At 38.7% G+C, this 72,089-nt stretch overlaps 6 protein-coding genes across 12 annotated transcripts; 2 read left to right on the top strand and 4 right to left on the bottom strand.

The window, feature by feature from the left end:
* The first annotated feature begins 10,466 nt into the window (after positions 1-10,466).
* Positions 10,467-15,466, top strand: LOC110925667 (uricase-2). The gene is made up of 8 exons (XM_022169556.2): positions 10,467-10,846; positions 12,053-12,145; positions 12,534-12,609; positions 13,397-13,506; positions 13,598-13,689; positions 13,779-13,952; positions 15,026-15,119; positions 15,218-15,466. Exons 1-8 carry the CDS (start codon positions 10,628-10,630, stop codon positions 15,299-15,301), a joined length of 942 nt encoding a protein of 313 aa, XP_022025248.1. The 5' UTR covers positions 10,467-10,627; the 3' UTR covers positions 15,302-15,466.
* A 26,928-nt stretch (positions 15,467-42,394) lies between these two features.
* LOC110899056 (zinc finger MYM-type protein 1-like) lies at positions 42,395-42,892 on the bottom strand. Its single transcript, XM_022145926.1, has 2 exons — positions 42,703-42,892; positions 42,395-42,654 (listed from the first exon to the last, which is right to left on the bottom strand). Exons 1-2 carry the CDS (start codon positions 42,890-42,892, stop codon positions 42,395-42,397), a joined length of 450 nt encoding a protein of 149 aa, XP_022001618.1.
* A 57-nt stretch (positions 42,893-42,949) lies between these two features.
* On the bottom strand, positions 42,950-43,513 carry LOC110899044 (zinc finger MYM-type protein 5-like). The gene has a single exon (XM_022145915.1). It carries the CDS (start codon positions 43,511-43,513, stop codon positions 42,950-42,952), a length of 564 nt encoding a protein of 187 aa, XP_022001607.1.
* An 871-nt stretch (positions 43,514-44,384) lies between these two features.
* Positions 44,385-51,331, top strand: LOC110925612. 7 transcript variants are annotated; one of them, XR_002584639.2, is made up of 5 exons: positions 47,953-48,090; positions 48,491-49,124; positions 50,509-50,577; positions 50,698-50,788; positions 50,877-51,331. XR_002584639.2 is itself a non-coding variant. In XM_022169526.2 (3 exons), exon 1 carries the CDS (start codon positions 44,450-44,452, stop codon positions 45,890-45,892), a length of 1,443 nt encoding a protein of 480 aa, XP_022025218.1. In that variant the 5' UTR covers positions 44,385-44,449; the 3' UTR covers positions 45,893-45,923; positions 50,501-50,577; positions 50,698-50,789. The 7 variants fall into 7 exon arrangements, 1 of the variants encoding a protein (XP_022025218.1); XR_002584627.2 differs by having other exon boundaries at positions 47,957-48,090; positions 50,501-50,577; XR_002584633.2 differs by lacking the exon at positions 47,953-48,090 and having other exon boundaries at positions 48,536-48,677; positions 48,764-49,124; positions 50,501-50,577.
* LOC110925655 lies at positions 45,992-48,315 on the bottom strand. Its single transcript, XM_022169549.2, has 3 exons — positions 47,628-48,315; positions 47,472-47,518; positions 45,992-46,210 (listed from the first exon to the last, which is right to left on the bottom strand). The coding sequence occupies exons 1-3, from the start codon at positions 47,824-47,826 to the stop codon at positions 46,082-46,084; spliced, it is 375 nt and encodes a 124-aa protein (XP_022025241.1). The 5' UTR covers positions 47,827-48,315; the 3' UTR covers positions 45,992-46,081.
* An 8,233-nt stretch (positions 51,332-59,564) lies between the features above and the next one.
* On the bottom strand, positions 59,565-60,581 carry LOC110925601 (transcription repressor OFP13). Its single transcript, XM_022169518.2, has one exon. It carries the CDS (start codon positions 60,398-60,400, stop codon positions 59,660-59,662), a length of 741 nt encoding a protein of 246 aa, XP_022025210.1. The 5' UTR covers positions 60,401-60,581; the 3' UTR covers positions 59,565-59,659.
* Between the last annotated feature and the right edge of the window lie 11,508 nt (positions 60,582-72,089).

Here is a 72,089-nt window from a genome sequence, read left to right as displayed (position 1 = left end):
CAATCAACAACATCCATAACAACCTATACAATTACCTTTTTTGCGACGAAAACTCATCGATACCTTCATCATCAACAACCACAGAGCAATCCAAACCCCCCTTCCTCTCAACCGAATCCAAAGGCACTTCAGCGTCGGAACTGAATCCTGACCTTGAGAGTCTGAGTCAAGGACAGTTAAGGTTTCAAAATCTTCATCGGTGACCTCGATATGATTCGTGGCGGACCGAGGTTTGTTTTCTTCAGTTTGGTTGAAATCAAAGCCTAGTGAGAATGAAGGTGGTTTGAAATCAGCCATTTGTGTGAAGGATTATTGGTTAGGGTTTGGATTGAAATGGGGAAAGTAAGTTTTTTTATTGATGTTTTTGAGGTTAGGGTTTGGATTGAAACGGTGAGAGTAAGTTGAGAGGGAAATTACCATTTTACCCTTATGTGCATTGCACATAACAGTTTTTAACTGAGATTTCTAACCTGGTTTGGCCTAAAGGACAAAACGTGTAAGATTTTGAAAGGTTAAGGACAGCGCCTGTAAACTTTTGGCTAAAAGGACAACGCCTGCAATTTGATGTAAACATAAAGGACAAAACTTGTAATTTACTCTATTATTAAATATAATAATTATTATTTAGATTTCTTTAAAAAAATAATTGGCTACATCAGATTTAAATGAAACATCATACATGCCACATCAGATAAAATTGCCACATAGGTTAAATTTACTAACCTGGTTAGTGAATATTTAACGAGGGAGTGTCATGACAATCAATGTGTTAAGTTGGCAGTGGTGTGAGCCAAAGTCAAAGTTGAGAGTGCCAGCGGCCAAATGGCCATAGTTGGGGGTGTTTAAATCCATTAACAATATTATAATCAGATTTCTTGAAATAATCAGAAATCTTTAACAATTCATAACATTAAAAAAATCAATTCTTGAAATAAACAATTCATAACCTGTTTCAGCGAAGCAGTAGAGGAGGAAGGGCAGGACTTGTTTCGGCGGGCAGGGGAGGAAAGGCAGTAGCAACGTGGAGAAGAGGAGGAGGACCTACGGCGGCAGGCTGAAGGAATGGTGGGATCGACGGCTGGCTGAAGGAATGGTGGGATCGACGGCGCAACGTGGAGGAGGGGGACCTACGACGTCCGCGTGGAGAAGAGGCGGAGGTGCTATGGCGGCGTCTGTGTATAGGGGAGAAGGGAGGAGATGAAGAAGGAGCTAGAGTTTTCTTTGGGGGTGTTTTGTTTGTGGTATCTAGGCAAAATGAAAGAGTGGAGAAGATGTTAGAAGACATAGACCCACATCTGCACCAAGAAAAGGTCTCGCAGACCCTTTTTAATGGAAGGTATTCGAGAAAACAAACACACTGCAGACTCAAACGTTTGCGCCTGGTCTGCGTGGGACAGACATAAGAGGTCATGAAGAGCTTTTCACAAAAAACAAACACCCTCTAAGTAATGGTCCGTTTTGTTTTGTTTTGTCATTTCTAAGAACATTTACATTTAGGGTTGTAAAATAATTGAACGTTCAGTGAACAGTTCGTAAACTATTCGACGGGAGGTTCATTTACGTCTGTTTGTTTAATTAATGAACGAACATGAACAGTAAATTTTGTTCGGTTAGTTAAATGAACGATCACGAACACATGTCTCATTCGTTCAATTGTGTTCGTGAACGTTTGGTAATGTGTTAATGAAAATTCGTTCATGTTTGTTTGTTTATGTCGTTCATGAAAGATTTTTTAACATTTATTTATTTTATTTAAACTTTTTATATTCTTTAATTCTTATTTATCTCGTTACCCAGACAAATAAAATAGTAAACCCCATCTCCAACTTGTTTATGCAGCGTTCCACTTTCCTTCTCGTTATTCATTCGAAAAATACTATCGACCTTTGTTCAACGATTAGGGCTTCAAGGTCTAGCACTGCTCCCTCTTACCATCCACCTCTAGCCACCACCGTCTTCGTCGATTTTATCTGTGTTCATTTGTGTTTGTGAACACGTTCCTTTCCTTAATGAACGAACACGAAATTTCGTTCTGTAAGAGTTCATAAACCGTCCGTGAACACATTATATCCTTAACGAACGAACACGAACAAGGCCTTATTCGTGTTCGTTCTATTCGTTTACAACCCTATTTCCATTGGATTCTTATTTTCATTTCTATAATGTAAGTATTTAACCAAACAACAAATTTATCTATAAAGTGTCTTCATCTTTTAAAACCTTCCACGTTCGATTCTTTATGTCTATCTTTAAATAATATTAATTATATTTTCTTTTTCTTTCATTTACAACCGATATACCATTATACCATTTGAAAAAAAATACTACCTCCGTCCCATTAAAAGTGTCATATTTTGAATTTTCAAAGTCTTTATTTATAAACTTTGACTTTAATTATATATTTTTTGTGTTATATAAAACTTGATGAAAATTAACCCGATAAAAACACTTGTAAAACACACTCAAATCATATAACTTTCATCAAATATTATCTAACACAAACAAAATTATTTAAGGTCAAAGTTTATAAATAAAATTTTTGAAAATTCAAAATATGACACTTTTAATGGGACGAGGGAGTATATCAAATATAAATAGTAATCTCATATATAGAGAACTACTATTCAATCTATATTTATTCACTATTGTAGGAAAACAGGATGCAGTGTAACAATAGTTAATATTTTTTTTTAAATTATAAGGTTGAAAAGGATGCATGGATTTCAATGTAAACTCTTGTAGCTTTCTTATTATATCATGTGGCTTGTGGGAGTTGTGAACAACAATATGGAAAAAGAAGATACAAAAAGACAACTTTTTGTGTTGTATTTTAAGAAGTAAACATATTATACAAAAGTTCTCACTTTTTAATCTTATTTTTGGTATCCACTAAGCTTGTTTATACTATTGGTTTACTTATATTTTACGCATCTTTATAAACTTTAATTTAATGCCTCAAAATTGGGTTGATCGACTTTATTTAACCTATAAATGAAAAGTATGTATGATACAGATCAAACAAGTTAGCTTTAGTCTAATTTTAGAAACTTTATACACTTAATAGAGTATATTTTCCCTTTTCAGATCAACTTGTGAATACATCTTTAGTAGGAAAATATTGGAAACCATACATCTTGAGTGGCGATACAACCATATGTACGTGTTTCTTTTATTTGACAAAACGTAAAGTTTTATTAATATACAAGTTCAAATGGCAACGTTACCATACATTAACAAATAAGTTGCAGTCCACATAGATATTTCATATCTAGATAGACTATCCAGATGGATATCTATAGTACTGTTGGATTCAAGATTTTTTTTAATCAATGTCACAAAGTTCTGTTTTTTCAACCCTCTATCAACCGGAAATTCACCATTTGTGGCCTGGTGTAGAGAGAGTTGGGTTCTCCAATTGAGACTCACGTTTAATCCTCACTTATGTCACTTTGGTGGATTAGATAATGATGGATAGAGCCTAGCCTCTTTGAAGAGGTGTCGGGCTACATCCTGAGCCCACCCGGGTTTTCATCCCACCGTGTGTTACACCAGAGAGTTCTGCTCTTGTGATGATACAACAACTGTCAAATGACAGCCGACGGTCCAGGGGGAACGCCTAAGTCAAACTTTGAAGCCAGCGTGGACCCGGTTAAGACAATATAGTTTGACTGGAGTAAGGTAACGGGGCTCTCCAATTTAAAGAGTACAGTAGCTTAATACAAGAAAGTCATCGTTTTCAAAAAAAAAATAATAATAATAACTCAGATTTTCATCTCAACATCTCTTACGATTTTCTAACTACAAAACTAACAAAATGTATGATATAAACCTAATTATTAAAACACTATAAACAAGCAACATATTTATGCATATATGTGTTGTAATCTTGGCTTTGGAGGGTTTTTAAAAAAAATGGTTATGCATATGGTTGTTGTAACCTTGGTTTTGGGGGTTTTTCAAAAAAAAAATATTTTTTTTTTACTTTTCACCCAAAAGTATTTCATAAATTACTTTTAACCCAAAAATATTTGTTTCTTTTTATTTTTAACCCAAAACTTTTTATCTTTTGTAATCTATCCTCGCAACTTTTTTTACTTTCAATTTTCGTCCTTTATAGCTTTCATTTTCCACAAATTTTTCGCTTTATGCTTCGTTCTAGATTTCGTGACTTAACACCATCGCAACGTGCGTCTTTGGTTTAACGTTTTAAGTTTCGTTCTAAATTTTGCGAGTTAACACGACACAACGTGCGTGTGTGGGTGAACGTTTTTACATCGTCTATTTTTTTCCTGTTTGACATGTTCAACATAACGTGCGGGTCTTAAATCAACTTAGTTATAACTAAAGAATCCCCGCCGCATCGCGGCGGGTTGTAATTCTAGTTAAGAATAAAAACTAGGTTTAAAGAAGTTCGCCGTGTTGCGGCGAATTTCTTTTGTTATTTAGTCTGTGTTTACATGTGTTTTGAAATCACTATGAGCATGTTGCAAACGGAACTGCTGACAAGAATAAAAAGAAAATGTAGAAAAAAACACTAAAAGATAACCGAAGAAAATCAACCAAAAAAGTTGTATAGTAACGATGTTGTTCGTATGAAATCCGTGGTCAGAGGTGAGCAAATTGTTCTGGGTACCGGTACAAAAATTGCCGAACCAAAAGATCTTAAGTACCAATTCGGTACCGATTCTGTATCTACCACCAATTGTTGAAAATTTTGTAGTTGAGCGCCCACCTTAATCCCCAATTGCACGGTGTCCTCGGCTTCTTTGATTACATCTGCCCTTAGGTTGTTAGTATCAGTTTGATCTCCCATTGGTTCAGTGACATGCTCCTCCTCTGCCACATGATAATATTTATACCCTTCGACACCCTCTGTGTCTACTCTAGAGCCATTATCAGGTGCCATCTCTTCGTAACCTTCCTGGGGCTTTGTGCTACTATCTTCCTGCTCCTTTGTAGATGAAGAGTTGACAGCCACAAGCTGTTTATTAAGGCCCAAAATGTAATCCAAGCCAAAAGGGTCTAGACCACTAGGATCCACATCCAACCTGGGCCTTTTTTTATTATTGGGCCTGCAATCCACAGACACTAACTTAGGATGAACTAGGCCTGCCTTACACCTTTTCAAAATCTTTCTATCTCTCCTTTTATTCTTGGTAACTTTGTTAACCTTCAATGAGTCAATCTTATCATCCTTTTTTGTTGCCCTATCACCCAAAGAAACCGTCGTATCTTCACAACAAATCCCGACAAAATCTCTCCCATTTAAAGTTTCCAAACCCGTAGCATGATTAGCGGATCTTTCCTTATGCGTTACGAAATTCGAATTCGGCGGTGGGGCAGAATCCGGTGAAAGAATTTCTACCTCCGGCTGTCGAGCACCAGTACTCCGGCTATTGGACACACTTTCTTCACATCTTGGCTTTGGGACACAATCAGGCTCCCAGTCTCCAGTCTCTTCCGCCACCCATACACGGTATTTCCTTCCTTTACATTGAATGGTGACTTCCTTTTGAATTCTTTTTCCTTCCGAGACTAACACTCGGACATAATCATACGATAAGTCTGCATCCGCTTCTCCATGTTGGGCTTCCTGGATAACCATGCCAAAGTTTCTACCAATCCGATTAATAACGTCATTTGAAAGAAGGTGTAGAGGAACGCCTTGAACACGAAGCCATGCAACTCTTTCAAAAGGCAGTGATTGTCCGACCCACATATCTACGGATTGAAACATCTCCTTCCTCCTTAGTGCCTCCGAACAGAACATCTCCGCCTCCTCCATATTCATGAATGACACAACCACGTACATTCCTCCTAAATATTGAATCCTCCCTTTGCCCAAAGTCATATTTTTCACCGTTTCTCCTACTCCTCTCAAGGAGACGAAGTTAACCATTCTGGCTATCAATGCCTTCCCCATAAACTGCTCATATGCTTTCGTATCGTCCGGTAAATGAATTATTGTATCGTCTGTAACATGAGCCGGCTTACCCAGAACCACATCTTTGAAGGAGGGGCCAACATTAAATCCTTTAATCACCGGTTCGATACCCTTATGCTTTTGAACAACATCCTTTTTAGGAGGATCAAGACTGCCACCAGCTGCCTGCCGATTAATAATCTCACCGTCTCCGAGTGCGAACCGAGCAACTGAGTTTGAATGAACCCATTCGAATATCGGATAGCCTCTTCTCCATCTCTTCTACGTTCTTCACGTCTAATAATGATACAAAACCAAACCTTCTTCCCTGTTTATCCCTCTTTCTTGTAATAAAAATGTCGAAAATCTTCGCATACGCCCTTACAAATCCTGCTAAGTCGCTCCGCTGCACTGATCTGGAAGATTAGAAACGTAAAACATAGTAAGCCTTATTTAAATGTTCACCGGAATTGGTTTCCGGTTGTCGCCTGCCATCCCTAAGGTTTGCTCCAAAAAAGTAGCGGTTTAAACAATACCAATAGAATCCATAAATTCAATTAGGTTTTCTAATTACTTATATAAATATAACTAATTAGTAATGGAGTTTTCTAGTAATAAAAAAAATGAAATTTGAAATTTTTTCTTAGATTGTAACTGATCACTTACTTAATATTTATATAAATAACTACTTAATTTTAGTATATGTAAATCCTAATTTAGATGTGTTTTTTGAAGAACTGTAATATATTAGACTTATTTGTTTGTGTTCACTAATGTTAAATTGTATTTTTTTATATTTGTTCAATTACGTTCATTTGTTTTCGTTCATGTTTGTTCAATCATGTTAATTTATGTTTATTCGAATATGTTTTTGTTTGTTTGTGTTCATTTATGTTCGTGAATTGTTCATTTAGGCTTTAAACGAACGAATATACATGAACACGAACATGCCCGATTTCTTAATGAACGAACACGAACAAAACAATGTGTTCCATTATATGTTTGTGTTCGTGTTCGGTTAAAGTTAAATGAGCGAACACGAACATGCCTGTGTTCGTGTTCGTTCGGTTCATTTACAGGCCTATTGATCTCTATCTATAGCCAGAAGGCTTGCTTTGCTTTGTTCCGAAGAAAACCAATTTGACGGCTAAGTTTGTCTTTTTGAAGAAAATAAATCTTTATGATGAAGATTCATGTATACCACACACGCATCCTTACATGCATACATACATACACGTTGCATGTATAGAGACTTACACGTTACATATATAGACTTAATACACATACACGTAACATTCCTATCACATTTGTTGTTTTTAAATTTTATTATTATATTATTATATTATAATTAATTCAGCTGCTTCACTCGTTTTTCTTTTATAACTTTTAAACTATAACGTTTTATAAAATGACGAATATGTCATTAGAACGAGCATATTTTCATCTACATTTTGACCAAAGTTTCATTAAAAACAGAGTAAAATCCATTATAATATATTTTATTATCAATATTAAACGGTTCCCTATAATAGCCAAAGCTCGTCTAGATATCTCATATTTCAACTAACAACTTTACTCGTTACTTACTCGTTCACCAATATATAAATTATAAACTTTAAAATAACCTTAATGGTTCACAAAACTAGATGTTACATGGTAAGATAACGGTATCGTAACCAAACTGAACCAATACTTGCCAAACCACTAATATTCGTTTTTATGATTTTCCAATTGTAAAACACGTGTCGACATCTCTGAACACATGAATGTCAGTATTCTACGATACTATGATAAACTAAACCAATACCGTAAGACCACCCTTAGTGGCTGCCCAATGGGCGTTTTTTGTGACCAATCTCGCCCAATCACGCCGACCAACCACCCCCTGGGCGTGTTTGGCCTTTTTTTGTTTTGACGTGTTTTAAATCATGCTGTTGGGGCAATTTTTTGGCCAATCACATTTAAGCTTCATTTTTTTGGCCAATAGATTTTTTGGTTGTTTTTTATTTATATTTAATTCTCTACACCTTTTTAACATAATGCCTACATCCCTACTACACCCATTTTAGAAAAACACCCAATAATGACCCTTACTGACTGTACTGTCATATGACGAAAAACACTCAAGAATAAGGACATTATTCACCCTTACCCGGTACGCATAGTTTAACAAATTAGGGTGTACGGGGCGCCACTCGGGGAGGTGTTCGGTGACCCTAGTCACCGATCGGGAACACCGCCGCCATCAAAGCGGGGACCCGAATCGGTGATGGGGATCGGTGTGGAGTCACCGCTTGGTTTGGCACAATGTTCGACAATGGACCGTTGAACAACGGTCAATTTTATAAAAAAAAATTAACTTTTTTAAACAATATAAATCTAAACCAACCTAAATCAAATTTTTTACCACACCCACCACTCTCAAACTCACACCACCACTCTCAAACTCTCAAATCTTTCAAATACAACACAAAAATGGATTCCAAGCTTCCGTTTCTTTCTACCCTACCCGACTTTCCCGACGATGGAGATGCATCGTCAAGCGATGGTAGCTTAATTTTCTTCCAAAATCTCATCCAACAAGCGGAGCTACTAGACACAGCATCGTCTAGTAAAAAAAAAGTTGTCCGTCGAGATCGTGAGGGAGGCCATGAGACACTCATGGCCGATTATTTTGTTGAAAATCCAAAATTTAATGACGATACTTTTCGTCACAGATTTCGTATGTCCAAGTCTTTGTTCCTAAAAATTGTTAGTGACGTGGAAGCGTATGACGAGTGGTTTAAAGAAGGCTTAGACGGGAGAATGAAGAAAAGTTTCACGCCGTTGCAAAAGGTTACTTCGGCGATTAAACAACTTGCAACCGGTAACCCACCAAACGAGGGGGACGAGTATTTAAATATGTCTGAAAGGACCTCTCGTGAGTGCCTTGAATATTTCTAGGAGACGGTATGTAAAAGGTATGCCGGTGAATTCCTACGTAGACCAACGAGCCACGACGTTGCGCTATTGTATTAGGCTCATGAGGAGAGGCATCACCTACCTGGTATGTTGGGTAGTCTGGATTGTACACACTTCGTCTGGAGAATGTGCCCCACAGAATTGCGTGGACAATACATGAGAGGCGATCATCAATACCCGACGGTTATGTTAGAAGCGGTGGCTTCTCAAGATTTGTGGATTTGGCATGCTTTTTGTGGCCCGGCGGGTTCACAAAACGACATCAACGTGCTGCAACAATCTCCATTATTTCTTGCTCAACGAAACCGAACGGCGCCAAATTGTCCATTTCAAGTGAACAACCACTTATACAAACGCGGGTATTATCTTACTGATGGGATCTACCCTACCTGGTCCGTGTTTGTGAAGTCTTTTCCATATCCTCACGACCCGAATGAAAAAAAGTTCAAGAGGCAACACGAGGCCGCAAGAAAAGATGTGGAACGGGCGTTTGGTGTGTTAAAGGCGAAGTGGGGAATACTAAATCGTCCAATGCGTTCGAAAACGGTGAAAAAGATAAGGTCCATCGTGTATACGTGCCTTATTTTACACAACATGATTATAAAAGACGACGGAAGGGCGATAGCACCGGTACATATTCAAGATCCTCCAGTCGAACCCGTCTTCGATGATACAGCTTATACGGAGCTCATTGACGAAGACACGCATTGGAGACTAAAACACGATCTCGTTGAGCATCTCGGAAGTTTAGATCTGCCTCACCTTGAAGTTGATTCGGACGACGAGTAGTTTGTTTTTATATTTTTCTAGTTTGAATGTATTTTTTATTTTTCTAGTTTGAATGAAATTTTTATTTTTCTAGTTTGAATGTATTTTTTTTTAATTTAATGAAATGTCTTTTATTTAATTTTTATTTTTATTAATATTTTTTTAATTTATAAATATGCATAATTTAAAAAAAAAAAACCCAACTCCCCTAAGAGGGGAGTGCCACCATCAAAATGGGGTGTTAGAGGAGTTTAAGAGAGAACTTGACGTGACACTAGTTGATTGGTTGGGCGTAAGAAAGGAGACTCACCTCTTAGGGTGTAAGGGGTGCTCACCTCTTAGGTGAGTCCCCCCTCTTACACGTAACCAACCAGAATAAGCCACGTCAACTCCCCTCTAACACTCCCCTAATACCCCTTTTTGATGGCGGCACTCCCCTATTAGGGGAGTTGGTTTCGAAAGTTGTGCCATCTTCGAAAGATGGTTTCGAAAGTTGGTTTCGAAAGTTTGTCAACGGTCTCCCTCGAAAGTTGTGCCATCTTCACGCGGTGAACCCACACCCAATTCACACCCCGAATCGGGACCCCGCTTTGATGGCGGCGGTGTTCCCGATCGGGGAAACCTATCACCGAACCACCTCACCGAAGACGCCCCGTACACCCTTAGGTGAGTGCCCCTTTTACACCCTTAAATCGATACATACTAGATTCCTTTCTCTAACCACGACATGGACATTTTAAAGTTGGTAGATGGGCCACAACAATAGCCGACAAATCTAGTCACAGCCCATTAAAACGTCACTAGTCATTTTCCGTGGGCATTCACACACCACACCCACTGTTTCCCCCTTTGTTTAAGCTATTTAAGCAACAGTAATGGCGTCAATGGCGTAATCATCCAAAACTGTACAACATACACTTGAGTGTGACTGTGGGACCTGGAGAACAATTTTCCAACTCGATTAACACAACGCACATGGCGACCACCAAAGATCAAATCCAAATCGGCGGAAACATCTTCGAGCAGAGGCATGGAAAGGAGCGTGTTAGAGTCGGTAGGGTTTGGAGATCCGGTGATAACCGCCATAACTTCGTTGAATGGAACGTTAGTATCAGTTTACTTTCTGATTGTGTTAATGCGTATGTGAGTGCTGATAATTCCGATATCGTCGCAACGGATACGATGAAAAACACTGTACGTGATCTGTTTTACTGCTTACTGTTTTGTTTATGTGATTGATTTGATTTGTATGTATGTATGTATGTATTCGATGTTGTTGTTTACGATCTGCTTGTTTTAGAATTGAACTCTATGTAGGTGATTATGCTAGATCTAGTTTCCGATCACATCACATGCAAAACAATAAGAAGTGATTTAGGGCTTGTGACAATAGCTAGGCGCTTATCGGCTAGTGAAGTACCGATTAGCGAATAATTGGGATTGATATTGATTAATAGGATTGGATTTTTTTTTGGAATTTTTATATGTAGTTTTCAAATTATGTATATACACACACATAGATCTGGATATAATACTTCAAAGTTCACAAAGGTACTTTAACATAACAAATCAAGTACGTAAAAGCTCAAACGTTAGCATATTAGTTCAATTCAAATACTTCAAAAAACCATGGACGGAAGTGGTCCGAGTTTGACCGCCTATCGATTAGTAGGTCCGACAAGGTGAAATTCAGATTCATCGGTGATTAGTCTAGATTTTTACAACACTAGGGCTTAGAGATGTCGAATAACTTGCTTACATTTACGAATGTCAAATTAGGGCAAAAATCCCCAAATTACCCATTACCCAATACTATAATTTTCGACATGTTTAGGCATAAAGGCGTTGTAACTTATGCTTTGGGGGTTTTCCAAAAAAAAATTGACTTTTTTACTTTTAACCCAAAAGTATTTGATTTTTTTAATTTTAACCCAAGAACTTTTCTTCTTTTGCAATTTAACCTCACAACATTTTTACCATCAACTTTGGTCCTCTATACTTTTCATTTTTTCGCAAAATTTTTGTTTTACGTTTCGTTATAAATTTTGCGAGTTAACACAGCGCAACGTGCGTGTGTGGTTAAACGTTTTTACGTCGTCTATTTTTTCCCGTTTGATAGGTTCATCGTAACGCGCGGGTCCTAGATCGACTTAGTTATTCTTTTATATGTTTTACGTTTCGGTTTAGTTTCTTCGCATTAACACGCCACAACTTCAGTGTTGGTGGTCGCTGACAGTAGTGTGGCACTGGTGTTCGCCCCCGCCGCAACGCGGGGGGTGCTTAATACTAGTTTAAGCTAAATTGGATTGGAAATGGGTAAAGTCAGGACAAGAAGGCGTCTTTGATCTGTTCACAAAATAAGAATAAAGTATGATCACTTACTGGTTGATGATATTGCAGGTATATGTGAAGGCAAAGGAGTGTAAAGAACAAGTTTCTGTCGAGGAATTTGCAATTATACTTGCTAAGCATTTTACTTCATTCTATCCACAGGTAAATTTATTTGGTACTAAGGTCCCTCAAGTTCGGATAATAAATTGTTTGTAATTATTACAATTCCATTGATGGCATAATTAGTATTGCTTTTGGTCTACAAGATGTATTGAGGGGTATTTTAGATCTAAATGGTCAAAACATTTTTTCATTGAATAATCACGGATGGATAATCGTGTTTGCTGGATGTAATTTCTGTAGAAGTAATTTGATTTGGATACCTCAGGAAATGGTATCTGTTGATAAAAGAAAAGGAACAAGACTTAAAGGAGTTTTATGTTCTTTTTTACTGACACAAAATCAAATTTATTATACTTGGTTGATTAATTACAGATTAGCTACACTTAATTACTATGGTTCTTGTGAAAATTCATCTGTTTTTTTGTAGGTTACCACCGCAATAGTCAAGATTGTTGAAAAGCCTTGGGAGCGTATCAGCATGAACGGTCAACCTCACGATCATGGTAAGAAACTAAGAAAGTTTCATGTTTCACTTAATGCAAGTCATTCCACCAATTTCACAATATGGAAGATTCAGCTTCATAATTTTTAATATGCTCAAATTAAGTCACATGTTTAATCTGGAAAAGATGCAAAATTTATATAGCAGCATGCTTGTAAAGCTAAAGTTTTAATGTTTATTGGGAAGAAAATTGTATTATTGAAACAGAAGCACCATGCTGTAGTCTAAAATGTGTATTTGTATTAAACATTTCTGCTTTGGAAAATTGGTTTTTAATAAACCAACCTTTGTCCCGTTGGTAAATAATAATCTTACCTACGTAATTGGTATACAATAATCCTACATATCAACATGTTGGTACTCAATGAACTTCTGTTAATTTTTTTTTAACTGAAGTTAGTTTTTAAGTTTTATTTATTACACAAACAGTCCCTGTAGTTGTAATTTACTAGTTTTAACTATTTTAAAACTAGTAAATTACAGTCCCTTGAGGTTTTTTTGTTTTATAAAATAGTTAAAACTAGTAAATTACAACTACAGGGACTTTTTGTGTAATAAATAAAACTTAAAAATTAACTTCAGTTAAAAAAAATTAACGGAAGTTCATTGAGTACCAACATGTTGGTAGGTAGGATTACTGTATACCAATTACGTAGGTAAGATTATTATTTACCAACGGGACAAAGGTTGGTTTATTAAAAACCAATTTTCCTTCTGCTTTGATATGATTATTTGTAAAAAAATGTATAACAAATTGAAAAAAAGTAATAATAATTCATATTGAATAGGCTTTAAACTTGGATCTGAGAAACATACAACCGAAGTTATCGTACAGAAGAATGGTTCTTTGGGGGTGACTTCTGGTGTTGTTGGTTTATCATTGCTGAAGACAACACAAGTATGCTACTTTCACCCTGAAATACTTTCTAATATGACTTTCTTTGGATGAAAAAATGTCAAGTAACTATGTCAAACGGTCTTAATAACAGTCGGGTTTCGAGGGCTTCATACGTGACCAAAACACAATACTGCCTGAAACACGAGAGAGGATGCTTGCAACAGAGGTCTCTGCATCATGGAGGTACGTACCTTATTACTCTTCTTTGTCCTTTTTAAATATTCTGAAATATTTTTCAATCATATTGTAAATGTGATGATTCTGATATGCAGATACCAATTTAAATCATTGTCAAGTATTAGCAATAAGCCACTTCAATTCACTGAAAAATACCTCCGTGTGAAGAAGGTTTTAATGGACACTTTCTTCGGTCCTCCTAAAGAGGGCGTGTACAGCCCCTCTGTTCAGGCTACTCTTTATGATATGGCAAAAGCTGTTCTTGGCAGGTATCTCCTTTCCCTACGCTTTATTCACACACACACACACACATATACACAAACCAACGAGTACTGCTAGAACTGTATAAGCACTTGTGCATGGTGCTAGGGGTGTGCACGGTTCGGTTTGGTTTTCGGTTTTTGAAAACCGTTCGGTTTCGGTTTTAGTAACGGTTCGGCTCGGTTTTTTTGGTATTTGGTACCAATTAAATATGAATTATTAAGGAGGTGTGAAAAAGCTTAGCCAAACACCCCCTTAATATTCTCCAAAGTTTTTATTAAGACATTTTGTTTTATATTACTTTGATAAGCATCTAATTTTTATGTTTAATTTTGTATTTCTTATAGTCAATGGATAAATCATTTCAAAGATAAATAAAATTCTAATGTTTTTATTATAAATATTTAACATTCAAGAATAACATTAATAATTTCTAAATCAATATATAATAAACATTAAAAAATTATTTTTTAGGTTATTCGGTTCGGTTCGTTTTTTTTTCGGTTTTCATAAAATGCAAAACCGTAACCGAACCGCAAATTTCAGTTCGTTTTTTTGGTTTTTTGTGCGGTTCGTTTTTTTCTTTCGGTTCGGTTAAATCGGTTTTTTCAGTTTCGGTTTGGGTTTTTCGGTTTTTTGCTCACCCTTTATTGGTGCATGTCAAATACAGTGGAGAGAGAAAGTGAGGCGGTTATGCGATTACATAATCGTTATATGTATCACACTTAAAGCAATGTACAAATGTTTATGCAGGCAATATGTACAAACGTTTATGTGGTTTCTGTGGTTATGTACATAAAAGTTAAAATTGGTTCTGTACTGAACTATCCTATATTAAAGGTTCACTCGTTACAAAAGTTATTTCAAGTTGACACTAGACATCCGTATATACCTATTACTTCAACTGTAATAGAAGTTAGTTATGTAGCTGTAGAACCACTCTCTCTCATTACATTTAGCCAGTGCTACAAGCATGTGTTTGTGTTTATGCGGATTTCACGGTTCTTGGTTATGTCATGAACGCCTTTGTGTGTGCATCTGTATAATAAACATGCTAATATATGAATGCACATAATTCCAGGTTTCCGGATATATCATCAGTCCATTTGAAAATGCCCAACATCCATTTTCTGCCGGTAAATTTATCAAGTAAAGTCAATCCAGTCATTGTGAAGGTAGACTTTGTGTTTTTCAGTTTGTTGATCATTTAGTTGAAGTGAAATGTTGTTTTGTGTGCTTATGTATAGTGTTTTTTGTTGATGTATGTTGACAGTTTGAAGACGATGTGTACCTGCCAACAGATGAACCACATGGATCAATCGAAGCTAGCTTGAGTCGCCCCTTGTCTAAAATGTGAAAGGTTGACTTGACTGTTCATGTTTTATTCTCAAATCTCATATCTCGAGTCTTGAGACTGGACGTTGTTTAAAAACATGATGTGTAAATTATATAACCCTTTAAACTGTGAATTATCAATAAATTTCTGGTTTGCTAAAAATGGTTTGGCGAAAAAGGAAATAAATTCTTTTAGTCTCTTGATAGTTATTTCATTACGACATTACGTCGAGTCTTTGAGTTATGCTAGTAGTGGGTTAGTGATATTGGTAGTTATTTCCATCAATTAGTAGTGTTTTTGTAAGTTGGGTCGTATTTTGATTATAGGTGATTTTCTTGGTCTTAATCTCCAGCTGTCTTCTCTTTATGTTGTTTTCTATGTACTGCCCGAAACGGTTCTTATCACTTGGTATCAGATTTGATTCGATCACGGACACTCATAACCTAACTGACGACAAGTTCCAAGAGTCTGTATGCCAGGTGTTGGCTCAGCACGGGACAAGCTACCTTACAAGTCGTTATCGCGCCAAAATCAACACAAGTTCCAAAATGAGCCCCGTCAACCGCGCCATCTACACCGACAACCGCTGAATCACCAAAACGAACCCCCTCAACCACACTATCTACACCAACATTAGCCTCAAAACTGACCCCCGTAGCAGGAGCCACCACCGCCACCGCCAAAGCAACAACCTGACAAGAAAAGAAGGCCGAGGTGGTACCATGGAAAGGAGGTGAAAACGACGCCGGTCGAAGATACAACCTTGAAGAATGAGTGGCTGCCACCATGGTGTTTCACCAAATCTTCTCCGAATGCCATCAAATTGAATGAGTGGTGTCCACTGTAGCCCTTCGCTAAGCCCTACCCAAATTTCCTCCTCGATCACAATGAGCATTTGATGGCGAAGATAACTAGATAAGTTTGATTTTGGCATGTTTATGTTGGTAATTCGTTGGTTGTAATGTATAGGAATCTTGGATTCACTGAGATTAAGAAAAGAAAACAAAAAAGAACAAAAAATCATATGATAAATTCTTATCCAAGTATTAACCCGATATGCAATGGTCAACATAATAATCTTTACTTGACTTAACTAAAACGGTTAGGGGGTATGGGTGCTCCACTTTCCATCACTCACCACACCCAATCATTGTGCGTCACGTCATTGAGCTTGATTCCATCAGTAGGGGTGCCCATCACTCACCACATCTGAAGGAGAGAAGGAAGCAGGAGTGAAGGAGAAGGAATCAGGAGAAATCTTCAGCGCGTCATGGGGAGCACGAGTTATAAAATCCATGCGTCATCAATGTTAGCGGTAGTGGTGTATCACGCTTAACAACACGTGATGAAGGGACCATCACGGGACGCCCCGACCCCCTTATAAGAAAACATAACTAAAAACGGTTATAAATGATTGACAAACATATATCATTAATTTTTCGTGCAAATCATTTGAGTTTGTCTTTATTGTTAAGTCTCTTAATTTGCAATTTAAACAAACAAATTAGTACCCAAGAACAATACATAGAAAAGAGCCATAAGTCCTATCAAACATCATGTATATACACCACTATTACATGGCTCAATCATAAAAAACGACATTTTGATGACCAAATGCGAATTACGTTCACTTATCATATTCATTCAAGTTGGTACTAATGAAAATATGAAATGGATACGCAATTGTAGACTCACTACCAAGGTTTCACGTAAAATGGTTGGTTTGATTATTTTCTCTTTATTTTTATTATAATTTTGCTTTGAATTTATTATATTATTATAATTTAATTAACTGTAACACCAGGGGATGTGGGATACCATCCTTGGCCAACTCAGCATGTTTGCCGCCCTATAGCGCCCCTTCCCCATTTTTCAGCCGTCAAAGGGGGACGCTATCCATGGTCCGTTGGCCCAATAACGAGCGCTAAACGACTCTATTTGGTGGACCCCATTCAAGTATACCGTTTGACAACGGTAATGTTTAACAAAAAAATATTTTTATTTTTAAATATTCACACTATATATATATATCCTACCACTTTTACTTAAATCATACAATTTCTACCATCTATGAGGCTCGTAAGGCAAAAATCTAAGCAAAATATATGTAGTTTTTAGTAGGTTTTTATTTTTATTTTTAAGTTGGTTGTTTTTTAAGTAGCTATGTAGTTTTTTATTATTAAGTAGTTTGTAATCTTTTATTTATTTTATTGAAATTATGTTTTTTTAATTTTCTTTTAAATAAAAATGGTACATAAATTAAAAAGATTATAAAAAAACAAACAATTAGGTAATCATAATAGATGCTTTAAATTATTGTATGCAAGTTAAAGAAAGGCTTTAAAACCGCCTTGTAACATGAAGCCTATGTAACGCTGATATGCCGAGAGGTTTATACGTGAAAAAACAGGCATTTCCGTCTTTGTTTATCTAGAGAAAACAAATAGTAGTTTAACATCAGAAGAACATCAACCAGCCAATGATCTCTAGATCAAGTAGTGGAGGGCTTGCATTTCTCTTGAGAGATGCAGGTTCGACTCCCACTTGATGCAGAGTGAGGCACTGGTGGGTAATGATAGAAGACCCAGGGAAACCTGGGTTGGATCCTTGAGCCAAACGGGTTTTACCGGTAATTTCACCGTCGTGCCTACGGACGGGTGGGTTACCGGGTTTTCCCCGGAATTGATGGTGGACTCGGGTTACTCTCGGAGTACTCCGATTGTCCAGGGGGTGCCCCGAGAGTGCTCGGGATCGAGTTTGTTGGCCGTTCAAAAAAAAAAAAAGAACATCAACCACCGGAATTATATTTCCGAACAAATCCAATCCACCGGCGCCGACCAAACGATTGGTTCTCTGGTTCTGATACGATAGAATCAAGAAACCGAGAAGAAGAATTCGATCAAACCAAGCTATTCTCATTATGAACTGAATTCGGTATATAACGACTTACAATAACGACTAACTAACTTCTATACAATAATACCCTCTACTATCAACATTTTACAATTATCCCCTCATACTTGCTATACTTCTATTTATTACAAAAATGGCCCTTGACTATTTATTATTGTAACAATACTCCCCTGATCAACAACAAGCTTGTCCTCAAGCTTGGAAAGAAAGAAAACGAAGTTGCAAAGTTTCCAAATCTTCCCAAGTAGCCTCGGTAATAGGCATTTGATCCCAATGAACTAGAACTTGAACACCAACTCCATTTTCTTTCCAAAATAGCACGAGGTTGCACCATTACTCTAGGAACATGTGGGAGATGATTTATGACTGTAGCTGGACCAAGAGCAGCCTTGAGTAAGGAGACATGAAAAGTGGGATGGATTTGTGAGTCAGGAGGAAGATCAAGCTTATAAGCAACCATGCCAATTTTTTCAACAATCAAATAGGGACCAAAGTACTTAGGTCCCAGTTTCTGAGATGAATGCTTCTTCAAAGACGTTTGAACATATGGCTGCAGCTTAACAAATACCCAATCACCAACCTTGAATTGTCTTTCAGAACGTTTGGTATCAGCAAATTGTTTCATCCGATTCCTAGCCTTACACAAGTTAGACTTCAAAGTAACCAACTTTTCTTCCCGAGTTCGGAACCACTCTTCAACAGAATCAATCTTGGTGTCATGAGGAATAAAGGGAATGTGTAAAGGAGGTGGTATACCATATAGGGCCTCAAAAGGGGACATGCCAATAGCAGGATGCACATTGGTATTATACCACCATTCAGCTAAAGTCAACCACCTAGACCATAATAATGGATCATCCATGACCATGCAACGAAGATAAGTTTCAAGACATCGGTTGAGGACTTCTGTCTGACCATCAGACTGAGGATGGTAGGCAGTAGAGAAATTCAACTGAACCCCCTGCAGTTTCATGAAATCTTTCCAAAACTGACTCAAAAACAATGAATCAGGTCAGACACAATAGTGCTAGGACATCCATGTAACTTGAAGACATGATCAAACACCAACTGGGCCACTTTTGCAGCAGTGTAAGGATGAGATAAAGATATGAAATGGCCATATTTGGTAAACCGATCAACTACCACTAAAATAGTATCTTTCCCAGCAGACTTAGGAAAACCCGTAATAAAGTCCATAGAAATGTCAGAAAAAATAGAAGTAGGAGTAGGCAATGGTTGCAACAAACCTGGAGAAGCAACCCTTTCATACTTTGCCTTATGATAAATTTCACAATCCTTGATCCACTGCTTAACATCTTTATCACATTTTTTCCAATAAAACATTTGCTTCAGCCTTTGTAAAGTAGCAAAATACCCAGAATGACCTCCAATTGGAGAAGAATGACACAACTTAAGGATATCCTGCCTCAATTGTGGATCTGCTCCAATAACAATCTTATTCTTCCTTTTCAACACAGTCCCATCCCAAGAAAAATGTTTGACCCCTGATTGATGTTGCACCTTCTTTAAAAGGTCCTGGACAGTGGCATCTTGTGCCCAACTGTTCTGAATCCTAGGCCACAAACAAGGGTCTATGGAACTCATGGCCATATGAAATAAAGCCAAACCCTCTACCCGTGACAAAGCATCAGCCACCAAGTTTTCCCCTCCTTTTTATAGACAATTTCATAATCATAGCTCCACAATTTAGCTAACCATTTTTGCTGCAAAGGAGTACTGACCTTTTGTTCAAGGAGATATTTGAGGCTCCTTTGGTCAGTTTTGATGATAAAGTGCTTAGTGATTAAGTAGTGATGCCAATGCTTTACCACCATAAGAATAGCCAATAACTCTTTTTCGTAGACAGACATGGCTTGTTGTAGGGTGGAAATACCTTTGCTAATAAAGGCCAAAGGATGACCATCCTGCATCAATACAGCCCCTAAACCTTTGGAAGAAGCATCTGTCTCAACTATGAAAACTTTGGAAAAGTCTGGTGTCACACCCCAACCGATGGTGGAATCATCGGGGCGCGACACTGAGCGAAACAGATTGTCCAGAAGTTTCCACAACAACTATTATTACAAATTCAGTTAAGCGATACGTCCCATACCGTATCCCAAATAAATAAACAAGTTATCATAGAATACAACTAAACAAATAGTACTGTTTCGACAACTCAGATTTAATTTATTACAAACCAAATGTTTAAAAGTACTGCCCAGAGTCATTAAGACTCGTCCGGACAAGATCTACAGACAACTAATGCCATAGATGCTTGATCGAACAACTCCAACGGCTCCATGGCTATAGCTTATTCGCTTCTAAAGACCCCTAGGTAGGCTACGACCTACAACTGCTAGATGGGCTCTAAAGCTTTATTATTGCCTCGCTTTCCTAGCAAGTAAGCATCCTAATTACCTGTCACATACGTTAAAATAAAGTCAATACATAAAATGTAGAGGTGAGCACACAAGTTTGATAGTAGCATATAGAGTTCGAATAGTTTACGCATAACCAGGCACGTACACAGAGGAAAACGATGCATGTTAATTATCGAAATGGGACCATCGGTACCAACGACTGCGGGTTGACCGTCCGAGACGGTTCGCAATACATGATTACCACCGTAATCCGTGCAAGTATTTGTCCTTAACAACCCCCGTGTGAACGGGTGCTGAGTCCAAGCTATAGTACTATGTTGCTAAGGCAGGTAGATAGCACTCCACGTGTAAACATAATAAACAGCATTCATTTAGTCAAATAGCACATGCAAGTTGGTTAGCGTTCAAATAGTTTGTGTTTGATTGTGATTTGATAGGTAACGTATGTAACACCCAAAAGTGCTAAAAGCAAAAAGGGATCGAGTATACTCACAGTGATTGATTGTGGATTGAAGGGAGCGCTGAGAGTAAGATTAGCCTGAATAGTTCGATAGCGTAACGATAAGTAATGCGGAAAAGTAAACAAGTATGGAGGGATCGAATGGGCTGGTCGATCGAACGGCAGGTTCGGTCGGACGGCCTGTTCGATCGGCTGGTATATCCGATCGGACAGTCCTGTTCGATCAGCCGGTTGGCTCGATCGGCCGAACCATTCGAGTGGATTGTTTCTTCCTCTAGTGTGTTTGTGTTAGAGGATTTGAACTTTTGAAGTTTTTGTTGCAGTATTTGAGAACACTGAAGTGTTCCTACCTTTTCAAGTCGTTCGATCGAACGGTTCGTTCGATCGGCTAGCTCACTCGATCGGTTGGGAGCTTCAAGTTAGTCCTCAACTGAATGTTACTCGATCGAACAGTCTGTTCGATCGGCTGACATTCTCTACTACGAACAAGTTGTGAAAATGGTCAAGTGTTGAAGCATAGTATCTCATGATCCGAACAGTAATGTTTACCAATCGAGCGACTCATTTGGTTGAACATTACTTTGTCAATACTATACTTCGAAAGTGTGGAAATGTGGGACCATATGCTAGCCGATCGGCTGGCCCGGTCGATCGGCTGGCATGTCCGATCGGCTGGGCTGTTCGAACAGCCTAGCCGTTCGGCCAGCATTTCTGACCTGGTCGGCCTTTCGTCTAACACTTGGCTGTTTGTTTATTTGTCATTCTTTCAAGGTATCTTGAAAACGTGTTGAACTATGATAACCTTCGTTCCCACCTGTTCCATTGGCTCGAACAGGAATCACCCAAGTCCGGCCGGTTGAACGGTTTGGAATGTCGGTTTAGAGTTTAACTCGAAATCGGTGAACCTTGCTCATAGAACCCGAATCTTGAACCTTTTAACCGTTTGGATGATTGGTTAGCCGGTTCAAACTCCGTTTCTATTGATTTTGAAGGTATTGAGTGTAAAAGAGTTGAAAGAAAGTTGGAAATCCTTCTTTCAATCCTTTACATCATGAAAATGTTTAGATCCATGATGGATCTTAACTTGTTTATGTGGAAATCGGTTAGATCTAAGCTAATCATAGTGGAATGAGGCCAAAACATGATGTTCTTCAAGAACACCATGATGACATCACCCAAGAACACTTAGATCTTGGTGATTTCACGGTTAGAATCCAAGTTTTGAAAGATAGAAAGGTGTAGAATCAAGTAATGATTAAGAACGTACAAGAATTAGAGTGGAAAACTTACCGGGATTGAGAGAAATCTGGAAAAAGGTGAAGAAGATGGCTGGTTCGGTCAGAGCTTTCCAAAAATGGAAAGTATGACAATGACAGCCCTATTTATAGGCTTCCAAAAGAGGAAAGTGGCAGCCGATCGGCTGGGATCTCTGATCGAGTGGGCTGCTCGATCGGCTGGCAAGGTGCTAGCCGATCGGCTGGCCTGTTCGATCAGGATGCTTCCTGTTCGATCCGCCACGCACTTCGAGTGTTTTGCGACGATTTTCGACGTTTCGATTTCGATGAACGATGATACAGATACGATAGAGTTCCTAGTCAAATTACTTTTAATCCCAACCACTGTATCTAACATATAATCTTCCATAAGTTATGTTTCGATGTCGGTTTCGATTGAGTTCGATTGCCTTTCGAGTTTCGATTGATTTGCTTGAATACCGCACCAAACATAAAGTAAGCACGCACAAGTAACACATAAGGCACACACATACGTATATCAATACCACAATTTGCATGATTCGAGTCTCGAGTTCGATTGATTGTTAGATCAGTTTGATTACTGATTAGGTTAACTTTATCGCATTGTTACTTCCTATCATTCACAGTCGTAGATCGGTTCGCGTTAAAACACATTCGATTACTTCGATTCTTGCTGATTACAACACTTACTCCACATAATACAACTAAAACACAAAATCGACTATCTACAGTCAAAGAATGTCAAAGCTGATTTGGACTTTGACTTTGACTTTGACATTCGAAAACACGGGGTGTTACAGCCTCCCCTTGTTTAGGGAATTTCGTCCCGAAATTAGGCTCGAAGGCTACACGACACCGTGATATACCAATTTGATGCTTCAGATCGATTTATTTAAACAACTGCGGGTACTTGGCCTTCATGTCGCTTTCGAGTTCCCAAGTGAACTCCGCGCCTCGTTTGCCTTCCCATCGGACCTTCACGATCGGGATGCGAGAGCGCCTGAGCTGCTTGGTTTGGTGATCCATGATTTCGACAGGCTTTTCCACGAAGTGTAACGTTTCGTTGACCTGAAGATCGTCGAGTGGTACGATTAGATCATGATCAGCAAGGCATTTCCGGAGGTTAGAGACGTGGAAAGTCGGGTGGACGTTACTGAGTTCCTCCGGTAATTCGAGTCTGTAGGCGACTTTTCCGATTCTTTCCAGAATCCTGAAAGGTCCAACGTATCGAGGCACGAGTTTCCCTTTCTTGCCGAATCGGACTACACCCTTCCAAGGTGATACCTTTAGGAGTACGTAGTCACCAACTTCAAATTCAAGGGGCTTGCGTCTTTTATCGGCGTAAGTTTTCTGTCTGTTCCGAGCTTTTACCAAGTTGTCTCTTATCTGGTGGATTTTGTCAGTCGTTTTGTTAGTGCACCTACGTCTGCTGACTACGTCTTCCATCAAGTCTTGAAGATTGAACAGATTGGAAATGACACGGAATCCTAGATTAGATTGTTTGAACAGGGATCGCTTATATGTACATATCTAGGGTCGCTTTTGTGTCATAGTAGTGTATGGATCGCTTATTAGAACATGTTCTGGATCGCTTATGTGTCATGTTGTGTAGGGTCGCTCATACGGACATGTCGTATGAGCAGACCAGAAACTCTATAAATAGGTCTTAGGGGCGATCCACAACACATAGATAGAGGTGTATTCTTCCGGTTGAGCCACGAAGTGCTGCCGAAGTGCTGTCAAACCTTGTAATCGAGTTGAAAATCAATACAACAGCAATATTAGAGTGAATACAGCTTCAATAGCACCGAATTATTAGTTTCCGCCTCTTAATTCGGATACGAACTTCTCTGAACGACTCAAACAGGTCAACAATCGATCCTACAAGTGGTATCAGAGCTCAGGAGGAGGAGTTCTTGCCATTTTAGCTGCTATTCTTCTGATTTTCTACACTTTCTTCACTTTTTCAAAATTTTTCACGGTAAAACAAGCTCAAAATCACACAGTGCACTCGGAATCATGAATTAACAAATCCTTGAAGTTTTCAGATCTAAAATCGAAGTAGAAACCAAGATTTTAGGTGATTTGTTCATTCAGGTTCGCTCAAATTATGACGTAAGCTTCTGGATCGCTGATTGATACACTGTGTGAACCGCTCGAATAGACCTATCTGGACCGCTCATAGAAACAATTTCAAGGTTGAACCGCTCGAAAATTCAGTTTGAATCGCTCCAGTGACAGTTTCTGGACCGCTCGAAGGCACAAAGTCTGAACCGCTCGAACGTACAACATCTGAACCGCTCGAACGAACATCACTTGGTCCGCTCGAACAGACACTGTGTGAATCGCTCGAACTAACATTGTTGGACCGCCCGAACGGACAGTATTTGGATCGCTCATCAGGTCAAGTTTTTGAATCGCTTATTTGATCAGATCGCTCGAGTGGACATTGTGTTTGGACGCTTATTTGACAAGCTTATTGGACCGCTTATTGATCAGTCACTTGAATTGACATTGTACTTGGGCCGCTCATTAAGACAGTATATTTCAGTTTGCTTTTGAAAACATTGTGATTTTGTGAACAATTTGAAAGATGGATACGGAATTTTATAACGCTTTTGCTACCCCGGTCTCGATTACTCAGAATGCTTTGATTGAAAATGAAACCGGAACGTCTCAGAAACCACCGAAACTCATGGATATTGATGATTACAACGTGTGGTCGGAAAGATTCGGAAATTGGGTTGAAGCCTATCATCTTGATGCGTGGGAACACACTGAGGAACCATATGTTAAACCCACAAAGGACAATATTGAGAATGGTATTCCGCTAACGCTTAGAGAGATGAGTACTGCAGATAAAAAGAAATATCGAGATGAGAAATTGATGGTGAGTCTACTTCAGCAAGCGATAAAGGAAGATATCTTGATACTGCTTCAACATGACGGAACTGCATATTCTATTTGGACAGAATTGGAAGCAAAGTTTACGGGAAGTGATGATATGTTAAAGAACAAAATGTCTCTCATGAAGAAAGAATTTGACTTGTTTCGGGGATTGAAAAATGAAACCACCAAAAAAATTATTGATAGATATTGTAACTTGGTAAGAAATATGACAAAGTTAGGTGTTAAGAAAGATACTGATGAATTAATTGAAAAACTTGCAGATGCGCTTCCATACGAAATCTGGGGAACATTTTTGATGATGCTGAAGTCCAAGAAAGTGGAATATAAAAAGATGAAACTAGGAGACTTCATAAAGCATTTGGAAGCTCAAGAGATGGAGCAGAGAAAGATCGCTAGGATGAAGAACTATGATGGAGAGCAGGATATCAGTCTGTACTACAAGCATGGTGCTACTGATTCAACAAAGTTTTCTCCTAAGATCGAAACTGCTTACAGTGTTAAAGATTCTACTGAAAATAAGACATCTCATGGATCAAGCAATAGCACAAGATTTTCATCTTTCGATCCTAACATCTCTGTAACAAAGAATGGTAGAAAACTTCAGTGTAACATTGTGTTAAGCCTTGAAAATGATCAAGACTACACTGAAGATATTGCAAAAAATCAAATGTCTTTGTTAGGGATGATTTTAGAATCTTATAGTTGTTTTGTTGCAGGAAAGATCGGAAATCCAATGCTCACGAAAGAGGATTACGATCAAATTGATGCTGAAGAAATGGAATTGATGGATATAAAATGGTGTATGGCGAGTGTGATGAGACGCGCTGAGAAGTTTAAACAAATTACCGGCCGTGATGATTTTCGTGATGCAAACGTTTCAGCTTTAGGTTTTGATAAATCTAAAGTTACATGTTTTCGTTGCAGGGAGAAGGGGCATTTCAAGAGGGAATGCAAAAACCGTGAAGCTACTGGTGCCCAGAATCCTTTCGGAAACAATGATTATCACAAGAAGGCCATCTATCATCAAATCACTCAACCAGCACAGCAGCATCAGGCACAAACGGCTCATGGAAGAGATGTGGCTGATAAAAGAGCATGTGTTGTTAGTCAGGGAAAATATGATAATTTTACCTGGGAAAAGTATCTTCCAAAAGATAGCAAAGTGTGTCTAGCTGAACAAGATGATGAAAAGATGGTTGAAGGTTTTACCTGGGATGATTTTTGTCCAGATCAAAATCTTATGGCCAAAGAGATGTCTAAAAACACTTCTCATGCTTTCTTTGCTAATGCTTATGATTTGAAATGTGCAGAAAGATGCAGAAAAGTCATGGAAGCTGCTGAAGAGAGACGAAGAAAGCTCATAGAGGAGGCTGAAGAGGAAGAGAGATTGAAGGAAGAAGCAAAAGCTGAGAAATTGAGAAGAGCTCAATTTTTAAATTCAAGCAGGACAGTCAAAGAAGTTCCTGAATTTGAGATTAAAATGGATGCTGAACCGGTCATGGTCCAAGAAAAATGCATGAACTGTGATTCGCTGATTAAGCAGAACAATGAGTTGTTGCACAATATTCACAAGTTGAAGGAATCGTATGATACAATGAACAGAGAAATCAACAAATATACAGATTCTGATGGTGAACAAGCTGAAGCTATGAATACTTTGAAGATAGCTTACCTAAGACAGCTTGATACGGCGAACTATAACATAAAGAAATGTGCAGATCTCGAGCTTGAGTTGGCAACACAAAAGATAGAAACTGAAAAGGTAAAGAAATTATTAGACAGTTACTCATGTTCTACTTTTGTTGTTGACAGGATTTACCCAGTGGTGAAAGATTTGAAGACATTTGAAGAAGTGAAGATATTTGAAGAAGAAAAATCTGTGACAAAAGATGAAGAAATACTGAAGATTTCTGGTAAGAAACCGAGTGTATCTTATAACAGATGTCCGCCCCCGGTCGAAAATGGATATTCACCTCGAAATCCAAATTCAGAAAGAGTCAATCAAGCAATCAATTTGAAATGGGAGTCTGGGTCGTCGGAAAACTTACCAGAAAGTATTGATGTCACATATATGTCATCAGACACTGATCATGAGTCAAAGTTGATAAAAAGTATGGTCGATCAGGTGTTAGACACAGATGACAATGAGGAATCAAAACCGAAGTCTAAACCCGAGTCAAAGTCTGGGTCCAGTGTGTTAAAGCCAACAGTCAAAAAGGACAAACGGGTTTATGATAAAGAGTTTTTACTTTCGAAATCTAATTTGAATGATGAATCAGTCAAAGTGGCATATACTTTGAAAGGTTCTGACAAATTATATTCAGATGAAAGTTTTCCAATAAGAAGTGTCAGACTTGAAATGATTCAAAAGGTTTTCAAATTAACAGAAATTAATATTTCTGAAATAAAAGATTTCAATCTTAATGGAAAACCTAAACAATACACTTCAAGAGATCAACAAAGAATCAACAAGAAAATGGGTTACAATTGTGGTTATAGTTTCCAAAAGAAACCAAACCATGATCGTAATTATAAAAAGAAAGGTCTTGGTTTTGTTCCACAGAAAAACTATAAAAATGAAAAAGTTTATAAACCAAAAACAATGTTTGTTGCAGGAAAAACTACAGAAGCTGAAAAAGAGAAATCATTCAGAAATCAGACAAATCAAGAATTCCTTGCTAAGAAGCAAGAGGACATGAAGAAGAAGGAAGACCCGAAGAAGGTTGAAAAGAGATATTGTTTTCAGTGTAAAGTTGTGGGTCATGTTGCGAAAGATTGTCCAAAGACATTTCGACCAAAACAAGAAGTCTCAAGAAAAATGAAAGAAAAAGTTGTTGAGAAGACTGAACTGTCAACCCGGAAGTTCACAGGCTTTGAGAATTCAACTTATGAAAAAGGAGAATGTTCAAAGAGTGCGTCCAAAAGAATAGACAATGCCACAAATCAGAAATGGGTTGTAAAAGGTTCAGGTAAAAAGTCTGGTGATGAATCTGATTCCATAAAATCAGAGGAGCCACGTGTTGAGAAAGAGATTGTAAAGAAAGTTTCGAAAGTGGACAATGTGAATTTTCCGCCACTAAGTGCTAAAAATTACAAATCTAAAATTGGAAAAGTTGAAATTTCAAATCAGTTTTATTCTGACAAGAAGAAAATTGATGTTGAAAAAACTTTCAAAGGAAATGTAAAACGCATCTTTGGAAAAATGGTCAGTGGTAAGGCCCAAAGTATTCAGGATTTTTATGCTTCCAAAGGATGGGTTTACAGGTCAGTTGAAAGAAACAATGAAAATGATGAAGTTACACCCAAGTAAGGTCAGGCTTGGGTGGATATATTTTTTCAAGAATGAAAACCTGACTTGCCGGAGATCCCAAGATGGTATTGTGGATCATGAATCGGCATCTTTCTAAATCTGTGTTTGAGAAGTTGCAGGACTTGCCAGAACTCCCAGGTTTGTAAGCGAGGAGTAGGAATCGGCACCTTGAGAATTCAACCAAAAGATGGTAATTGGTTGAAAAACAGGTTTGATAAACTTAATTGCTAAATCTACAAGTGGTCGTATGTTGGTGGATGTTATAAATGGTTCAGAACGAGAACCAGTTGATCTTTCAAGTGGTTAAATCAGGGTCATTAAATTGGACTTGATTTAACTATCATTCAAGAAATTTGTAAACAATGTGATGATTTTGCCCCAATTTTACAAGTCGTAAAAACAACTGAATTTATTTTCCGGAAAAACCATTCTGATTAAAACAAACTTAAGTGTTTTGAAATCATTATGGGAAAATAGTTTTGTTGTGAGGGGGAGTTCTGATTGTTTAAGCCAAACGGATGGAGAATTGAAGTGTTTCGATATCAGTTGTCATGTTATGTACAGTTTGTTTTCAATTTTCTTTAGATGTATTTGAATTTTAGGGGGAGTAAGAATTTTTTAGAAAATCCAAAAACATCAGAAAACTTGAAAAAGCCAAAAACATGATAAAATTGAAAATTGAGTTTTTTGTTGCGAAAAAGAGGAAATGATAGTACATCAGTGGACTATCACAGCACGCTAAAGAATTGTAAAGTCAAAATGTGATAAACAATCTTACTGCGGATGTGTCAGTAGATTTTCGCACATTTAGTAAATTGAAATGAGATATAAACTTAAATCAAACTTACTTAATTCGTGGGTAACTATTCTTGGATATATGGGTAACCCCCGAAATCTTGTTTGAAAGGTCCCGTATTCTGAGATACTAGGTCTTTATGCTCAGTGATATCTGGGGTATTATTCCGGGACTTCTGCTGTATGGAAATACTGACCTAGTCCCCGAATAATACTTTCTGCAAAAAGCTTTGAAACATAAGTGCCGCCCTCAGCAAACTGATTAAACAATAAAATTGGTAATCTTTGCTGTTGTAACAAAAGATCCTCTAAAGGGGACCCACCAAAAGTCGAGCCGTCATCTCTCTGCTGAACGGAAGTTCTGACCTGAGCTCTCACGGTTTAGCATCTACCCCTTTACAGATATCATCTGTGGTATACTCACCTATAAGACTGAATATTTGGGATCCGGATACGGGAGTATATTCAAGTGGAGTGATACACAATTAAGTTTAAGTCTTTAAAACATTAATATCGTATCTCGAATCAATTGAAATTTGTGTGAAAATTTAAGTGGACAAACATACTGACAATCTAGGTAAATTGTTTAGAACTTAATATGTAATCAAGCTTAACGGTGCTTGTGATATGTTTCATAACTGATATGATCCTCTTGCACAAACTCACAAAAATATTGTTTGTAAATATTTTAATTTCTGCATTTTTTTTATTCAGAAAATTCAAAAAGATTTTTGATGTGTTTTAGCATAAATTTTGAAAAATCAAAAAGATTTTCGACAATTGATGTTGAGATGCTGATTTTCAAAATTCAAAGTGCTAAACTTGAAGAACTGGTTTGGGGAATGTTTGTGTATAGATAGTAAAGATGTTTTGATAAGAACCAGTTATAAATTCTTGAATGCAAAATCATTATTGTTTTGATTTAACATAGTTTCTAAATTGTTGAAAATTTTTATCTTTGTAGAAACTTATGGTTAGGTAGAGATTGTGCAGGTGTTAAAGTGCCAGGTTACGATCTTGAACCTGATGGGAGCATGTTTACGATCTCAGAACCAGTGAAAGTTTGAATTCCAGACTACGATCCCAGCTGTGTGAGAGGGGGAGTCTGAAGACACCGAGTCAACATTCAAGAGAGAAGAGTTTGTTGATGATGAAGATAGAGAACGAGGATTCTTGGAATGACAGATATTTCAGAGGCAGATTGTTGACTGATGAAGATTGTAGATAGACGTGTGCGAAGGCAGATTGGAAAGATCTATGAAGACTCCGTCAACATCCGAGGGGGAGTTTGTTAGTGCACCTACGTCTGCTGACTACGTCTTCCATCAAGTCTTGAAGATTGAACAGATTGGAAATGACATGGAATCCTAGATTAGATTGTTTGAACAGGGATCGCTTATATGTACATATCTAGGGTCGCTTTTGTGTCATAGTAGTGTATGGATCGCTTATTAGGACATGTTCTGGATCGCTTATATGTCATGTTGTGTAGGGTCGCTCATACGGACATGTCGTATGAGCGGACCAGAAACTCTATAAATAGGTCTTAGGGGCAATCCACAACACATAGATAGAGGTGTATTCTTCCGGTTGAGCCACGAAGTGCTGCCGAAGTGCTGTCAAACCTTGTAATCGAGTTGAAAATCAATACAACAGCAATATTAGAGTGAATACAGCTTCAATAGCACCGAATTATTAGTTTTCGCCTCTTAATTCGGATACGAATTTCTCTGAACGACTCAAACAGGTCAACAATCGATCATACACGTTTCTTGTAGAATCTCGGGACTGGTTAGTTGCGAGTGACCGATCTCGTGCCACACAATAGGCGATCGACATCTTCTACCATACAAAGCCTCGAAAGGTGCCATTTGGATGCTGGCATGATAGCTGTTATTGTATGAGAATTCCACCAATGGCAGGTGTTTGCTCCAACTACCACCAAAATCTATAACACACGCTCGGAGCATGTCTTCAAGAGTACAGATCGTTCTTTCAGTCTGTCCGTCGGTTTGAGGGTGGAATGCAGTACTCAGATTAAGCGACGTACCAAGGGCCGCTTGAAACGTTTCCCACAATCGCGAAGTAAACCGAGCGTCGCGATCTGAAATGATGTCGGGAGGCGTACCATGATTACGAATGATCTCGTCGGTGTAGATTTGGGCTAGTCGTTCCACCTTGTAGTCTTCTCGTATAGGCAAAAAGTGGGCTGATTTCGTAAGACGATCAACTATGACCCAAATACTGTTGTGACCTAATGGCGTGGGCGGGAGCTTCGTTATGAAATCCATAGCTATACTCTCCCACTTCCATATAGGTATCGGCGGTTGTTCGAGTAAGCCAGAAGGTCTTTGATGTTCAGCCTTGACTCTTGCACAAGTTAAACAGCTTCCAACGTACAGAGCGATATCCCTTTTCATACCCGGCCACCAGTACTTGTAACGCAGGTCCTGGTACATCTTGTCTGCACCGGTATGAATAGAATATCGGGACTTGTGGGCTTCGTTCATGATAATCTTTCGCAAATCGGTTCGCTTAGGGATCCAAATTCGGTCCAGATAATAGAATATCCCATCTGGTTTGCTTACTAAATGAGCTCCATCGTGATAGATTCTCTCTCTCTTCAATGTACGCTCGTTAAAGCAAGCATGTTGAGCTTCTCGGATGAGGGTTTCGAGGTTATGTTGGGCTTGGATGTTTCGGGTACTGAGCACGTAACTCTTTCTGCTGAGCGCGTCAGTAACCACATTCGCCTTGTCTGGGTGATAACGAATCTCACAGTCGTAATCATTGAGAAGTTCTACCCATCGGCGTTGACGCATATTAAGCTCTCTCTGATTAAAGATGTGTTGTAAACTCCTGTGATCAGTGTAGATTGTACACTTAGTGCCATACAGGTAGTGTCGCCAAATCTTCAATGCAAAGACAACCGCGCCTAGCTCGAGGTCATGGGTTGTATAGTTCTTCTCGTGGATCTTGAGCTGTCGAGATGCGTAGGCTATAACCTTGTCTCGTTGCATGAGAACACAGCCGAGACCAAGATTAGAAGCATCACAGTAGACAATGAAGTTGTCGCTTCCGTCGGGCAGCGTAAGAATCGGTGCGTTGCACAGCATATGTTTGAGAGTTTGGAAGGCAGTCTTTTGTGCGTTTCCCCACACAAAAGGCTTGTCCTTATGGGTAAGAGCGGTAAGCGGCACGGTGATCTTGGAGAATCCTTCAATGAATCGTCGAAAATAGCCCGCTAGTCCGAGAAAAGAACAAACTTCTGATGGGTTCTTAGGCGTAATCCAGCTTTTGACAGCTTCAATCTTCGCAGGATCGACATGGATACCTCGACTATTCACTATGTGACCCAGAAATTAAACCTCCTCCAACCATAATTCGCACTTGGAGAACTTGGCATAGAGTTGGTTTCCCTGAAGTAACTCGAGAACCAAACGTAGATGTTGTGCGTGTTCGGCTTTCGATTTGGAATAAATCAAGACATCGTCGATGAACACGATGACAAAACGGTCAAGATAAGGCATACACATGCGATTCATGAGGTCCATAAAAACCGCGGGTGCGTTGGTTAGACCAAAGGGCATAACAACAAATTCGTAATGGCCATAACGGGTTCGAAAAGCAGTTTTAGGAATGTCTTCCTCTTGGATTCGCAACTGGTGGTATCCTGAACGTAGATCGATCTTAGAGAAGCATGCTGCACCTTGTAGCTGATCAAACAAATCGTCAATTCGGGGCAAGGGGTATCGGTTCTTGATGGTTAGCTTATTCAATTCCCGATAGTCGATGCACATCCGGAACGACCCGTCCTTCTTTTTGACGAAAAGGACTGGCGCGCCCCAAGGAGAGGTGCTTGGGCGAATAAAGCCTTTTTCGAGTAATTCCTGGAGTTGATTCGAGAGTTCCCGCATTTCGGATGGAGCGAGTCGATAAGGGGCTTTGGCAACGGGGTTAGCTCCAGGAATGAGATCGATACGGAAGTCGATATCACGACTTGGTGGTAGTCCGGGAAGATCATCAGGGAACACCTGAGAAAATTCACGAACCACTGGAACATCTTGGACTTCAACTTTATTTTTCTTTCCCTTCTCCGCTACTATGATGTTGGCCAAAAAGGCTCGGTATTCCTTGCGGAGATACTTGCTGGCTTGAATACACGACATAAGCTTGAGACCTTTCGACGTTGTTTCACCGTAGGAGATCACCATTTGCGAGCGAGAATCAGATCATCTTTTCAAAGCACACAACTTCAGCATGGTTTTCACGAAGAAAGTCCATGCCGATTATGACATCAAAACTTCCGAGTTGCATCGGAATAAGGTCGATTGGAAAGATGTGATTGTTGAGTTCGAGAGTACAATCACGGAGTACTGGATCAACGGCAATAGTTCTCCCTGTAGCAACTTCGACTTCGAATGACGAGGATAGATAAGAGCGCTTACGACTAAGGAGCTTCTCGAATTCAAATGACACAAAGCAGTTATCGGCTCCAGTATCAAACAAACATGATGCATAAATACCATTCACAAGGAACGTACCATTAACCACGTTGTTATCCGCCTGTGCCTGACGGGCATTGATGTTGAAGGTTCGGGCATAGGCTGCTTGCTGCTGTTGCTGAGGCTGCTGTTGCTGCTGCTGTTGTTGCTGCTGGGGCTCTTGTTTAACCACCTTGTTTGGGCACCTGTTTGCAAAGTGGTTAGGGTCACCACATGCAAAGCTGACTCGAGCATTGACTGCTGGTGCTGGAGCTGCTTGTTGGCCTTAAGGGGCAGGGAGTAGAGCTTGGTTGACAGTAGCTTGAGCTGGGGCTTGACGAGGATTATAGCGACAGTTCGCAGTGAAATGACCGTAAAGGTTACAGTGAGCGCAAAAACGACAAGCTAGACCCACTGGATGATGATACGAGCATGTCGGGCAGAGTGGGTGAGGGCCTGTGTATGCATGCTTCGCTGGCGGTGCATTGATCACTGGAGCTGGACGCTGGTGGTGCTGCTGTTGAGCTGGTACTGCTTGCAGAGGAGTAGCAGTGGTTGCGGCAGCACAACTCTTGTTGCTGGAGCTGTTGTTGTTGTGCTTCTTCTTCCTTCTCGATGACTTGGAGGGTTGAGCAGGTGTGTCGGTGGGTGTTGCAGTAACTTGATGCAGAGACTTGGTTTGCTTATCCCAGAAACCAGACTTGACTCGCTTATTGTTGATCTCAGCGGCGAGTAGGTAGGTTTCTTCAATCGTTACTGGCTTGGCGGCGTGAACAAAATCGACTACACAGTCGGGTAGGGCTCGGATATACTTCTTGATGGCTTGATCGGAGGTCTTGACTTGATCAGGACATATGATACTAAGCTGCATGAAGCGAGCAGTGAGAGCAGCGTTGTCTCCATCCTTCTGCTTGATTCCCCAGAACTCGTCCTCCAGCTTTTGGCGTTCATGAGGAGAGCAGAACTCTTCGATCATGATCGCTTTCAACTCCTTCCATGATAGCCCGTAAGCTGCATCATTTCCGCGCTTGTTTCGTTCGGCCGTCCACCAGTCTAGAGCTCGGGACTAGAAAACGCCTGTAGCATTGAGAGTACGGAGATGCTTAGGACATCCGCTCTGGCGCAGAGTGACTTCGACCGAGTCAAACCAGTGAAACATGGCTGTTGGACCATCTTCGCCAGTGAACTCTTTTGGTCCGCATGCCTTGAACTGCTTGAAGGTGAAAGCAGCCTTTCTGGAATCTTTAGAGATCTCAGTTCGGGATTCTTCTGACGACTTGCTAGCGTTTTCATACACCTCACTCACAGCTTTCGCCACGGTTTTGGAGATGATAGCAGCGAGGCGTCGGTCCCTCTTTTCTTGGCGGGTCAGACGTTGACGTGATCCAGACGACGACATGGTCTGCAACAGACATCGTCACAGGACTCAACACAACGAAATCGAATCTCACCTCACACGTCTAGACTACTAAATCTTAGAATCACGTCGAATCACATATTACGTAACATATGGGCACGTAATCACAGATACATTAATCACAGAGCATAGAAGTATACAGAATCACAAAAGCACAAAATCACATAGAGCACAGAAGCATAGAGGCACATAGACATTTAATCACAGATGTAGTCAGAAAACAGAAACCTATCCTTTCAAGTCGAGTGTCGTCATACAGCGATCCCGTCTAGCAGATAGCCTAACTTAGTCGTATAGCACAACATAGTATGATATCGTCTAGATTTGCGGTATCTGGATATTGAGTTGGGATAGAATAGCAAATACGAGTCGTGTGTGTTGATTGAAATGACAGCATAATCGAATAACATCCCAAACATAAGCATAAAACAGAGAAAGCAAACACAAACACTAAACAGAGAAGCACACATAAATACATAAAATCAACGAGTCATCAGAGTACGCGGTTGCATTCTCAGAATCGAAACACATAAAATCGAGAGATAGATTGTCTGCGGCTACTAGACATCGACTAACCAAGGCAACTCGACTATTCACAGTAAACTTGTCATCACTTTCGACTCTAGAGGTCGTGTTTCTGCCTCGATTCTTGGGCATTCCACACGCGTTTTCTAGGTCATACTTGTGAGTTCAGGTTGTTGGAGTCCGTCGAAGCCTTGGTGGGGTAGATAAAAAATTTAGAACAAACTGCTAAGGTTAGGGTTTCACCCCTTGGCTTAGCAATTTCTTCCTTGTTTTTAGTAAAATTCGAGAAGAATTTCCATCAAAATAAGGGTTTCACTCCTGATTTGGTATAATTCTCCTTATATGAAAGTGAAAATAATAGGATAAGCATGAACAAATGAATAAAATCAACATAAGTCAGCCAATTTAGTCGGGAGTTTGCGGTTTTCACACCTATTCCTGACTGAATCGCCTGACGTTAGTTAGAATTTCGAGTGCAGTGGTTGTGAAGGATTACAGAATAAAGCACATAAACTGAGTCTGATGGTTCCTAACTATAGTCTAGGTCTCTAAGACAGCGACCCAGACTAGGTCGTGTCCGCCTAATTCCCTATAGTTATGGCTCTGATACCAATCTGTCACACCCCAACCGATGGCGGAATCATCGGGGCGCGGCACTGAGCGAAACAGATTGTCCAGAAGTTTCCACAACAACTATTATTACAAATTCAGTTAAGCGATACGTCCCATACCGTATCCCAAATAAATAAACAAGTTATCATAGAATACAACTAAACAAATAGTACTGTTTCGACAACTCAGATTTAATTTATTACAAACCAAATGTTTAAAAGTACTGCCCAGAGTCATTAAGACTCGTCCGGACAAGATCTACAGACAACTAATGCCATAGATGCTTGATCGAACAACTCCAACGGCTCCATGGCTATAGTTTATTCGCTTCTAGAGACCCCTAGGTAGGCTACGACCTACAACTGCTAGATGGGCTCTAAAGCTTTATTATTGCCTCGTTTTCCTAGCAAGTAAGCATCCTAATTACCTGTCACATACGTTAAAATAAAGTCAATACATAAAATGTAGAGGTGAGCACACAAGTTTGATAGTAGCATATAGAGTTCGAATAGTTTACGCATAACCAGGCACGTACACAGAGGAAAACGATGCATGTTAATTATCGACATGGGACCATCGGTACCAACGACTGCGGGTTGACCGTCCGAGACGGTTCGCAATACATGATTACCACCGTAATCCGTGCAAGTATTTGTCCTTAACAACCCCCGTGTGAACGGGTGCTGAGTCCAAACTATAGTACTATGTTGCTAAGGCAGGTAGATAGCACTCCACGTGTAAACATAATAAACAGCATTCATTTAGTCAAATAGCACATGCAAGTTGGTTAGCGTTCAAATAGTTTGTGTTTGATTGTGATTTGATAGGTAACGTATGTAACACCCAAAAGTGCTAAAAGCAAAAAGGGATCGAGTATACTCACAGTGATTGATTGTGGATTGAAGGGAGCGCTGAGAGTAAGATTAGCCTGAATAGTTCGATAGCGTAACGATAAGTAATGCGGAAAAGTAAACAAGTATGGAGGGATCGAATGGGCTGGTCGATCGAACGGCAGGTTCGATCGGACGGCCTGTTCGATCGGCTGGTATATCCGATCGGACAGTCCTGTTCGATTGGCCGGTTGGCTCGATCGGCTGAACCATTCGAGTGGATTGTTTCTTCCTCTAGTGTGTTTGTGTTAGAGGATTTGAACTTTTGAAGTTTTTGTTGCAGTATTTGAGAACACTGAAGTGTTCCTACCTTTTCAAGTCGTTCGATCGAACGGTTCGTTCGATCGGCTAGCTCACTCGATCGGCTAGCTCACTCGATCGGCTGGGAGCTTCAAGTTAGTTCTCAACTGAATATTACTCGATCGAACAGTCTGTTCGATCGGCTGACATTGTCTACTACGAACGAGTTGTGAAAATGGTCAAGTGTTGAAGCATAGTATCTCATGATCCGAACAGTAATGTTTACCAATCGAGCGACTCATTTGGTTGAACATTACTTTGTCAATACTATACTTCGAAAGTGTGGAAATGTGGGACCATATGCGAGCCGATCGGCTGGCCCGGTCGATCGGCTGGCATGTCCGATCGGCTGGGCTGTTCGAACAGCCTAGCCGTTCGGCCAGCATTTCTGACCTGGTCGGCCTTTCGTCTAACACTTGGCTGTTTGTTTATTTGTCATTCTTTCAAGGTATCTTGACAACGTGTTGAACTATGATAACCTTCGTTCCCACCTGTTCCATTGGCTCGAACAGGAATCACCCAAGTCCGGCAGGTTGAACGGTTTGGAATGTCGGTTTAGAGTTTAACTCGAAATCGGTGAACCTTGCTCATAGAACCCGAATCTTGAACCTTTTAACCGTTTGGATGATTGGTTAGCCGGTTCAAGCTCCGTTTCTATTGATTTTGAAGGTATTGAGTGTAAAAGAGTTGAAAGAAAGTTGGAAATCCTTCTTTCAATCCTTTACATCATGAAAATGTTTAGATCCATGATGGTTCTTAACTTGTTTATGTGGAAATCGGTTAGATCTAAGCTAATCATAGTGGAATGAGGCCAAAACATGATGTTCTTCAAGAACACCATGATGACATCACCCAAGAACACTTAGATCTTGGTGATTTCACGGTTAGAATCCAAGTTTTGAAAGATAGAAAGGTGTAGAATCAAGTAATGATTAAGAACGTACAAGAATTAGAGTGGAAAACTTACCGGGATTGAGAGAAATCTGGAAAAAAAGTGAAGAAGATGGCTGGTTCGGTCAGAGCTTTCCAAAAATGGAAAGTATGACAATGACAACCCTATTTATAGGCTTCCAAAAGAGGAAAGTGGCAGCCGATCGGCTGGGATCTCCGATCGAGTGGGCTGCTCGATCGGCTGGCAAGGTGCTAGCCGATCGGCTGGCTTGTTCGATCAGGATGCTTCCTGTTCGATCCGCCACGCACTTCGAGTGTTTTGTGACGATTTTCGACGTTTCGATTTCGATGAATGATGATACAGATACGATAGAGTTCCTAGTCAAATTACTTTTAATCCCAACCACTATATCTAACATACAATCTTCCATAAGTTATGTTTCGATGTCGGTTTCGATTGAGTTCGATTGCCTTTCGAGTTTCGATTCGATTTTCGATTGATTTGCTTGAATACCGCACCAAACATAAAGTAAGCACGCACAAGTAACACATAAGGCACACACATACGTATATCAATACCACAATTCGCATGATTCGAGTCTCGAGTTCGATTGATTGTTAGATCGGTTTGATTACTGATTAGGTTAACTTTATCACATTGTTACTTCCTATCATTCATAGTCGTAGATCGGTTCGCGTTAAAACACATTCGATTACTTCGATTCTTGCTGATTACAACACTTACTCCACATAATACAACTAAAACACAAAATCGACTATCTACAGTCAAAGAATGTCAAAGCTGATTTGGACTTTGACTTTGACTTTGACTTTGACATTCGAAAACACGGGGTGTTACATCTGGTAAAGCCAATACAGGAGATGTAGTAAGAGCTACTTTAAGCTGATCAAAAGCATCTTGAGCCTCAGGTCCCCACTTAAAAGCATCCTTCTTAAGTAAATCATTAAGTGGCCTAGCCATACTGCCAAAAGCTTTGATAAACCTTCTGTAATACCCCGCTAAGCCTAAAAACCCTCTCAATTGTTTAACTGTAGTGGGTTGAGGCCAACTTTTAACTGCCTCAATTTTAGCAGGATCAGTACTCACCCCATCCTTGGTGATAACATGGCCTAAATACTCAACTTGAGAACCAGCAAATAAGCATTTGCTTCTCTTGGCCAGTAAGGAATTAGAATGAAAAAGTTGTAGAACAGCTTCTAAATCCACTAAATGATGTTCTATTGAAGAGCTATAAACCAATATATCATCAAAGAATACCAAGACACATTTCCTTAATAAAGGTTTAAAGGTTGAATTCATCAAATCCTGAAATGTAGCAGGTGCATTGGTCAACCCAAAGGGTAACACCAGAAATTCAAAATGGCCTTGGTGAGTTTTGAAGGCTGTCTTGTGAATATCAGGTTCATACATCCTGACCTGATGGTATCCGGATCGAAGATCCAACTTGGAAAAGACAGTTGCACCACCCAACTCATCCAACAATTCACCAATCAGTGGAATTGGAAAATTATTCTTAACAGTAGCCTCATTTAACCTTCTATAATCAACACACATGCGCCACGTTCCATCTTTTTTTTTAACTAGGACCACTGGTGATGCAAAAGTACGTGTACTCTCTCTAATAATGCCCAAATCCAGCAATTCTTGAGTTGTTTGCTCAATGATATCCTTTTGAGCAGCTGGATATCGATATGGCTTCTGAGCAATTACTGACACCCCTTCTTTCAAAATAATCTGGTGATTACAATCCCTCTTTGGTGGTAAAGAAGAAGGATTGTCAAACACTTCAGCATACTTCTGTAATAAAGATTCCACCATAGCTTTATTAGCAGTATCATTATTGCCATCAGGGTCTGTATTTGATGAAATGGTAGGTGCCACTTGAGCACTGAACAAATGACCTTGAGCCAATTTAGAGGATTGCCCCACAATATTTCCCATGACTTCAGTTGAACACAGGCTAATACCCTTATCCCTATTTCCTTTTAATTCAAAACTCTTATCATTAACTGTGAATTTCATTGTCAATTCCCTGAAATTCCAGGTAATGTCTTCCAAACTTTGTAACCACTGAATGCCCAACACCATATCATAATTGGAAAGAGGAATGAGCAGGACATCCGTTTTGAACCAGTTTCCTTGCATTATCCACTGAACATTTTCACACATCTTTTGACAGTCCATGATGTTACCATCTGCCACAGTAATCCTCATAGGTAACATTTGCTTAATAGGGCATCTCATTCTATAAGCAATCCTTTCATCCAAAAAATTGTGAGTGGAACCAGAGTCAATCAATATGTGTAACAATCTTGTACCTATAGACCCTGTAATTTGCATAGTGGAATAGGAAGGCACTCCCATAATTGCATTCAATGAGATCTGAGGTTCCAATCTCTCATGCACATACAATTCCTCATCTACATCTTCTTCCCACACTTCAATAGAGAACAACTGTTATTTTTGCATTTGTGGGCTGGGGTAAATTTCTCATTACAACCAAAACACTCCACCCTGGCCCTCTTTTCTGCTATTTCTTTGGTAGATAAACTTCTGGCGAATGGAGTTCTTGGTTTAGTTGATGGTAATGGTAATAAGGATGTATTTGCAGCTGGGACAGTAGCAGACTTAGGTTGATTTTCAAAGGGTTTATAAGAAGGTTTATAAGGTGTTTTAGAGTATTGTGTGGGTAATGTGGTAAGATTAGCATTCTGTTGCCTGGCTAACATGTATGCCTCAGGTAGGTTTCTTGGTCTTAGCAATTTCAAGGGATTACCTATCTCAGGATTAAGAGCATTTAAGAAGAGACTCACAGCATACTCATCACAAATAGAGACCCTTGTTAAGGCTAAATCAAATTCTTGACATAATTCCACCAGTGATCCTGTTTGTCTCAGTGATGCTAAAACTGCCATAGCATTCTGATCCATAACCACAGCAAACCTAGTAGAAATGAATGTCTTATATTCATTCCAAGGCATACCCTCAATAGACCCACCCCTAGATTTAACAAATGACTGATGCCACAATAAGGCAATATCTTCAAGATGGATGATAACATATTGTACCTTCATATTCTCAGGTGTGGAGTCAACAGAAAAGAAATGTTCCACTCTACATAACCATCCTTCAACATTGGTTCCATTGAACTTTGGGAATTCGATCTTGGTCAACCTACCAAAATGATGATGTTGCTCTCTTGCATACAGATTCTGTCGTTCCATTCCATTTGTTTGAACTGTTCCCATCGTCTTCAAATTCCTTAAAATCTCTTCCATTTGAGTCGTCAACTGTAATGAAGTTTGATGCAATTGATTCTTAACTGTATCAATCTCCTCATTCAACGATGATTTGATTGTTTCCAGTTGATTTAGATTCATCCCTGTTGCAGTTTCTAATCTCTGCAACATAGCATCATGTTCTGCCATTCTTTGTTCCATCGATTGATTCTGAGTTGCCATATTGTTGAATTGATCGAAGCAATGACCAATTCAGAACTGAATAGAAGGAAATTGACCCAACAATTGATCAATTTCGATTGAAATGAACGCTGATTGTTATCGAATTGATTGAATTAGGCATGAATTTTGAATTAGGGTTCAAATCAAGAGCGTCCAAGGATTGAACAGCTCTGATACCACTTGATACGATAGAATCAAGAAACAGAGAAGAAGAATTCGATCAAACCAAGCTATTCTCATTATGAACTGAATTCGGTATATAACGACTTACAATAACCAGGGCCGGCCCTGAGAATTCATGTACCCTGTTCGAGCTCGAAAAATGTGCCCTTAGGTTTTAACTAAATAAAAAATTTAAGCTAGTTTTTTCATACAACTTTGAACGGTTGACAAAAATATAGCATTCGATAAACAATGCAATTAACAAAATACAAAATATAGTATTCGAATGAATGACATACCGTAAAAACTAATAAGCTAATAGCTAACCAATGATTCGTGAAGCTCTCCTTGCATTCTTGATAGCAAATTGGTGAATCAACTCTTCACAGTTTATATCATCTAAGACTTCGTTCTCGATAGCAATCATCGCCAACCCACTAAGTCTTTCTTGGGACATTGAAGATCGTAGGTAAGATTTCAATAACTTCAACTTCGAAAAACTTCTTTCTGCAGATGCCACAGTGACTGGAATAGTCAACAATATTCTATATGCAATGCATGCTTCTGGGGAATAACCGTCTTCTTTTTAAGTAAGAATAAATGGAACTAAAACAAAACAATTTCAATTACCTTTTTCATACAACTTTTCTTTATTTCCACGAAATGCTAAATTATGCTTAGCAAGAAACTTGATTAGCGCAATGATTCTAAAAAGGACTTGTTTCCAATAATCCGCTTCCTTCTTGAATTGCTCATGTTGAAATTTATCAATTGTGTCGTCCGATTTCAATCTTTTACGCAAATCAAACCACTTTTTCATATTTATGAGATGATCTAAAGAAACTTCATGTTCTTTCACTCTACCGGTAGCATGGTGTCAATCATCAAAACCTACACCTCCCAATCTACCTTTTGGCGCCCCATTTCTAAACACTTTGCAACAAAAACAAAACATCTTATCTAGCTCTTTCGAATATACTAGCCATTCTCTATCACACTTCTCCAAGTTTGATAATGTTCTTGTATAAATAGTGGCTGAAAATCGTCTATTAAATTTATCATATGGACCAAATTCAATACTAGTATCTCTTTTAGGACCTTTCGCGGCCAATAGTTTAATCTCATCCGCATTTAGTCCTTCCCACCTTCTTGGATCAAATATATAATCAACATGCTCTTCTTGTTGTTGCTCTTCAACATGTTCTTGTTCTTGTTGCTTTTCAACATGTTCTTCGTCTTCTACTTCCACACGATCTTGCTCTTGTTCTACTTCATCGTGTTCCCGTTCTACTTCAACATGCTCTTGTGGTTTTTCCACATCAACAATAGGCGGATTAGGCGTCAAAAATTTTTGCATAGCACCCTTTTGTGACTTCACCAATTCATCTTGTCGTTTCCTCTTTTGACGTTTTTGCCATCCGGATGGTTGTTTAGGAGCCATTAAGTCATTAACGCCTAAATAATGTTCGACAACAACATAAGTTAACTAAATAAATCGACATAACTGAAATTCGACATATATGAACTGGAATCAAAAGATTCAAATCACTTAAACAGATTATTATTTAGTAAAATTCGACATAAATGTAAAATTCACCTAACCATCCATAATCCAAACAACAAAACAGATTATTATTTAGTTATAATCATAACTACAGGTATTGAAAATAATAAACACTTTAAAACCTGAAACTGATTTAAACATTTACAGATTAAAATTATTACAATTTCAATCCAAAGCATCTGAGAATCAAATAATCAAACAAAATTCTAGCAGATCACAAAAACCCACATGAACAATCAATCAAAAGATTCACACTTAAAACATAGGAATTAAAATAAATTAATAAAAAGAAAACCTGTATAAGCCGATCGGTATCCTCTGTTCCGACTTTTCGTTTCTGAATCAGTGATTGCCGCCCACCACTTTATTTTTTTAATTAGTTTTTAGATAATATTTGGGTATTGGGCTCACTAACCTAATGGGCTAAATAGTTTAAACAATAGGATTTTTTTTAAGTGGGCCTATGTTAATATTTTTTTTGTTATACCCTATTAATTTTTTTTTTTTTACATATATAATATCGGATTTTTTTTAAAAACTACGGGCCCTACGAAATCACGGGTCCTGTTCGGTTGTCCTCCCGCCCCTCTTAAAGGCCGGCTCTGACAATAACGACTAACTAACTTCTATACAATAATACCCTCTACTATCAACATTTTACAATTATCCCCTCATACTTGCTATACTTCTATTTATTACAAAAATGGCCCTTCACTATTTATTATTGTAACAGGTTCGCTTCCGTTCATTGTAAATCCTCACTTTGGTACCCTGTTTCCTCTCTCTCTCTCTACACACACACACAGAGACATTATGAATTCCAATAACCAACAAAACACCACACCACGAAACTCAACACTCAAATCCTCTTATATTCTCTCAATTTTAATCATCCTCATTGCAATTTCAATCTCATTCATTCCACCACAAACAAATCACACCAAAATCCAACACCTAAAATCAACCATTTCCAAAATTTCCCAAATTCTAGGGTTTAACCGCCCAATCTTAAACCCTAACCCTTCTCCCCCACCAAACCCTAATTCTACCCCTAACCCCTGCCTGTTATGGATGGCACCTTTCATTTCCGGTGGCGGCTATTGCTCCGAAGCATGGTCATACATCCTAGCCCTAACCCACCACAACAATCACCCCAACAACCTTAGGTTAACTATTGCACAACATGGTGACAGTGAGAATGTATATTACTGGAATGGGTTACCTGTTGAGGTTAGAACATTAGCTTATGATCTTGTCAACACTCAGTGTAGGTTAAATGAGACTATTGTAGTTTGTCATAGTGAGCCTGGTGCTTGGTATCCACCTTTGTTTGAAACTACACCGTGTCCCCCGCGGAATAGTAGGTTTGCGATCGGTCGAACGATGTTTGAGACGGATCGGGTGAATGCTGAGCATGTGAAGCGGTGTAATGCGATGGATATGGTGTGGGTTCCTACCGAGTTTCACGTGTCAAGTTTTGTTAAAAGCGGGGTTAACGCTTCCAAAGTTGTAAAAGTTGTACAAGCTGTAGATACAGAGTTTTTTGATCCGGATAGATACGCGCCGTTAGATGTTTTGTCGTTAGGGAATTTGGTACTTGGGTCACGTTCGAAAAGTTCGTTTGTGTTCTTGAGTGTGTTTAAGTGGGAGTATCGAAAAGGTTGGGACGTGTTGTTACAATCGTACCTTAAAGAATTCGATTCGTTAGACAATGTTAGTTTATTCCTGTTAACAAATCCGTACCATTCGGATAGCAACTTTGGTAACAAGATAGTGGAGTTCGTGGAGGATTCCGCGTTAGAAAAACCCGTAAACGGTTGGGCTTCGGTTTACGTGATTGATTCCCACATAGCTCAAGTTGATTTCCCGAAACTTTATAAAGCGGCTGACGCTTTTGTTTTACCGTCTAGAGGGGAAGGATGGGGCCGGCCTATCGTGGAAGCGATGGCTATGTCTTTGCCTGTGATTGCAACGAACTGGTCGGGACCCACAGAGTATTTAACCGAGGAAAACAGCTACCCGTTAACCGTTGATAGAATGAGTGAAGTTATGGATGGCCCATTTAAAGGGCATTTGTGGGCCGAGCCTTCGGTTGATAAACTACGGTTTCTTATGAGGCATGTGATGGATAATCGAGAAGAAGGTAAGCGTAAAGGTGAGAAAGCCCGAAAAGATATGCTCGATAAATTCTCGCCTGAGATCGTTGCAAGGATAGTTTCTGATCAGATTCAGCGGGTTCTTGACCGAATTGGTTAAAGTTTTGATCTTTTTTCGCGGGTTCGTTATTGTAAGTTTGTTAATTCTTTTAGATGATATATCGGTCTTTTTGTTCTTCTTCTCAGGGAGATTGTAAAGTACATAGCAACAGATAACTGGCTGAATAATAGGACGTACTTTTGTTTCGAAATCGAATTGAAATTACATAAACTGGAAAAAGGGTACATTTTATTTGTTAGCTTGAAGCCAGTCAAGAATACCCTTTTCTGCTTCTGTGAGTTCTTTCTTCTGTCTGATTGTGCCTTCTTCATATGCAAAGTAGTCTTTATAATTGCGCTTGTAGTAGCTGTCTAGTCTCTGAAATAGAAGCAGTTTAAACATATCGTTTAGCATTAATTAGTTGCGAACTGGCGATTATAAATTATAAGCTTTGAACACATAAACATAGGGCTGTAAACGAACCGAACGTTCAGCGAATGGTTCGTGAACCGTTTGGCGGGAAGCAAGGTTTAAAAGAACGGAAACGAGTTTCGAGGCGTTTTCCCTTCGCCTCACGAGGCGTAACTCTCGAGGCGAAACGAGGCGTAAGGCCGAGGCGGTATTAATAAATAAATACAAAAATTATATGTATTATAAAAATAATAATACTAACTAATTTCATCATCAGATTCATCAAAATCATCAAAAACACACTTAAAAAAGACATGAAATGCTTGAAATTAACACAAAAAGTCAAAAACATCAAAAACAACTATCAAAATCCCCTGAGGCGCAGCTTTCTTAGCGCCTCAGCCCCTCTGAGGCGCATATACATTAAAAACACCATGAGGCGCGCCTCAGATTTGATTTTTGGTCGTTTCGCCTCGAGGCGCACGCCTCAAACGTTTTTTAAAACCATGGCGGGAAGTTTGTTTATGTTCGTTAATGGACAAACACAAATAAGAAATTCTGTTCAATAAGTTAAATAAACGAACATGAACAGAGGCTGCATTTGTTCGTTTACGTTCTGTGTTCATTTAGGTTCACTCATTTATGTCATTTGAGTTCGTTCATTTAAAGGTTTTTTAGTTATATTTTTATTTTATTGGCTTTGATTTTTAAAATTTGAAACCATAGTTATAATATACACCTCCACCAACATCCCTCGTTTGATCATTTCAGTTTCAGTCTGTGTTAAAGCTTAACAAACTTGTTAAATTTTGTGTTAACTATGTTAAATATTTATTATTTTTGGCGGATTCTTCATAATCTTTCTGACAATAAATGCAGCTTGTATTTTTAAAAAGAATACATAACGTTTGTTTGTGCTCATTTATGTTCATGAACATATGTTTATGTTCGTATGTGTTCATCTACGTTCAATAAGTGTTCATGAACAGTGTTCATTTCCTTAATGAACGAACACGAACACGAAATCTCGTTTGGTAAGCGTTCGTGAACCATTCATGAACATGTTCATTCCCTAATGAACGAACACGAACAAGGAACAAGGCATTGTTCGTGTTCTTTCGGTTCGTTTACAGCCCTGGGTATACACTTGTTATTTTGTTCGCTTCTAATTGAATGCACGCGATGTAGTAAAACAAAACGGATAACATTCTTTTTATCTTTTAGATACCTCTTTATCATTCTTGGCTTTGTTGTCCTGTGATTTCTTCAGGTACTCTGAATAAAAGCCATTTGATGTTACTATGTTAGCTCATGTTAAGTTATCATCTAATATTGGATAACTCAATTAAGCAAATAATAATAATAACAACACGTATTTACTTACTTTGAAGAAGTTGAGTCTGGGAATCGGTTGCAGTAGCAGCAGCAACGGTCGACAAAAGGAGGGCTCTTCTTCCTTCTAGTCCACCATTACGCTCTGTAACTCGTGTTTTTGTGAATCTTGAACCTCGGTTTCCGTCTTCAATGTTTTCGGCTGCATGAATGGATGAAACCAGTGTGGTTATGTAAGCTCTTATTGCCATTTTCACCTTATCCTGCTTTCATTTCAGATTTTCATCTCTTTGTGTATATAATTAATCAGTAGTGTCTTTTTTTTCTTGGCCACTAGTTCTTTTTATTGTGGATATGATGATGTTGACTTGGAAATTTGGCTGCTTCTGGACTTGTGTCTTGAATTTGAGTAATCTTTCAGTGGTAAGAAGTGAGATATTTTGGCCTGGGTATAGGGATGCGCAAAAGAAAAAACGGTGATCGAAACCTGACTCGACAAATAAACCCGAAGCCAGGTATTAGAAAAAGCCGGCTATATACTGGTTCCATATCATATGATTTGAAAGTGGTTTCAACCCAGTTATACCCGACTTGAACCGGTCAAAACCTGATCACTTCCTCTCTAAAACCTGGTTCTCTACTCGACCCAGGTATTGCCATACCCGGTTTTTGACCTTGTTGACCAAACCCTTAACCGGTTTCAATGCAGAACCAGGTATGGTCCAATCCCTGATTTGTGCACCACTAGGTCCGGGTGTGGGTATATTATATATACCTCTAATTTTTAACATTTCTGTGCAATTAGGTTTGTACATTATGTTGTAGTGCTTTTCTCTGCATATTTGTGGTGTACTTTTTGGTATGTGGGTTGTACCTTTTCTTTGCATACCACGTGTACTCACATAATATAATCAGGTCATTGTTTGAGGGAAAACCATCAATCAAACCCTTGCTCCTGATCAGATTAGAGATATACAGAGAGGGAGGGCGATAGAAAGATTATAGAAAGAGAGAGGGAATCGATTCCATAGTGGTTTGATGGCGGTGGATTGAGCCGGAGCTGCGGAGACGGTGGCCGGTGATCGCTGCGTTTGTTTATTAGGTGAGGTGAGCGCACGTCGCAACACTGGGAGGTACACCTTTGAGGTGATATGGTTGAAGACTCATTAGTCAATTTTCCTCTGTCAGGTGTGTCTCTCTTCTTTCAGATGACCACCGTCCATTTAGGGTCCGTTCCGGCACAATAGATCGGAAACCACAAACCTTGTGTCAGGGGGCAAGAGAAAGAGAGAGAAAGACCTTACGGTGTACAGAAAGAAAGAAAGAGAAAGACAAGCGGTGGGGTTTAGGGTTCCGGCCTTTTTCAAAAAGAGAGAACGGTGTAGCGGCTCCGGAATAGAGAGAGAGAGAGAGAGAGATAGGAGGGTGACATTTCAGAATCCCGATCTGCTGTTGAAAGACGCAAGGAAGCAGGTGCCCACTTGGGTTGGTTGTTTCCTCTGTCGCTTTCAAGGCAGCGCCCACTTCCAATTTCATCAGCAAGCAATTGGTAAGTATACAATTGCTCTTTTTTTCCTTTGTTATCACTGAATATCGTTTGTCTTGTCGCCGTGTGCTGTTTCAATTTTTATCCAGAAACAAAACATGTAATATACAAACAAACCCACCCTTTTATCAAGGTGATGATTCTTAAAACTCATACAATTTTAGTTAGGTGATTAAAAGACCGAAATAAATTTTGCGGTGAAGCAAAAAGGGGCAAAGTTTGGTTGTAGATTGTTTAGGCAAGATTTGTATTCATTTCTATATTGGTGAGTTTTAAAAGGGGATTAAGTGAGTTTATGTTATGTTCCAGTTCTGGTCAAAACCAATAAGGAGCGATAAAGTTGTAGGAGCTGATTTTTGTGTGTGTCAACATTGGACAAAACACTAGGTATAAATCCACGTTTCTTGATCTTTTGTGTTCGAATTAGTAGACCATTAAAATGCTCAATTTTAAAATAAGTCATGAAATTAACACCCATTGTTTCAAATTTGTATTTCCTAAGATGACCCTTTAATTCATCTACAGCAAGCACACGATGTGCTACTGCTGTTTGTATTGTTCTTTTTATATGAAGTTAAGTTTGACTTTGAATAATAAATAATAAAATGCTACGAATAAACAATAACATACAAATATTTAAAAAAAATATTAGTTCAATTGAATAATAAATAATAAAAACTACTAAAACACGCAGTTCAGATGCATTGTTTGCTGGTATGGAATGACAATCAATTTGTAGCTTAATATATTCATGAATTATGTGTCTTTGCATAGGTGTAAGATGACAAATTGACTTATTTGTTTATGATCAAATTCTTATGTCACATTAGCCAAATGTTGTTATGAGAATATAGTCTTTTAATTTCGGTTCATGTAGTTTTAATAATCTAAAGGAATCTATTGTTCTTTTGTGTTGGTGCCTCTTTAGCAGGCTCTTTAATTAAGTTGGTTGAAGTTTCCAAAAACCCAAAATCTAGAAAACAAATCACTTTTACACAAGAACGGAAACGAGCCTTGAGGCATTTGGCATTTTCCATTAGCGTCACGAGGCGTAAGCCTCGAGGCGGACTGAGGCGCAAGCCTCAAGACATTACTAAAAAATAATTAAAAAAATCCCGATGGTATTAAAGTAGAAGTGTCTTTTTATACACAGTAATGTACTTTCTATAATTCTTTTGATTTTTTTTTCTTGATTGTTAAATCACTTTTTAATGTCACTTCGATACACCCTTGTATGGAGTCATATTGCATACTCTAATATGGTTCTGTTACAAACTATGTAGGAAGACGAATGTTAAATTGTGCTTTACTACTTTTTGTTCGTTATTATATATTTCATATACGTGTGAAAATAACTTTTGGGTGGTCGCTAAATTCAGCATTTTAGGTCTGGAAATTCAACCAAGACCCAAGAAAGGCTCCAGGCGACTCATGCGGCTACAAATGATTCATGAAGGTAGCCATTTAATTAGACTTACAAAACAGCCATTTAGAATTTTTAATTATTCAATTTGAATGAATTAACCATTTGTTTAATCTAATTCTGTTCAATATATTATATTAATTAAATAATTAGCTAAGCCTCAATGAAGATTCAAGCTTCTGATCTGGAATGACAACACAAGAAGATTTCAAATTTCAACATTGAAAAATGAAATTTGGTACACGTAAGCCATTTGTTTAATTAATCTAATTGTTTTTAGTTTAGTATTTTATGTCTTTTGTATGTTGATTATATTCATATACATGGGTCAGGAATAAAAATGTATTGAAATATTGTTTGGGGAATTTTCGGGATTGCTTTTCATATCACGGTTCAACCATGGTGTGTAGAAGGATGTCACCTTTCTTATCATAAAGCTTGATGTTTGAGGGTGATTATATCAAATGGGAAAAGAAAAGAAATCTCATTCAATGGAAGTTGTTTCTGTATAAAGTGGAGATCATATATATAGGTATCCTTCTTTAATAACATATTGAGTTATGTAGGTAGGCTTTATAGGTTATCCTATTGTATAGTTATGTTTGACCCATAATAAGTTTATCATTTTCGAATTGGGTCTTAGTTTTAGGTCTATTGGTCTTTATTTCGCATTGTATCTCATTGTATGGCTGCACGTATAAATATACAATTTAAGGTTAACCAAGTTATGGTTTACTTTTCATGAACTCAAATAATGGCGCTTCATGATAGCATTATTTAATTGGTACAAAACAATTGTAGTTGTGGGATTAACTATGGTTGCTGGAGAGGATAATGTTCTTGAACTTCCACATGCTCAAGTTCCTAAGTTGACTAACAAGCAGAGCAGCAACAATGGGTCAAACCAACAAAGCATCCATGAAGTTAAAAAGTTTGTTTGATGTCATACGCTATAACGCGCGTTGGCGATGTTTCGACATTCGTTGCCCGCGCCGCAACGCGCGCGGGTCTAATTTCTAGTTTTAACGAAAATAAATTACTAGACTCATAAAAAAACATGCATACCATAGGACCATTTGGCTGTATGATGTTGGATAAAGCTTCTCGCGCCACGTAAGCGGGAGGTTTTATTGTTAACTTGTACAGTATGGAATAAAACACCCTTTTAAACTATATAAAACCCCAAAGGGAAAAGAAAAAGAAATTAAAAAAAAAAAAACTGATTGGTGAGAATCAAGTGGGCTCCCCAGACCATCCTTTTGGCGCTCGTTATCTGTTTGGCGAAGCCCTCTATAGCGCACCTCCGTAACACCCTCAAATTGGTGTTTGAGACGCTACTGAGGTGGTGTGGCAGGGGCGTGAGCCCACACCGGGTGGCCTTAGTGTGATTACTTATTAACTCCAAATAAAACTATCAGTGTTAAATTCATGTAAAATGATTATTTTACCTTGTATTTAAAAAAATTCCAACCCTTCCCCTTCTCTCATGGGTGAAGGATAGTGGGGGCGGGAGGGGGCGGCCGACTCCCCGAACTTTTCGCTCAGTAGTGGACAGTATGTAGTTTTCGTATAAATTTTTTTGGGTATATACATTTTCGACCCCCCGTTTTATAGAAATTTGTGTATATACGTTTTCGACCCCCGGTCGGAAATCTCAAGCTTCACCACTACGCTTTCTCACTTCTGAGTCATCGCCTAACTTCCCCCTCTCCTCATCTTGCCCTTCACTACCACCGACAACTGCTATATCTACGGAACAAGACACTTATATGATGTTCATTGTGATATACGGGGACCTTTTTCTCATTGTTTACTTGGATTTATCTATCGGTCATATCCATCTCATGCTTTTGATTCAGTTCAAATCTACAACGGAAATTTGTTTTCTAAAAATTTGCAATCCTTGTCTTACATGTTACAACCTAAACAAAATGGGATAACCGAAAGGTAAAACCATCATTGTATATAAGGCTACTATGGATGTTTGGGAAGAGAACTTGGAAGTAGCTGTTTTTATCCTGATTGGTCCGTGGACATTTATGCGATATGGTTTTTATCCCAATTAACACTAAAACTACGATACTTATGTAAGGGGCGGTTTGTTTATCTCTTAGTGTGACTTTTAACAGTTCAGACCTCTTACTGGTTCAGCACTTAATGGTCCAGACATCTTACTGGTTCAGCACTTACTCATTCAGAAGTTGTAGTCTTGTAGAGACGGTGAATCTCTCTTTGTTCAGACATCTTATTGGTACTATCAAGACCCATTGCCTATGATTGGTGGTCTTGAAACAGATGATCCATGCTCCAATGTTGTAGTCTTGTAGAGACAGTGAATCTCTCTTTGTTGTGTTTCATGTTCCTCTTAATCCCCACACCTAGTCACCTTACTTGCTACAATCTTGCCAACGACTTTGTGTCGATGAATCTCTTTTAGTCCGTGTGTTTTCAAGTTCTAAAAATCGGTGCCTCTCCGTGTAAAGGGTCTTATCATCTACCTCCTCCGGTCTAGGCTCGGCGAACAAGTCCCGCAAATTAGGAAGGAGTCTCTTCTCTGGATCCATCGGTCCATGAAATGGGCCCCGCCCAGTTCGGGTGAAACCCGACATGGTATCTCTTTCTATCTTTTGTTTTCTTCTTCAATCAAAAACCTTTTCATATGAGGCTTAAATTTTAAATGCAAAGAATTATAATCAAACTTCTGAGTCATGACACATTGTTTGGCATGTTTATAATGTTGGCCCAACTCCTTCTCTACCCAATCACCGAACACAATAAACGAACAGGAGATGAACAAACTTGTTTAGACACTTTATTATATTAAACCAAATCGGAAATCAAGTACACACCAAAGCCATCGACCAACATCCCTGTATAAAGCTATGTGTACTGGAATAACTAAACTACTACTTATCACTACCACGTAAGCATTTGAGTAATATCTAAATACACAATAACTATGTGTATTGGTTTAATAATGTATAAAAGAAAATATGATTGGCCAAAAGGGGGTGGATCCCATCTCTTAAGGGCTTGGCACCCATTAATACTGTGGCGGAAGAGGGCTTAGGCGCCCTCAATAACTAGAGGGGGTTGTGTGGGCGCACCCATGCCAATGGACTACATATGCCTAACCTAGACCAAGACTTATCATACCATGACTGCTTGATAAACATGCAAACAAGTTTATAAACAAATTTAAAAATAAACGCCTGTAAGGGCTCTTTGTTTAGCTCTTAATGAGGTTCTTAATGGTTCAGACCTTTTACCGGTTCAACACTTAATGGTTCAGGCTGTTTGTTTCGCAAGCAAATGTCTGAAACTCTGAATGGTTCAGACATGTGTCTCTGAATGGTTAAACATTATGTTAAGACATTTAATCTGAATTGGTCAGACATTTGCCTCTGAACGGTTAAACATTATGCTGGCTCTTAATGGTTCAACACTTAATGGTTCAGATCTCTTGCTAGATTAGCACTTAACAATTCAGAAGTTTGCAAACAGCCTTTAAACCGATAAGACACCAACAAAAATACTAATAAAACTAGACAATATTCATTTCACCCCTTCAACTATCTTCAATGACCTGTTTCCGGATTAACAACTACCATATAATTCTTCTTTTACATTTACGAACCTGTGCGGAAAAGTGTGAAGTAGATCATTAATTTAACCACATATATTTCCATAATTAAAGTCACTTTGGTCAGCATAACCTCGCTGTTGACCGGTGACGGATCACCAAAGAGATCTTAAGAATAAGGCTGCAAGCAATCAAATATGATGGGGTCGCCCAAAGATATAAATGCTAACTTGTACGTTCCCTATTCACACTCATTTATTGTGGAAATAGCACATTAAATGATCTGTAACCAATTAAGGGTATCCGGGGCACCAAGCGGGGAGTGGTTCGGTGACCCTATCCACCGATCGGGAACACCGCCGCCATCAAGACGGGGACCTGATTCGGGGAAGGGAATCCGGGGGAGTCACCGCTTTGATTGCACGAATATCAATGAAGGACCGTTGGGCAACGGTCATATTTAAAAAAAAAAAATCAATTTTTTAATAATATAAATATAACCAACTTAATCAAATTTTTTACCACACCCACCACTCTCAAACTCACTCTAAAAAAATCTATCAAATACAACACAAAATGGATTCCAAGTTTCCGTTTTTTTCTCCCCTACCCGACTTTCCCGACGATGAAGATGCATCGTCAAGCGATGGTAGCTTAATTTTCTTCCAAAATCTCATCCAACAAGCGGAGCTACTAGACACGGCATCGTCTAGTAGAAAAAAATAGCCCGTCGAGATCGTGAGGGAGGCCATGAGACACTCATGGCCGATTATTTTGTTGAAAATCCAAAATTTAATGCCGATACTTTTCGTCAGAGATTTCCTATGTCCAAGTCTTTGTTCCTAAAAATTGTTAGTGACGTGGAAGCGTATGACGAGTGGTTTCAAGAGGGCTTAGACGGGAGAATGAAGAAAAGTTTCACGCCGTTGCAAAAGGTTACTTCGGCGATTAAACGTGTTTGTGAAGTCTTTTCCATATCCTCACATCCCGAATGAAAAAAAGTTCAAGAGGCAACACGAGGCCGCAAGAAAAGATGTGGAACGGGCGTTTGGTGTGTTAAAGGCGAAGTGGGGAATACTAAATCGTCAAATGCGTTCGAAAACGGTGAAAAAGATAAGGTCCATCGTGTATACGTGCCTTATTTTACAACTTCGAAAACGGTGAAGTGGGGAATACTAAATCGTCCAATGCGTTCGAAGTGGGGAATACTAAATCGTCCAATGCGAGCTCATTGACGAAGAAACGCATTGGAGACTAAAACACGATCTCGTTGAGCATCTCGGAAGTTTAGATCTACCTCACCTTGAAGTGAGTTCAGACGACGAGTAGTTTGTTTTTATATTTTTCTAGTTTGAATGTAATTTTTATTTTTCTAGGTTGTTTTTTTTTTAATTTAATGAAATGTCTTTTATTTAATTTTTATTTTTATTAATATTTTTTAATTTATAAACATGCATAATTTTACAACAAATAAAAAAAAAAAAACCAAGTCCCCTAAGAGGGGAGTGCCGCCATCAAAATGGGGTGTTAGGGGAGTTTAAGAGAGAAGTTGACGTGGCACTAGCTGATTGGTGGTGCGTAAGAGAGGGGACTCCCATCCATCTTAGGGGAGTGCCCTCTCACCCTTAATAAAAGTTGTTTACTTCTTTGTTTATGGAAAAAAAAGAAAAAAAATGGACCAGTGCACTCATTGTCAACAGAAAGTGGTTCAACTACAAAACCATTTGCATGTAAAACGTAAATAGGTCACTCTTACATCCAGGTTGTCCAGATTTGGAGACTATACATAAAACGTTAAACGAGGTTGGATGACACTGTTTGACTAACCGAAAGAAGTTGTAACACGCATCCTCTAATACCAACCAATATAATAAGTCTTAAGTTCTCCTCTCATTCCTAATCTGAAACACGTTATTGGTATTTGGAGAGGAAACTTATAACTTAACAAGATCAAAAACTCAAAAAGACGTGTTTTCATGAATTGTCGAGTTAATCGGTAGAAACAATATCACATAAAATGGAATGATGAAAATAACTAAATTCAATTTTTTATATAATAAGGAATATTGGATTTTAATAATCGCAGTTATTCCCCATTGCCCGCCAACAGTCCCAACTTGAAAAATAATCACTGGCAGTCCCAAGTCCCAACTATCAACATATTGGTCTCTAATTGACCCTGACTAACATAACTCTAACGTCGTTAGTCTTCGGTCGCCAGAAAAATGTTTTTGGCTAGAAAAAGGTTCCTAAAGGTCCGATCTAAGGTTACAAAGAGGTTTGAGACGAAAATGTTGAGTTTTTCGGCGAAAAATGAGTTTTCCAGTGACCTCAATAATTGGGGCTTTTACTAAAAAGGTCCGTGATAAGGTTACAAAGAGGTTTGGGACGAAAATATTGAGTTTTCAGGGCAAAAACATTTTTCCGGCGACTAGAGACTAACGACGTTAGGTTCCTGTTAGTCAGGGTCAATTGGAGGCCAATATTTTAATAGTTGAGACTGCAAGTGGTTATTTTTAAGGTTAAGACTGTTGGCGGCCAACGACGAATAATTAGGATTATTAAGATTCAATATTCCATATAATAAAGATATCTTATATACTTATTGTTGGTCATTTTCCAATGTACCATCTAATAAAAAATAAATCAGTTAAATTAAATTCCCATGAAATGAAGTCCAGATGGAATGCATTTTTATAAAACGAGGCAAATTCTTAAGGTAATCAATGAAAGAGAAATTGGAGTGCAATACACGTTATAAACAAGCAGCTGGTGGAATCCGAATGGAATTTTGGGGAATCAAGGAAGTTTGGTAATGGTGTGTCAAAAGATGAAAATCTTTTGAGACAACCTTAATAATCACGTGAAAATGAGAGGTGGGTGTGGATTGTTGATCAAAGCATGCGGCGCCGATCTCATGGCTCCTCACGTGAGCCGATGTGGCAGCGTGACCACATAGTGAACATCACGCCGCCGCGCCAGAGTGAAGTATCTCCTGAGGCTTGTGGGTGAGCCATGGTCACGGAAGGTGACACTTTGGAGGTTTTTTTAGTAATATGTCATTAATCGTTTAGTTTGATATTTCTCTAATATCATGTGCTTGTTAACTTAAAAAAAAAAAAATCTAAATACACGATGTTATTTAGGAATTTATAATTATCTGATATAAATTTTATTGAAAACCAAGTTGTTTTCAAATAAAGTACTTCTTGGTCGGGTAAACGACTTTAACACGTGTTTGAATCCGTAACTTTGGTGTAATATATTTACACACTGTGTCTACCCGACAACGATGAGGACTAAATATATTTTATTTGTTATTCTAGATATTTTTTATATTTGTTATTTTAAGTGTGTGCTTTTTTCAATTTGAAGTGGTGTATTTTTATATTCTAGTATTAATATTTTTATTAAAATATTAACATTATAATAATATTATTTATATTTATAGTTGTTTAAAAATACAATAATATCATTTGTATTTAAAAAATAAAAAAAGAATGTTGAATGAAACCGGTGGAGAGCGAAGATCATTTCCGATCTCGATGGTTGATCTGTGGGAAGTGAAGAATAATGTCACGCTGATGTGATAGTGTGTGAAGAGTGATAAGTGAAAATGATGCCTCATGGTTTGAGGGGTTGGCGGTGGTGGTTTTCCGATGCTGGCTCGAGTGGTGGTAATGGTTGGAGGGAGGTCATTGTAGGGAGGTAGTTGGGAGGAGATGGTTCTAGGTGTATTTATTAGTCGATGGTTTTTAATGTTTGCCAAATGTCCTAAAAAAACACATGACTGAGATTGTCCCTAAAATTAATTTCAATTCATATAACTGATCAAATGTCTTCTTTGACGACTTCGTATTAATTGAGGTTGGCCGATGTTTATTAGGGTTTTGATTCTTTTCGTCCTTTCGGCATCAACATTGCCAAACTTAGCACAAAATTGGATAATCGTTATTATTATATACAGGACGTCACATTTTATTTTCGGTCTCTTGTTCGTTCATATGCGTACCCGCAAGAATTAATCAATTCATTGTCGTGTTAGTACACGTCTTAATTTGCATTAGTGTGAGCATTGAAGACTTGAAGTTGTTTTTGATATAGTTGTCATGTTTCGAGCAGTCTATGAGGTGATCCATAAAGTTATACGAGTATATTTAGGAGTGCAAATGAGTTGAGACGAACTTGAATAAAATAAGCACAAGCCTTACTTGTTTTATGTCTAAAGTTTGAGCTTACATGTGATTTATTTATTATATGTTATATTATATAAATACTAACAACATTAATAAGTTTGATGTATGAAGCTCGTTATCAAGTTCGTTAATTGAATGAGTTTCATTCTAGCCGTATGCTCGTTAAGCTTAAATCAAGCCTAGCTTTTAACACAAGCTTATCTCAAATAGTTCACAAGAAACTCGAACTTTTACGCACATTCCAAAATTTTTAACTATCACTCGCTTCGTTTTATTCGTTACTAAAAACATCATTTTGGTTTTGTTACAAAATCCAAAAACTAAAAGACAAACATTGAGAGTTACATGAAAACTCGTTCGAAGATTTAACAATTATATGGAAAATATATTTTACTACGAAATCTTAGATTCACACTGATAACTTTTTTTCTACATTATGAAGTTTGTGTTCCTTGAAGTTATGCACAAGTTTACAAGAATCTTTTTCCTGTTCTTTTTTGTCACATATTCAAAAAGTTTTTTGTCAAAATAAAATAAGTATTCTATAAATATACAAGATAACGTGAATTATTTAATAATAATATATAAACTTGCGTCTCATATATTTCAGTGACGTCTGGTCGTAATCACAAAGACCACTGAAATATGGAAGAGTATATATATAAAGAAAGGTTTAATATTATTAAAAAAATATTAAAGTCAACAAAATTGCACTGACTTACTTTTTAGATAGCGATTTTCATAGAAATTAAAGGCCTAAAAATATCGAGTTATTGTGAATAATCAGGTTTTTAGATTGTTTCATTGTTCGACCTGCTTAGTTAAACAAATTATGTTCATGTTCCATACAAAATTAAAATGGAGCCCTACCAAACCATTTAAATTCATAATAAATTATATACAATATATAAATTTAACCTGTCACCCCGATAAATATTTATTAAACATATTTAAAACCTGATAGCGTATTTACAACTTGATTACAACACCTGTCAACCCTTTTAGATAAAATGTTACACGACTTTTTTGTCCAAGTTCGGGTGGACACAAAAAAATATATGGTTTATGTTCGGATATAACAATTTCAACCCATTAACTTTCGCCGAGTATAAACATTATAGCATCGCATTATAAAACTTCACACTCACATGACTCCCTACCTAAGTTAACATGAAAGACATTTGTATCTCTCCCAACACAAAGATAAGTAAAACAAGAATTCTATATAAAGTCAATTAAGATTCAGCAACTAAATGTGTAACTAATTAGTAAATTATATTAATTGAGGACATAGGTTATCTAATTAATAAAATATACATATACTAGAACTTAATAGTTAATTACCATTAGTAGATGAAGTTGGAGAAGAAAAGGTGGAAGCAGCTGAACTAAAAGAAGCTAAAGTATGATCAACAAACAAACCACCACCACCACCACCGTCACCGCCACCACCACCACCGCGACCGCGACCACGACCGCCACCAGCAACCAAATCAACAAAAGCTCCAACAATGTACTCATGATTATCCTCCTCATTCATCCTCAAATACCACCCTAACAACTCCTCCAAACAATCCCAATCTTTCAAACCATGAATCTCCACCATCTCCTCCATCGATTTCCTGAAATCGTCGTAAGGATTATCCGACTCCATCACCATTGCAAAGCTTTCTTTATACGGCAAACCACCATCACCACCACCACCACCATCACCATGACCACTAACCTCCAACATACATTGTCCACCACTTCCTTGAGTTTCAAGTATAGAACTTGTCAAATCCGGTTCAAAAAACAAGCGGTCAGACCGGGCTTCACGTACAATTGTTTCCAATGCCGAGCATTCATCTGACTCGGTTGAAACACTCGCGGTTTCTGATGAGTTAGTGAAAAAAGAACCAAGTGTAGTAACCTCCACTTCTGCTTCAACCAATGACTCTTTGTTAGTGTTTATAACCGCGTAATCTTCGTCATTCGATACTCGAAAAGATAGGGTTTTGGGATGGTTGTTGCAAGAAGGCCAAAGCCATATTTGTTTGTGCCTGTTAAGTAACAACATAGAGTTGATGAGATTCATGTTGTTGTTGTTCCCCTTTTAGTCAAGTGATGTGTGTATGTGTGTGTGTGTATAAATCTCAGTTTTGTGTGTGTTGAAATCTATACTTTGGTTTGGTATTAATGGTGAGCATAGATGGAGAAGAGAAGTGAGAGGTGGAATGGAAAGGGGGCTGGTAGAGAGACTCTTGTGTGTAATTAATATTGTTGGTATGGAAAATTGTATGTTTGTTTAATGCTTCATATACTTCCTACCAAACCTGTTACTTAATATTATTAGTATTTTATTATTTATGAATATTTACAAAAGTAGAAATAACTATACTATAAAAAGATATGTATGTTTGTTGTTATTGTAATACACATAAATGTATGTAGATTTTTGAATTTATAAACTAATTTTGTTTTAGCAAGAGGGTTTTCAAAACTTTGTAAAGAATTTTGAAAAAATTACATATAATAGTACAAACAACACAATAATTCATGTTTTGTGATGTGCCATAACAAGTATTATATTCTTGGATTTTCTTGTTTACATTTGTCATCATTATAAATTTTTGAAAACTGATAATTTGTATGTATAATTTTTACATATGAGTAAAAAACTTTGCTATCTTTTTTCTAAGTACTTCTAAAAAACTTTACTAGCGGTCCCATTACGGTTTGGCCTACTTCCTTTATGTTAAAGAGAGGCTAGCCTCATTTGTTTAAGGACTCCTACTTTTCTATTCCCGTTGCCACTCTATCATAACACTCTTCATTATTTACTTATTTATGGTATACATACATGTTATCACCTATGATTCATAAGTGTGAAGTGTTCAGATTAGAAGAATTTTTTTTAAGAATAAAATTGAAGAAATTTCAATCAATAAGAATTCTTTATTTTACTTTATTTAATTTTTGTATTTAATATTAGTGTAGTGATATATTGGTAAACTTAGATAGATCATTAATCGGTAGTCTTTCTTTATAATAGCTAACTATATTAAATTTATAACTTATTTTAAAAAATAAATATTTTTTTTTTCAAAGAAAAAAAAATAATTAATTTAAAGTGTAGGATAAATTACAAGGTGTGTAGGATAAATTTCAATATGTGTAGGATACGTTTCAAAACATGTGGGCTAAATTTTGATACGTGTAGTAAAAAATTTTAGTGTGGAGTATGATAGTTTTTATGATTAATTAATTAATAAAAAACAATAATAAATGAGATGAGAAAAAAACTATTTAATATTTTATAATTATATCATTTGATATTTTTCTTCTCAATTTAATTTTTTTATCAAATGAACCTCACGTTGATTCATAATACTTCTCATATACATGTTTCACTTGACTGCTAGAATATTCACGGGGCTCTAGCTCTAGGATCTTATAGCGTCGTGATGACTTCAAATATAAAAAATCTCATCCTCCACGTTGGTTGATGGTATGTTCTAACAAAACTTCAATGAGGGTTGGAAAGTTTATAAATAACTTATTTTATATTAGATTTTAATAATCCCAAGTATTCGCTGTTGGTCATCAACAGTATCAACTTAAAAAAGAACCATTGGCAGTCCCAACTATTGACATATTGGTCACTAATGGACCCTGACTAACAGAACCCTGACGCCGTTAGTCTCCGAAAAACCGGTTTTAACAAGAAAAAAGTTTCTAAAGGTCCGATCTAAGGTTACAAAAAGATTTAGGACGAAGATGTTAAGTTTGTGGGCCATAAATTTGAGTTTTCAGGCTAAAAAGAAGTATTCCGACGAAAAAAGGAGTTTTTCGGTGACTTCAACAATTGGGGTTTTTACTAGAAAAAAGTTCATAAAGGTCCGTAATAAGGTTAAAAAGGGTTTGAGACGGAAATGTTGAGTTTTCCGGCCAAAAATAAGTTTTTTGGTCAAAAATGTTTTTTTCGGCGACCAGAGACTAATGACGTTAGAGTTCTGTTAGTCAGGGTCAATTGAAGGCCAATATATTAATAGTTGGGACTGCCAGTGGTTATTTTTAAAGTTGGAACGACTAACGACGAATAGTTAAGATTATTAAAATCTAATATTCCTTTATAAAACATTGATAATTGATAATATTATACGTTAATTCCTATTTCTTGCAAAATAAATATGAAAATTAGTAGCAAGCTTTTAATATTTTCTATAAATATAGCATGGTTGATACCTTATTAGTGGGTAATCGGTCATATGTAAGTACTTTAATTTGTTTTTCTCTAACATGTCAAATGTGGATTTTTTGCTAGTTTGGTACTTTGTAATAAAGTTTCCTTTCCGTTAAAAAAAACATGAGGATTTTCTTTTTAAATTTTTATTTGTTTATGTAATTTTGTAGGGAGACTTTCAACAAAATAAATAACATATATTATTTATTATTCATTTATAAGCTTTGAACATTATATAGGAAAATTGGATTTAAGTAATCACAACTTTTTAAATTTGGTTGATAATAATCCTAACTCAGTTATTTGCTGATAATAATCCGAACTGGTCCACTTTTGGCCGATAATAGTCTCGTTAAAAATAGCTTAACGGAGTTAAGTTATTTTTCGAATTACAAACCGATGTTTTAGAGCTTTTGATTAGAACGAGGATACGAGTCGGTTGATGTAAAATTTACCTCGAAATATTGCCCCAAACGACGAAAATGATGCTTCAATTCGGGTGTTTAAACTTCCAATTAACAAAAATCAAGCCGTTTGGAGCACCGTTTCGAGGTAAGTTTTACATAAATCGACCCGTATCCTCGTTCTGATCAAAATCCCTAAAACATCGGTTTCTAATTCGGAAAAAAACTTAACTACGTTAATGACGGACTATTATTGTGACAACTCGAGTTTTCGAGATTCCACTTTCGCATTTATTGCATGTTCACTGTTTGTTTGGTTGTTTACTTGCACAATTGGTTTGCTTTGTAACTGTATACGTTTTGGATTTGATAAAGTTTATGAATGATTTGGCAAATACTTGAATGTGGTGATGAAACTGTAAATTGTATATCTTGTGCATGTATTATGTAATAGATAATACTTAAGGGTGTTTAGTGTTAATAGTGAAACCTTAACAACTCTTAACCCTAATCCCCTTCACTAATCACCACACAATCATCAGACGTACCTAAGATTCCTCTACAATTCTCTCTACAATCATTTGCTTCATCATTGGCACAAGCTCTCTATCATCACTCTTGATCCCTCTCTTTATCTAGAATCAATCCAAGGTAATTGTTTAATGATTGTTTGTTGTTATCAATTCTTGATTATGTGATTCATGTAAACCCTAGTTCTTCGCATACTAGTTCTGTATTTACTTATTGAATTCTGATTATTGTGAAATGATGTTGATTAGTTGTGTAATCGTTTGCCTGATGTCAAGATACATGCTATGTTAGAATTGTTGATTAATAATTGGATTACAGATGTATGAAATTAGGGTTTTGATCGTACTCTCTACAAACGTAACTGTTCTATTGATTCTGTGCAATGATCCTTGGAATTCACGCATGATTGGAAACTCTGAGTTTTAGTTGATGCACATGTAATCCGAGTTTTATACTTGTGGCCTAGTCAGACTTTGTGATATGATATAAAGGTACGAACTCTTTGTGATGTTATGTAATGTCCGAATTTCATGAGGGGTGTTGGTCCGAATATTATATGATGAAGTGAATCCGAGTTTTAGTTAATATTACATGAGGTCCGAGTTTTGTATATTCACAAGGAGTCCGAGTATTATCAATGTGTAAGGGGTCCGAATTTCATATACTTGTGCTTGTTTGTCCGAATTTGTAAGGGGGGAAGCCCCCTGTCCGAGTTTTGTGAGGGGGAAACCCCTGTCCGACTTTTGTGAGGGGGAAACCCCTGTCCGACCTTTGAAGGGGGGAGGCCTTGTCTGAGTTTTGAAGGGGGGGGGGGGCTTGTCCGAACTTTATGTATGTGAAGCATGGGGTCCGAATTTTTATAAGTGTGAGTGTTATCTGAATTGGTTTAATATGCTAGTCCGACTTTGGTGATGCTTGCTAGTCCAAATTTCTTGTGATGTACTTAGTCTGACTTTTGTGACATAACATATGGCCCGACCTTGTGATATAATGAATAGTCTGACTTTTAAGTGTTGATGAAAGATCCGACTTTCGTTGATGAATTGTCTGAGTTTATGGCAAACACCAGTGTTAAAGCTTACTGAATGTTCTGTATATAATTGTATGCTACTGTATGTAACTGCATGATCCTGTATGTGTGAACAATCTCCTCATATCATTCCGTACACAATTATCACACAGAACACAGTTACTTGGATACCAAAGACTTGTAAACCCTAATTGAATATAAACACTTACATCGAATTATGTGCAATGTACCTAGGTCGTGTGTAACGGACTTAACCATTAATTAACCCTAGAAGCAATAACATACTGAGCAAACCAAGGTGAGTTCACACTCTTACCAAGGCATGGGATTCCCGGGGTTTAGGAATGGGATTGAATGAATGAGGTTGAATAGATACCTGTACTTACACTATTACTAGACTATCTACCATCGTCCTCGGATGCGCAGGAGACATACGTAAAACCTACGTATACTTGTACTCATCACTGTCCTCAGGTTGCGAAGGACACTCATGTAAAACCTACGTGAACTTATACTCACTACTGCCTCGGTTGTGTCAGGCACTTACGTAAAACCTACGTAAACCCCCGCGTACCACTGTCCTCGGTTTGTGAAGGAAACTTACGTAAAACCTACGTAAACTTTGTACGTACTACTATTCTCGGTAAGAAGAACACTTATGGTTACAAATAGTCTAGTGTATATGCAGAGCTTGCATTCGATGCCGTTGATTCAATTTCTTCACCACCGGTAGCAATCAATTCTAAAAAGAAGCTTCCGGACATGGGAAGCCCCCACCAATAGAACATACTATCGGCCCAGTAGAGCCACACGTTACAAACGAACTTACTATTACGCACTTACTTTCTGTGAACTCGCTCAACTAGTTGTTGACTCTCTGTTACATGCCTTGCAGGTCGTTAGGTATACATGGAGCTTGCATGGGGAGGCGCGGTCGTTGTGGACAAGGATCGTGATTTCTTGATTAAACATTATGACATACATATTTATGATTGGGCATTTACTCATACGCTTTCGCTAAACCTTGTTATTACACTTATGTTTTGGAACACCTTTCATATGGATTGGTTTGATTAAATGTTAATTACTTTTACTATATACATTGTTCTATATGATTGGTGGCTTGATCCTAGTCAGTCACGCTCCCAAGCGGTGATACTCCGCGTGTGGATTTTGGGGGTGTGACAGATTGGTATCAGAGCCATTGGTTATAGAGAACTTGGTTTTAATAAGGGAAAAAAACGTTTTTATTAAAACCAGACTATAACCAGTACAGTGCTCAACGATCCACAACGACGCCTCGCTCCACGTGCAAGACTCAACATCCTTGGTAATAAGGTTTATGTTTATTGCCTACATGCTAGAATTACATAGAACTTTGCTCGTGGTATGCTTAGATTACATTGCTCACTATTTGTTATTGCTTTAGAACACTTGTGTGCTTACTCGCTTCTGTCATCGCACTATTCGCGAACCTCTCTCACTTATGTTACATTTGCTATGAAGATCATGGCTGGACGTATTAACTTGACTCAAGCCCAGTTGACGGCTCTTATCAACGAACAAGTTGCTGCGGCACTTGCAGCGGCAAACGCAGGAGGTATACCCTGCAGTCGTAACTCCTACTAGGATCTTTAGATCCTACATTCCTAAACCAACTCTTGTGTTTAACCTTGTCCTATTCTTACATTAGGTCAACCCGCTCAGCAACCTGTTTGCACTTTCAAGAATTTCATGGACTGTCGTCCAAGCACGTTCAGTGGCACGGAGGGAGCAGTGGGACTCCTCCATTGGTTCGAAAAACTCGAGTCTGTGTTCGAGATGTGTGAATGCCCTGAGGCTCGCAGGGTGAAATACGCCACTGGTACTTTAGAAGGGATTGCGCTGACTTGGTGGAATGCGCAAGTTCAACTTTTGGGATTGGCAGCTGCTAACGCCACTCCCTGGAATGATTTCAAGGAGCTGATTAAACGGGAATACTGCACACGCGACGACATCCACAAGTTAGAAGTGGAGTTCTTTCATTTGAAGATGACTGGGTCGGAAATCGAAGCATATACTAAAAGGTCAAATGAGCTGGCCGTTCTGTGTCCAACTATGGTGGACCCTCCTATCAGATGCATTGAGTTGTATCTCAAAGGGTTGGCACCAGAAATTCAGAGCCATGTGACATCGGCTAATCTTGACAATATCCAGGCTATACAACGCCTTGCTCATTGCCTCACGGATCAGACAGTGGAACAAGACAGGCTGCCTAAACGCGTCAGCGCTACTGCTACTCCTGCTATCCCCAGTGACAACAAGAGAAAATGGGAGGGGGATTCCAGCAAAGGTTCAGCTTCAGTTCAGTCTCAGGTGCAACAGCGAAAGACTGACAACCATCAGAGCCCTAGTCAGCAATCTTCGGGCAATCACAGGCAGGGTGGATATCGAGGGAACCTCCCAAAGTGTAACAACTGTAACAGACACCACAGTGGCCAGTGCAACAAGGGTCGCTGTCAGAGGTGCCTCAAGATGGGCCATGAGGCCAAGGATTATAGGAGCCCGCGGCCTGCGAATCAGAATCAGCAGCAGCAGCAACAAGCACAGCAGAATCGGCAACAGGGCGACAAGGGATGTTTTAATTGTGGCGCTGAAGGTCACTTCAAAAGACACTGCCCTCAGTTGAACCAAAACCAGAACAACAACAACAACAATAACCAAGGCAACGGGAACAATAATGGGGGAAACAACAATGATGGGAACAACGGCGCAAGGGGTCGTGCGTTTGTGCTGGGGCAGGGTGATGCCAGGAACGATCCCAATGTAGTTATGGGTAAGTTTCTTCTTGACGACTTTTATGTTACTGTATTGTTTGATTCGGGTGCGGATACAAGTTATGTGTCTCTTAAAGTTAGCCAAATGTTAAAACGTGCACCAACTCCCTTAAACACCAAACATGTCGTAGAGTTAGCTAATGGTAAAAGTCTAGAGGCCACACACATAGTTCAGGGTTGTAATCTTATCCTCGCTGGTCAGACTTTCTCCATCGACCTCATTCCTATAGTTCTGGGTAGGTTCGATATCGTCGTTGGTATGGACTGGTTATCCAAACAGCAAGCAGAGATCCTATGTAAGGAGAAGATCATTCGTATTCCCCGTTCTGGTAAAGAACCTCTCGAAGTTCAAGGCGACAAGAGTGGTGCTGTGGTTGGCATCATCTCCTTCCTAAAGGCCCAAAAATGTTTACGAAAGGGTCACACTGCCATTTTGGCACTTGTTACTGATGCATCAACGAAAGAGAAAAGAATAGAGGATATTCCAGTTGTACGCGAATTTCCTCAAGTGTTTCCTGAAGATTTACCTGGTCTACCGCCTCATCGCCAGGTCGAGTTTCAAGTCGAGCTAGCTCCAGGAGCAGCACCTATAGCTCGCGCACCGTATCGTTTAGCTCCAACTGAACTGGAAGAACTGTCAAAGCAACTACAAGAGCTCTTGGATAAGGGTTTCATTCGTCCTAGCTCTTCACCTTGGGGAGCTCCAGCATTATTTGTGAAAAAGAAGGACGGTACCTTCAGGATGTGCATTGATTACCGCGAACTGAACAAGGTCACAGTGAAGAACCGCTATCCTCTTCCTCGTATTGACGACTTATTCGACCAGTTGCAAGGGTCGAGCTATTACTCCAAGATTGATCTGAGGTCAGGTTACCATCAGCTGAGAGTCCGGGATGAGGACGTCTCCAAGACAGCATTCAGAACTCGCTATGGCCACTACGAGTTTCTAGTCATGCCATTCGGGCTAACGAACGCGCCTGCAGTTTTCATGGATCTTATGAACAGGGTATGCAAGCCTTATCTAGACAAGTTCGTCATCGTTTTCATCGATGACATTCTAATCTACTCCAGGACTCAGGAGGAGCACGAACAGCACTTACGATTGATTTTGGAACTTCTTCGAAAGGAACAACTGTACGCCAAGTTTTCAAAATGCGACTTCTGGCTTCGTGAAGTCCATTTCCTAGGTCATGTGGTTAACAAGGATGGGATTCATGTTGATCCGTCCAAGGTAGATTCGATCAGGAACTGGCCTGCACCGCGTACACCAACAGAAATACGCCAATTCTTGGGTTTGGCGGGTTATTACAGATGGTTCATCAAAGATTTCTCAAAAATCGCACAGCCGCTTACATTACTGAGACAGAAAGGTGTTACCTATCGTTGGGGTAGTACACAAGAAACGGCTTTTCAGTACCTAAAGGATAGGCTATGCAGCGCACCTATTCTCTCATTGCCAGAGGGCACGGACGATTTTGTGGTCTATTGCGACGCGTCAATTTAGGGTCTTGGTTGTGTATTGATGCAAAGGGATAAAGTCATTGCCTACACTTAGCGGCAACTTAAAGTTCATGAACGAAACTACATGATGCACGATTTAGAGTTGGGAGCTGTTGTTTTCGCGCTCAAGATATGGCGACACTACCTGTACGGTACCAAGTGCACTATCTACACCGATCACAGGAGTCTCGAGCATATTTTCAAGCAGAAGGAATTGAACATGCGGCAATGTCGATGGGTCGAGCTACTTAACGATTACGAATGCGCCATCAAGTACCATCTAGGCAAGGCCAATGTTGTGGCTGATGCCCTCAGTCGGAAAGATACTACACCTAGGCGTGTACGAGCTTTGCAGCTTACTATTCAGTCTAGTCTTCCTGCTCAGATACGAGATGCTCAGGTGGAAGCATTGAAACCAGAAAACGTAAGGGCTGAAGCCTTACACGGCTCAAGGCAACGATTAGAACAAAGGGAAGATGGCGCCTACTATGTAACAGGACGCATTTGGGTCCCACTATATGGCGGATTACGAGAACTTGTTATGGATGAAGCTCACAAGTCTCGCTACTCGGTACATCCAGGTTCGGACAAAATGTACCACGATCTTAGAACTACGTACTGGTGGCCTAGCATGAAGGCCCACATAGCAACTTACGTCGGCAAGTGTTTGACCTGTGCGAGGGTCAAGACGGAGTACCAGAAACCCTCAGGCCTACTTCAGCAACCCAAGATACCACAGTGGAAATGGGAAGAAATTTCCATGGATTTTGTTACTGGCCTGCCTAGATCCCAGCGTGGGAATGATACCATTTGGGTGATCGTAGATCGACTCACAAAGTCTGCTCATTTCTTGGCTATCAAAGAAACGGATAAGTTCTCTACCTTAGCAGACGTCTACTTGAAAGAAGTTGTTTCGAGGCACGGAGTGCCAACCTCCATTATTTCGGATCGGGATGCGCGATTCACTTCAGAATTATGGCAAGCAATGCACAAATCTTTTGGCTCTCGGTTAGATATGAGCACAGCTTATCACCCTCAGACGGATGGGCAGTCTGAGCGCACTATTCAAACCCTAGAAGACATGCTTCGGGCATGTGTTATCGATTTCGGCAACAGTTGGGAAAAACATCTTCCGTTAGTGGAGTTTTCGTACAATAACAGTTACCACACCAGCATACAAGCCGCTCTATTCGAGGCATTGTACGGACGTAAATGCCGGTCACCTCTCTGTTGGGCAGAGGTGAGGGATAGTCAAATCACAGGTCCAGAAATGGTAGTTGATGCTACTGAATGAATTGCACAGATACGACAACGCATGGCGGCAGCTCGTGATCGCCAGAAAAGCTACGCTGATAAACGCAGAAAACTGCTCGAGTTCCAAGTTGGGGATCGAGTGCTACTCAAAGTCTCACCCTGGAAGGGTGTGGTTCGTTTTGGTAAACGAGGCAAGCTCAATCCGCGGTATGTTGGACCGTTCGAAATCACTGAAAGAATAGGCAAAGTAGCCTACAGACTAAACCTACCAGCTGAACTTGGTGCAGTTCACAATGTTTTCCACGTGTCGAATCTGAAGAAGTGTCTGTCAGATGAGACCCTCATAGTTCCTTTGAAGGAACTCACTATCGACGAATAGTTGCATTTCGTCGAGGAACCAGTTGAAATTACGGACCGGGATGTCAAGGTCCTCAAGAACACCAGAATACCTCTTGTACGAGTTCGTTGGAACTCCCGTCGTGGCCCAGAGTACACCTGGGAAGGAGAAGATCAAATGGAACTCAAGTATCCCCAGTTATTCGAAAACCGTGCAACCACTACTAAGGCTGAAGCTACTACTGCAGAATTTCGGGACGAAATTCCAAATCAACGGGGGGATGATGTGACACCCCTGGAAAACCAGTAAACGATGCAACTTACCTAGCTTCCTCAGTAACCGCATGCTAATTTCGGGACGAAATTTCTTTCAAGTTGGGGATAATGTGACAACTCGAGTTTCCGAGATTCCACTTTCGCATTTATTGCACGTTCACTGTTTGTTTGGTTGTTTACTTGCACAATTGGTTTGCTTTGTAACTGTATACGTTTTGGATTTGATAAAGTTTATGAATGATTTGGCAAATACTTGAATCTGGTGATGAAACTGTAAATTGTATATCTTGTGCATGTATTATGTAATAGATAATACTTAAGGGTGTTTAGTGTTAATAGTGAAACCTTAACAACTCTTAACCCTAATCCCCTTCACTAATCACCACACAATCATCAGACGTACCTAAGATTCCTCTACAATTCTCTCTACAATCATTTGCTTCATCATTGGCACAAGCTCTCTATCATCACTCTTGATCCCTCTCTTTATCTAGAATCAATCCAAGGTAATTGTTTAATGATTGTTTGTTGTTATCAATTCTTGATTATGTGATTCATGTAAACCCTAGTTCTTCGCATACTAGTTCTGTATTTACTTATTGAATTCTGATTATTGTGAAATGATGTTGATTAGTTGTGTAATCGTTTGCCTGATGTCAAGATACATGCTATGTTAGAATTGTTGATTAATAATTGGATTACAGATGTATGAAATTAGGGTTTTGATCGTACTCTCTACAAACGTAACTGTTATATTGATTCTGTGCAATGATCCTTGGAATTCATGCATGATTGGAAACTCTGAGTTTTAGTTGATGCACATGTAATCCGAGTTTTATACTTGTGGCCTAGTCAGACTTTGTGATATGATATAAAGGTCCGAACTCTTTGTGATGTTATGTAATGTCCGAATTTCATGAGGGGTGTTGGTCCGAATATTATATGATGAAGTGAATCCGAGTTTTAGTTAATATTACATGAGGTCCGAGTTTTGTATATTCACAAGGAGTCCGAGTATTATCAATGTGTAAGGGGTCCGAATTTCATATACTTGTGCTTGTTTGTCCGAATTTGTAAGGGGGGAAGCCCCCTGTCCGAGTTTTGTGAGGGGGAAACCCCTGTCCGACTTTTGTGAGGGGGAAACCCCTGTCCGACCTTTGAAGGGGGGAGGCCTTGTCTGAGTTTTGAAGGGGGGGGGGGGCTTGTCCGAACTTTATGTATGTGAAGCATGGGGTCCGAATTTTTATAAGTGTGATTGTTATCTGAATTGGTTTAATATGCTAGTCCGACTTTGGTGATGCTTGCTAGTCCAAATTTCTTGTGATGTACTTAGTCTGACTTTTGTGACATAACATATGGCCCGACCTTGTGATATAATGAATAGTCTGACTTTT

Source organism: Helianthus annuus, chromosome 7 (assembly GCF_002127325.2).
Source record: "Helianthus annuus cultivar XRQ/B chromosome 7, HanXRQr2.0-SUNRISE, whole genome shotgun sequence".
Classification (NCBI taxonomy): Eukaryota; Viridiplantae; Streptophyta; class Magnoliopsida; order Asterales; family Asteraceae; genus Helianthus; species Helianthus annuus.
The sequence above is the reverse complement of the archived record's forward strand: the minus strand, read 5'-3'. Positions and strand labels throughout refer to the sequence as shown.

What these genes read in the sequence shown, in the direction of transcription:
- LOC110925667 (XM_022169556.2), top strand. Translation starts at nt 10,628, where the DNA reads ATGGCGACCACCAAAGATCAAATCCAAATCGGCGGAAACATCTTCGAG. An exon ending in TTACTTCATTCTATCCACAG is followed by an intron (nt 12,146 to 12,533) that starts GTAAATTTATTT and finishes GTTTTTTTGTAG; the next exon opens with GTTACCACCGCAATAGTCAA. An exon ending in GAGGTCTCTGCATCATGGAG is followed by an intron (nt 13,690 to 13,778) that starts GTACGTACCTTA and finishes TCTGATATGCAG; the next exon opens with ATACCAATTTAAATCATTGT.
- LOC110899056 (XM_022145926.1), bottom strand. Translation starts at nt 42,892, where the DNA reads ATGAAAAAGTGGTTTGATTTGCGTAAAAGATTGAAATCGGACGACACA. An exon ending in AGAAAAGTTGTATGAAAAAG is followed by an intron (nt 42,655 to 42,702) that starts GTAATTGAAATT and finishes TTACTTAAAAAG; the next exon opens with AAGACGGTTATTCCCCAGAA.
- LOC110899044 (XM_022145915.1), bottom strand. Translation starts at nt 43,513, where the DNA reads ATGGCTCCTAAACAACCATCCGGATGGCAAAAACGTCAAAAGAGGAAA.
- LOC110925612 (XM_022169526.2), top strand. Translation starts at nt 44,450, where the DNA reads ATGAATTCCAATAACCAACAAAACACCACACCACGAAACTCAACACTC.
- LOC110925655 (XM_022169549.2), bottom strand. Translation starts at nt 47,826, where the DNA reads ATGGCAATAAGAGCTTACATAACCACACTGGTTTCATCCATTCATGCA. An exon ending in CCAGACTCAACTTCTTCAAA is followed by an intron (nt 47,519 to 47,627) that starts GTAAGTAAATAC and finishes GCTTTTATTCAG; the next exon opens with AGTACCTGAAGAAATCACAG. An exon ending in AAGCCAAGAATGATAAAGAG is followed by an intron (nt 46,211 to 47,471) that starts GTATCTAAAAGA and finishes CTTCTATTTCAG; the next exon opens with AGACTAGACAGCTACTACAA.
- LOC110925601 (XM_022169518.2), bottom strand. Translation starts at nt 60,400, where the DNA reads ATGAATCTCATCAACTCTATGTTGTTACTTAACAGGCACAAACAAATA.